Source organism: Primulina tabacum, chromosome 11 (genome assembly GCF_025594145.1).
Source record: "Primulina tabacum isolate GXHZ01 chromosome 11, ASM2559414v2, whole genome shotgun sequence".
NCBI lineage: Eukaryota > Viridiplantae > Streptophyta > Magnoliopsida > Lamiales > Gesneriaceae > Primulina > Primulina tabacum.
In genome coordinates this window covers 6,115,593-6,187,681 of record NC_134560.1, presented here as the reverse complement: position 1 = coordinate 6,187,681, position 72,089 = coordinate 6,115,593, and the positions used below count along the sequence as shown (strand labels likewise).

Here is a 72,089-nt window from a genome sequence, read left to right as displayed (position 1 = left end):
ATCAAAGTTTCTGTCTCATCCATCTGATCAATCGAAGTACTAACCAATTCTCGAATTCTTCTGGGAGGGATATCTGATTACCACAAGGGTTAGTACCACATGAGATAAATCAATCTCAGTCCCTTCCTGATCAGCTTACCTTCTGATCAAGAATTGGTTCTGATTCATTTTCAAATCAAATACATTACCAAATCACTCAGCTATTCAGGTAACATGTATTTAAAAGCAGTAAATATAATATCATGCTAGCATACACAATGTAAGTCAACATTATAATAAGTCACATGCTAGCAATCACATGCAGGAAAGAAAACTCAATCTACCCCGCTCACTCTCTTCTATCTCAATCTCAAGAACCTACAGTTCTAGAACCTACGGTTCTGGAACCTAATGCTCTGATACCACTTGTTGTGGGGACCCGAACGCTAATTCATTCCTTAATCGTCTTTAGGAATAATTCAACCAATTATAATAAACAGGGTCTAAATATTTTTTTTTAAAATACAAAGCGGAAACGTAATGTAATTCAATTCAAATTACATATTAAACATAAATATACAAATCTTGTATTATCTACAAGAATTCAATTAGGTTCAACTATATCTCAGTGCTGAATCCTAAGTTGCTTCGAAGCCCGGATCTCCACGCTATCTAGTCCAGCCTCTTTCTCTTCTTGACCCTGATCCTATCCCACCTGTTGTCATGCACACATACAAACAAGACAACAGCCGGATAACTCCGGTGAGAATTACATTTTCAGTATAAATCATGTATACATGCAATCATAAAGACAATATAAAATCATATAACAGATATTTCTAACATGTATTCAAATCAGAATATATACCCATATCAAGAATAAATCATATTCTAAACATGTACCATCATCAGGAACATAATTCATCATGTACCATATTCAAGAACATGATCAACATAACTCAATATAAACTGTCAATTAGACTCATGATTTCACATTTAAGACTAGACTCAATCTTAGTCTAGGGATCCCGGTTTCCAGAATTTAGCATTCCCATATCGACCAACAGTAATAGAAAAGACTTCAGTTCTATCCACGTCGGTAGGGTATCGATCACCAGTAATAGAAGAAGCTCTGATTCTATCCACATCGATATAGTATCGATCACCAGTAATAGAAGAAACTCCAATTCTATCCACATCGATATAATATCGATCATCAGTAATAGAAGAGTTACATTCTATCCACATCGATATAGTACCGATCAGCAGTAATAGAAGAAGCCACATTTCTATCCACATCGATAGACAATCATCCGGTGACAGACTTTGGCACTATCGCCAATACACTATCTTGTGACATCGTGCAATGTGCCCGTGGCGATCCCACCACTATCAGGCACTTCTGTCCCAAGATACTCGTCTAATACCTGCTGTCTATAAATCAAGAGAACAAGTACATCAATCAAATCAATACAATAAGGTAAAGTATGTGATTTAGGGAAACTCGAGCCAAACCTCACTCGAGTTGTGCAATCCCAACTCAACATTAATTTATACATTTATCTTCTCGGTCCGACGAAGACGAAGTATTGAAGTCAACTCTGTCCATACCCAATCTGATAATGACCATCGAATAGATACAATATCAGTATATAACTCAGTTCAAAACATGTTCTGATTAATACTCAAATTAAAACATAATCTGATCAATGCCAATCGACATATGATATCACAATACCATCTAAATCAATACCGAATCTGATCAATATCAATCAACTGATGTTTCGACGATATAACAATACAGTCTCGATAACCCCGTCAATTCCAACACCACAGATATAATACCAGAACTCATAATTAATATCGGTAGAAATCATAATCTCAACGATGATATAAATCTGATATCGATTCTCAATCAAATCGACTCTAAAATTCATAACAATTACATAACCAGTCTGTTCTTTAATCTGACTTCAATTATACGATGTCCACTGTATCAGAAACATCATATATGATTCCTATTCAATTCTGACAACATCATAATTTCATATCATGTCTAAACGTAACAAAATTTACGTCCAATTGTAGCCTGCGTTGATAGGAACTCAGTACTGAAGTCGGACTACAATTCAGACAGACGGATTTTGAACGATTGTAACTTGAAGCACCAAAATCGATTAGTTGCCCGCTCCTTTGCAATCCATGTCTCGCGCATATGCGCGACATCACTCGACGCATATGCGCGAGACACTAAGTCTCCGCGCGTGTCTTCACAGTGGCTCTCGCGCATATGCGCGTACTATCTCGGCGCATATGCGCCCAACGTTCTGGACACCCCGCGCATGTGCGCGCCTTCAAGTCGTGCATGTGCGCACAATGTTCTGCCTACCTCGCGCATATGCGCCCATCCACGTCGCGCATATGCGCCGAACTCTCTGGAGTTCTCCCTCGGCTTCTCACATGGCTCGCGCATATGCGCGCCTTCCGCCGCGCATGTGAGCCGAACTCTCTGGACGTTGCGCGCATTCCGCCGCGCATGTGCGCGCATGATTCTGTCTTCCTCGCGCATGTGCGCCCATACACGTCGCGCATATGCGCCGAACTCTTCTTGCACAAAATGTCAAATCTTCTTTCGGCTCTCCCGGTCTGATCCGTTTCATCCATAATCATCTCAATTAATAAATAAATCATTTCAGATTAATCTCGGATTACGGTAATTAAAATCTCGGGCCTTACAGATATATTTTATTTTGTATATCAAACACCTATTTTATATCATATAATATTTGAAATAAGAGTAAGTCTCTTGTGAGACGGTCTCACGAATCTTTATCTGTGAGACGAGTCAACTCTACCGATATTTACAATAAAAAGTAATATTTTTAGCATAAAAATTAATATTTTTTCTTTAATGACCCAAATAAGATATCCATCTTACAAAATACGACATGAAAGATCCTTTCACACAAGTTTTTATCATGAAATAATTGATGTCGAAAACTCATATATTTATATAATGTATTTAATTAATTATTGTACCTGATTTTCACATAGATGAGGACATGTGGGATCAGAAATTTTATTATTATTTTTTTTGAATAAGAGAATTTACAATTTTTTGTTCGGACAAAAAGGGTCTCCAAATTGAGTTATGATTTGGGATTGAAAGACTTTTGACCCGGGATCTAACCTTCGATATCAGGGATCAATATTGACTCATTTTTTAACTTTAATTTTGTAATTAGTTAGTAGCTCAATTGGTATCAAGTCTCTTTGAACTATGTATTTATGTCAGGAAGTCATGAGTTCGAGACTTGGGGAAGTATCACTCCACCAACCTGGTGTAGAAAGCCCGTGAGAGAAAAGGTCCTGGTGAGAATCCTAAATGAGACAAAGCCCCCGAGGAAACTCAAGATCGAGATAACCCATGGTCCAATACGTATATTATGGCCACATATTTTTAGAAGTCCTATACGTATATTATGGCCACATATTTTTAGAAAACTTACGAGAACCGCCTGATTATAGGATGTCTTTTTTATTGCAAATATTTATATTTTTGTTACTTCAAACTTAAAATTATCTTTTTTCAACAAATTTATAAAAATCAACGTAAAAATATTATTTATTTTTATATATGACAACCCTTGATTTTTTTTATTCTTTTTGGTTAATTCTTTTACATCCTCAAGTCTGAAATTTATCTAATTCGAATCATTGACCTACGAAGCTTAGCTTCGTGCCAAAGGTCAGCATAGGGTTTTTCAAAATTGTGGGTAAGGTAATAAGATTCATTTTTCTCCTTGATCATAGCTAAAATTAAACTAATCTTTGTATTTTTGAACATTTTCATAATAATATTTGATGTTGCTGAAACCCGGGATGGTAGCTGGGAGGTCGAATCTTCACTTGGAGAGCTCGGATCAGACCTTCGAAATCTGAAAACACAAACAAGAACGTTAGAAGTGGACCGGAAGGTTGTTCCGGGGTAGCCCATCCGACGATCAAGTCAGATAATAGAAAACTGAGAGAGTAATGTGTGCCTTGAGAGAATTAAATATATGAATGAATAAACAACGAATGAAACCTGGTATTTATAGAGAAAAATAGAGTCCTGATTTGATAGATTTAGATCCTCAGAATCTTGTGCAAGATTTGGTTAGATCATGTGCAAGATTTGGTTAGATCTTGATGGGTTTTACCTCCTTGGGTTTGACTCATGTGGGCTATCAGTTAATGTCTATGTAAGAGCTCTCATAGGCATGAGTGAGAGCCCGCCTATAATCTTGGTCTCATGAGAGCTCGGCTCGGGAGGACGGCCCAAACATTACCAATAGGCACGATAATCCCATCTGGGAGGTCGGCTCGGGCCTTGCTGGGAAGTCGGCATGGGAGCTCGGCCCAGTCTTTTCTGTCACGATTTCGAACGTTTGGAAGGTCGGTCGATATGACGTACAAAATGGGGAACCAAACTGGATCTTACAAAATATAAAGTTGTAGAATAGTAAATGAATTATTATGACCACAATTAATTCCCTCCTCCCTATCCTCCAAACCCACAGATTTTTAGTACGATTCCAGTCTCCTTGTCTGTTTACAAGGACTCGATAATTAATTTGAATAATAATAGGTGGCAAACAAAGTCAACGCATCAATCACTTGATCGAGCTTCATCCAAATACCATGCGATTAGATCAACTCCACCACGGTGGTCCGACGGATTTATATATATGTGAGATCAATTGTTTTTTTTTATCTACAATAAAAATTAATTTTTTTAAAATAAAAATAATAATATTTTTACTTCAATCAATATATATTTCATAATATTTCTTCGTAACATAAAAAAAAATTTGACAGTTAAAAATAATATTTTTGACATAGAAAATAATATATTTAATGGATTGAATACTTTTCACTCAAAACATAATATATTTCACAATATTTCTTCATAATATAAAAATAGTATTTTTCAATGAAAATGAATATTTTACACATAAAAAATAATATTTTTAATTGGTCGAATATTTTTTACTCAAAACAACATACATTTCACCATAAATTTTTCACAAATAACGAACCAAAAATGATATTTTTGCAATGAAAATTAATATTTCAAACATAAAACTAAAAATTTTTATTGGTCAGGTCGAATAAGTGTCACGGAGTTTTTGTGATATTCTATAGTACAATAATCTCTATGTGTAAGCTCTTGTGTGAAATTTCAATCGATCCATAAATTTGTCAACATACTGAACGAGTGATTAAACTTATGCTACGAGATTGATCTAATTAATCTGAATCTTGACATATATATTGGTGCGTAAATAATTATACATCGAAATTTCGTGTCACAACTAATTCACCACTAATCATGGGTTCAAAAGAATATATAAATACTATATAATTAGTTCAATAATTCGTCCATCAAACTAAGTTCAAATTAATCATAAAACTCGACTCGTTAACAACCCTAGTTACTACAAGCACATGCTGCAAGCGCATAAGCGCCCCAGGTGTTCTTTCTCCAGCTTTCCATATTAGGGCTGTGTTTATTGCATAATGTAGAAGTTAAATGGTTACTTGGTACCGAAGAGAATATTGTAATTTTATAGGCACGAGGTTTATTGGGATAAAACTAGGTTGAAGAACATTCCCTTTTGAAAGATTCTTAAATGAGTAGATCTCTTGTGAGACGACGATCTCACGAATCTTTATTTATTAGTTGAGTCAACCCTACCGATATTCACAATAAAAAGTAATACTCTTAGCATAAAAATTAATATTTTTTCATGGATGACTCAAATAAGAGATCTGTCTCACAAAATACGACATGTGAGACCGTCTCACACAAGTTTTTGTCTTCTTAAATTACTTTTGTTTAAAAAAAAAAAAGCATGAAGACAATGCTCAAAATAATCATCATCTCATGCGAACAATAATCGATTTTTACTTAAGATTCGACCAAAAAAAATCAAAATTGTTTTCTAAAAATATAGAATGTTGTATTTTCGTGTTATAAGATTAATTTTTGGGTTCATCAATCCGTTATATTAAATGGTAGAAACTAACTAGTAGTAATCTATGTCTTTTTCTAGTGTGAGTCCGATGAATTTTTCATAACGCTATGTTAAATGTTTCGTTAAAGTTTGTTCCATGCGAGTTGAAAACCTTGAAAGAAACCCTAAGAATTACCCTTCACTTTATTTTCAATTATTCGATTTATGGTAGGCTTTACGTGAATAAAATATTTTTAAAATATAATTAATTAAGTTTCCCATGTTTTTAATTTAAAAAAAATTTAAAAATTTTAACCAGAAAATTATTTTATTTTTTTAATAAAAATTGATATCATTGTACTAAAAACATAACTTTAATATAAATATTAACAAATAATATATAAAATTGAGGTTTGTGATTTGAAATTTTAATATATTTAATACATGGAAAATAATTTTCGTTCGATTATTTTTATTTAATTATCAGGACACTCACTAACATTGAAAATAGTGGGAAACATTCAAGACAATAATATATAATTAGAAATTTAGATTTATTTTAATATATAATTATTTTATTTTTATCCACGTGCATGTTTTCACAAAACTATATGTTATATATGATAAATAATTTAAATCAATCAAATAATTAATTGCTAGGTTTTTTCTAGCCACGAGAATCAATATCGATTATATTCCAGCCAAATGAGAAATTAAAAGAAGCCATCTTTAGAGTAATGCAATTTAATGTTTATAAAAATAGGGATAAAAGGAAGAATAAATATCACTTGAATGTCATGAATATTCAATTTTTGACGTGTTAGATGAAGTTTGATGAGGAAATGATTCAAAGTCGAGATATAAAATTTTCATACATGTGAGATATAATATATATATATGTGTGTGTGTGTGTGTGATATGATGAAACCCACCATGCACACATTTGTGAGTATCAGTTAGGTGACATTTTGTACATCCAATAGGTAGATACCACCTCAGCTAGTGCTCACGTAGGTGTTCGTGGTGTTTGTTCACCATATCAAAATTATATTATATATGTGTGTTTGTTTGATCTCATGAACACTCATTGTGGGAACCTATATGAGCATCGTTGAGATGATACCTGCATATTGGATGTACAATTTCATCACATCTAATAGGACGTCACATAATTGGTACTCATATAAGTGCAGACAGTTAAGGATGTAAATGGGCCGAGCCAAGCCGAATAGTCTCAAGCTCAGGCTCGACTCGTTTAAGAAATATATAGGTTAAAGCTTGGCACAAGCTTGATTCGAAGTTTTATCATGAGGCTAGAGCTCGTCTTGTTTTGAAATTACCAAACTCGCGAAAAACTCGAGCTCACTTCATGAATAGCTCTTTTATCATGTTTAACGAGTCTGATTCGAGCTCGTTAAGCATTCAAAGCCAAAAGTCCAACAAAGATGTGAAAATTTAATAGGGAAAGCTTATCAATTTATAGTATTTCAATCTATAATTTTTCACTTAGATATCGAAGTAGGACAATGCAAGTTAAATTTCAAGGCTTGAGTTATTGTATAGTTACTGTCCAACAAACTATACAAGCTCGAGTCATGCCGAGCTTGAACTCACAAACAGACTTGCGAGCTTACGAGCCAAACATATTTAAGCTCGAGCTTGAAAGCTCGATAAAATTGTCAAGCTCAAACTCGATTCGATAAGCTTAGCAAACATCTCAAACAAACTTTCCACTGAGCTGAGCTCCGACTAACTCACGAGCGACGTGAGTTGTTTACATTTTTTTTTATAAAGTTTATTTTGGAAAAAAAAAAAAACCTCATTTAATGGGCTTGGACGTATTATTGAATTGCAGAATATATATGGCCGATGCAGCGGTTTGGGTCCTTCAATAACTTAGGCCGTACAGATTCATTTATTTCAGAAAGAAAAAAAAAAGATAATAAATCATCATTTAATTGACCCTCTCCATTTGGGAGACACGATTTCATCTTCAACAACAGTAGGATAACGTTATTTGATTTGGGTATTAATTTTTTATTCAGAGCTGTGATTTCGACACTTTTGATTAACTAATTTTTTTAACTGAAATCTACGTAAAAAATCAAGAAAAATAAAGCCAAATATTAATTTCGGGTTTTGGTTTAAATCGAATTCGAACCGAACAATCTTTAATTTATTTCCCTTCTTCTATGATATTTATCTTATCATTTTACGTTAAAAAAATGAAATTTACTAGAGAAATTAGCAACTTTTCTTCAAAAACTTAGACAATTTTTTTTAAAAAAAATTTAACAGTGTAGAAAATTTAGAATCTTCAATTTTGGTCTAGGCTCGGTTTGCTTTGATTAGCTTTTGGGTTGAAGATGCAGAAAAGGCAAGTTGTTCGGTGGATTGAATTATTCAAACCACAAATGGTGATAAGTATAGATTTTAATGATCCTGATAGACAAGAAAAGTTCAAAAATGATCGAGGACGAGTTATATTTTTATTATGCGAATATTCTGTTTTATTAAAAGTTATAGCTGTTTGTATATATATAACTATAATCTTTTAAACTGCGTAACAGTCAGATCATCACGTGTCGTGATTGAATTGAAAATAATGTTAGATCCAATTATTTATTTTGGCTAGAACTTGGCAGATTTTCGGTCCCACGGAATTAACTTTAACTATATGTATACATATATGCGCATATAAAATATATTTTAAAATTTTGAATATATTATCATTTTTTAATAAATTTTATTATTTATTTGGTCCGAATATTGTTGTAATAAAATAAGTATAAAAATGATTAGAATTTGAGTTCAAAATAATAATAATAGTAATAATCCATTATATGTGCAATATATATTACAATTATATTTCAGGTAGATTTGAAAATTTAATAAAATAACAATTGGAACCCACAAATTGAATAAAATAACAATCGGAACCCGAAATTTTTAGATTTTCGGACATGAAAATAGTACCCCCTTTTTTTGTATAAATTTCAATAATACATATGTCGTTATTTTGGTTAAAGCAATGCGACAACCTGCGCCGCTTATATGGGTTCAGTGCAGTGCTCAGCACTTCTTTGTTCTGTTGTCTCCATTAAAAAAAAGCATAATTTGTTTAAGAGTGTATTCGATTTGTTAAAGTAAGTGAACATCTTATTAATATTCAAGAGTTAGATTTTTCATACCAACAGTTTTTCGGATGAGCCTGTTGCACAAATTTTGTCCACTATGATTTACCTGACTAACGTGATTTGCAGACTATTACGTTAACATGAGAGTTTATCATGTGCATATATGAGAGTTGTGGTTATGGCTTACATCTCCATAAAAAGAACAAGGGAAATAGAAATTCTATAGAAGTATTGCAGAAATTTTATTTAAATAGATGAGAATTTTAAGAATGTTTGTGCTATTGATTTAATATAATTCATATAAGAAATAAAATATAATGAAATGAAATAATAAACATTTTTTTTAGAAATAATGAAAAATGTAACGATGGATAACAAGTTATTTGAAGGATATATTATTTTTTTGGGGTTTTATTTTGAAACAATGACAAGGTTTTTTGGACATTTTTTTTTCCATTTTGATTTTATTTTTCATAGTCATGTAAAAAATCATTTCAACTATATTTTCTTTCAAGCAAATTCTTAATTTTTTTTTATTCAGAACACAAACAAATGATGGATCACTTATCAATAATTAATTAAATACTACACTCAACAAATTATGAAACAGAAAAGGAAAATGTTTTTTTTAAAAAAAAACACTATATAGATTATAGTGTGACACTCTGGATCTTTTTACATGCACACACTCTGTAGGATCGAGTGATTGTCATTTTACGGTGGTAATGGTGCAACTCGAATATTTTAAACCGCATAGCAGTTCAAGCACCACGGTTTAATCACTCTTCCAGCATGGACAATTATTGCACCCCAACAATCTCTCTCTCAATAATTGCACTTCTTGCAATCAATGTTAATCGAACATGTGACATTGGCTCTGATACCAATTGTAGGACCGAGTACTTGTCACTTTACCAAAAATTATAGCTGGTATTAATAGTACAACTCAAATCCTTTAAATCACACAGCAGCTCAAGCACCACGGTTCGATCGCTATTCCAGCAAGGACAATTGTTGCACCCAACACACTCCAACACATATCTCCGATTTCACATAAAAAAATTAAGAAAATAAAATCCATCATTTCAGATCTCGTAGATGTTTATGATGGACTCGGGTTTGTAATTGAGGAATAAAGTTGAGACATGCATTCAAAATATCTTCAATTCAGAAAATTTGAATCCATTGAAACAATCAAACCGTGCTCACTTATGTGTTCACCAATGAGATGACACTCACCTGGTGGATGCGATGAAACATATCAAAATTATACAACCAATAGGTGAGTGTCATTTCATTGGTGGGTACAGAAATAAATACGGTTATTGAGAAACGTAACAAAACTGTATATATATAATGTACATTTATTGTGTTTATTTTTATGCATGCAATTTCAACTCTTTAATATCAAGTTTTTCCACACCCAAAGCACGACTCACCTCTTTAATATCAAGTTCAAGTCTTCTCTAACTCTAATTATTGAACCTGTTCCAAATGCATGGAAAATGAATCCATTAAAAGGATCTACACACCATTATTGATTTAATTTTACCAAAAAAAAAAAAGAAAAAAAATCTAAGGAAAGTTAGGATCGTGAGTGGGATCGAGTGATGGAAAAAGATTAGCCCAATTATCCCAACAAAGAGCGCTTCTTCACAAAGTGCTTCGCTTTGTTATCGCTAAGACGGTAGGAACAAACTTTGTCCAGGCACAAGATGATGCATAAATTTAAAGAGCTCTCATACTTTCAATTCTTGAAAAACTTGTTGGGTCGAATTTATTAATATGAGCTTATATATCAATAACTATGCGATGTCAGTTGAGTTGAAACTCAAAACTTAAATGATCGGTTAAGCTTTTAGTTAATAGGCTTTAATATATGAGTAGGTCTCTTGTGAGACGATCTCACGAATCTTTATCTGTGAGACGGGTCAATCCTACCGATATTCACAATAAAAAGTAATACTCTTAGCATAAAAAGTAATATTTTTTCATGGATAACCCAAATAAGATATCCGTCTCACAAAATACGACCTGTGAGACCTTCTCACACAAGTTTATGCCTTATTACGTTCTCTAATATCTATCAATTATAGAAAATAACTCTGAAGAGAAAATGGATGATTCTCTTAAGGAGAAAAAGGTATAAATCTGGAAGATAGGAACTCGTTCTAAAGGCATAAGTTTTCAGAACTCGTTTATATATGACTTAGGGTACACTTCCGCTTGAATTTTCCGTCAAATTTTAACGATTTAGCATGATAGATTATGTAATTATATGACAAAACTTTCAAAAGAAACACAAAAATATCTAAGATATTGGATCGACCCGAGATTATATATATATATATATATATATATATATACACACACAATGGATCCACACGAGATTTAGAAAAGCTAAATTGTTACCATTCCTAATTTGAGTTCACAACAATATAGCTTTTATATATCATATAATAATTATGCAAGTTTTTTTTTCTTGATAGGATTTTTTGGAATTTTATGAATCGAGTCAAGTTCGATCACAAAAACTCCTATGACACGGTCTCACAGATCAAATTTTATGAGACATATATTATATTTGGGTCACATATGAAAAATTATTATTTTTATGCCAAATTTATTACTTTTTATTTTAAATATAGATAAAGTTAGTTTGTATTACGAATAAAAATCTGTGAGACCATCTGACAATATAATTATTCGATTGAATATTTTTGTGTTCTTAAATTTCAAAGTTCTAATAATTGTGAAGTGACTAAAATATTATTTTGGCCTTTAGATAATCAGATTCTCAACTTATTAATTTTGCCAATTAGAAAAATAGTCTTTAACTATGCTATTCTAATATAGAACTTCTATAAAAGTTCCGACTTGATAAATTATTTTCAAAATTAAGGTTTTATTTGAACAAAGACTTATAAAGAGTTTTTACCCAAAAAAAATTTAAAAATTGTTTTAAGAACAAATATGCATTTGGAAATTTATTTTATAAAAACGTTTTTACAATTAAAAAGTAATATGTTAAACACATACTTTAGATATTTTCATCCTTAAAATAATAAAAACATTTTTAAAGTAATTGTCCAAATGTAGCCTAAATACTTTAAATCTTGACTGCTAAGAATTTCTAATGTTTCTTCTAATACAAAAAGTCTAGAAATTAAGAAAAATAATTTAGTTCTAAAATTGAATTATATTAAATATCTATACTATATTATTAAATTTGAGATCCTTAGAGTAACTAAATATTAGTGTCATTGTCTGTTTTAATAATTATATATATCAATAAAGTGTTAAAATTTTAATGCTAGTCACATATAGTTTAATAGATAGAGTATTTGTTTTTTAATCATCAAGTTGTAGGTTCAATTCCTACTTTGAGTTTTTTTTTTTTTTCTATTTATTTTTTAAATTCATATATCAAAATTACAGTTTAAATTCATGGGCTTTATGGTGGTTAATTATTGGGACGAACATAATAATAATATTTTATTCATTGTGGGCCTTCCAAATTGAGTTTCCAGGATATGAGCATTAGGCTTGGGCCCAAAGTAGGTTTTCTAATTATATGAATTAATAGAATCCTGAAAGTATCAGATTTATATAATCTTAAATTAAGATTTCTGCCGACAATTTTGAAAATTTATTCTATCAAGTTAGGTTTGAATCGAACATAAATTTTACGTATTACAAATATAAAAATCAATTATTGATTTGGTAAATCTGATTGTATTCCATGAGGATACTACTTGGATTAATAGATTTTAGTGACAAACGTGAATGAATTTGATTTGTCAATGGATTTCTAAGAGCACCCGCAATTGTTAGTGTTATAATACTCACCATCTCATCAAAAATCGTAGGGTCCACATGTCACACACATTATATTAACACATCTATTCTCCCAAATTCATTTTAACATTAACACTCATTATTTGTAGATCCCGCTGTCCTAATAACATCCAAACTAATGGATTTGAAATCATAGATTTAAATTTTTTTTATTTCGAATACCTAAAAAATTGAAACATAATCTAAAATTGCATTTGGATTGATTGATTTGAACCTAAGAATTTCATACCTATAACAGCAAATTTACTTGTTTCATTTGGGTAAATCTACTTGAAAATATTTAATCTGTCATTCAAATACTTTATCTCAAATTCAAATCTCCTATCCAAACAGTTCGAGGGAAACATAGAACTTAAATGACTTGAACATAATATGACAGAGAAACTAAGACAGCGTGTGTATCAGAGCCCTTCCAGTAACACAATAATAATAATAAACGATGACTTGATTTCAAAAACTATTGTCCTTCACAATCCACTGCCTTGATTGTTTTATTGAATTTTGAGGCACGTGCTTCTTTGGGTTGGATTTGCTGTGCTTCTTGGAGCCAGGCCTGTTGAAGGAGCTTCCCTGATTTGCTCCGGATTTGACTACCTTCTTTTTTGCGACGATTCATTGGGTACCCTGTTGGACTCGGTCGAATGTAACAAAACCGACTGGGGAAGAAACATGCCAGACAACAAGACCTCAGTGTTCTTTGCCTCTATCAAGCCACTATTTTCTTGCTGAAGTTTCAAAACAGTTTCAAATTTATGTCTCCTGAGTTTCTCAGAATCAGACTGAAGAAAATCTTTGTCAACCTCATTTTCATCGGAATCCTACAATTGAAGAAACACGATCAAATAATTGCTACAAAACATTATGTTACAAATAAATTAAATAATGTTATTTATTGGTTAGGCTAAACAAAAGTAATTACGATTACACTTCGTGTTTGCAGTAACAACACAATCTAGATACGAAGAGCAGCGGATAAAATTACATCACTTTCTCAGAACAAATCAAATTTAAAATATAATAAGAAACAACAAAGAAAGTAAAAAAGGAAAACCATTCTGAGTGCCTAATTGACATACCAAATGTGTAGCAGTCCCAGTAAAGTCAAGCACATGTTCAATATCCTTGGTGAGAAAAATTTCACGGCAGACAGGGCACTTAGGCATACTTTCTTCTGTCATTTCATGCAAGCCTTCACAAGATACATAAGTTCATCAGGAATTAAGGAGTAACAACAAAATATCAGATAACTCCAACTCAAGTAGAATTTAAAGACGAAAGACAAAGTGATTCAAACTCATGAGGTTAGAGAAAGGAACAAAATCATTCAATTCCAGAAAAAAGCAAAAGAGGTGTGAAATGTGATATCCTTCTCTTTCTTTAACTAGCCTAATTGACGAATGCATCAAGTGGCACAACACACATAAAATTAAGGTTGGTATAAGTGTGAGGTGAAGTTGGAGAACACACAAAGACAGAATAAAGGATTGCTGAAATACTAAACGGGAGAAAACAAAAACAAAAACAAAGAACAGAATGACAAGTTAATCAGTCAAGAAAAAAGTTGAAAAGTACAGAGTTGTGATGTTGTGCAATTAAAATGTTATGGTGACTACGTAATAAGAGTCTAAGACAGGTAAAGGTAAGCATCAGCTCAACTCAAAATCCCCCACACAAGCAGTATGAACTAATCACTAACCTACAGTATGCAATTATATCCCAGACAATATGGTGTGAAATCACATCAAGTTCATGAATCCATAATCAAGTTCACAGAACTCGAAATCATTTCAATTCAATCAACGTAAAATTCTATATTTTCCCCAACCATATAGAGTTTATTTTTTTGTTGAATGCAAAGTAACTTTACAGGTTAAGCTCCAAACATAAGATTCTTCTGGCAACTAATCTCACAGCAAAAATATTATACACAAAAAGTTGGCAAACAAATGCAGATGATTCAAATTAGCCCAAACAGTTATATTGTCCACTGTCTAAACAATAGCAAGTATGATCAGAATCACTATCTACATACAGGATGCAGACTATGCAACTTGTATCGTATCATACTCATTCAACTCATCAACTATGCCAACACAAAATTTAAAATATGTTGCATATAAATACTGTAAATTTATGGTGTACCTGCATATAGAAATGTGGGGTAATGAGGCATTGATAGTAATTTTCTACACTAAGCTTGACCCAGAAACACATAGGCAACTTCTCAATTGTGCACTTCAGTATCATAGCAATTTTAAACTATGGTGTAAAAAGAAACCTTGGCATGCGTGATAGAAGAGAGTCCTGGCCACCTAAAAATGAATTTAAACCCTCTAGACTAATGGTACACATTCTATCTTCATTTTTATTTTACCATACTCTTTTTTATACACGGCCGAAATATGCAACGAGAAAAGAGGTGGCCTGCCATTTCAATCACAGCAGTCAAGATACCAAACTATGAAACCAGTAGGAGGAAGGTAGGTACCTTAACCCCCCACATCATGGCAATCTTATTATAATTGATCACAAAAATGAAATTTGCCAAGCAATAAATCATACTATCTCCCAGTATCTCATGTGCTCTAGCTCTATCCTCGAACATTGTTTGTGCCACAGGTCCAAATGCAAATGCCAGAAACAATAACTATGAACTATTTGTATTCGCTCATACTTCAATAACAAATAACAAACTTGGCGCCTCTATATTTTGAGAAATAAAATATCACTAGAGAATGCTTGCATGAGACACTCACATGATAGTTGATACACAAGGAAATTAACCCATAGATTGTTGAAGGGTGGCAGTCAGAAGTACTACTTAAAAAGACAAAAAATGTCTGAAAATATTAATAGCAGTTAGATTCATCAGAAATTTTAATTCATAATGCACAAGTATGATGTAAAGAAAACATTGTAGCGAGAAAGTAGGACTGTTTAGTACTAACAAAAGTAAGAGCGAGATGCACAATCCAACAGAGCGAAGCGAACAATTTACAACACAAATTAGTCTTGCATACTTCCAGAAGATTTTGAAGCACAAGATGAATTGGCAACGCCCATTTCACATTGCGTCAGGATCCAATTCCACCATTGAATGAAGCAATCACTGCAACAGTTATCAAAATAATTACATAAATTAATAACTCAACGATTGAAGGATCATTGACTTCATTCCAAACATACTTTGAAAAGCGCAATTCAATAGCTCCCGCAGACCAGTCAGAGCACTCAGGATTATGATGACTACTTAAGTAACAAAATCAAAATCCCCTTCTTTCCAGATGCGGATATATTCATAGTTATAGAGGAGCCATTGCAGGGTATTAACTATACTTACCAATGAAAGCAATGAAAGCAAGACATTAACTTCATAAAGGGTCGTGAATTGCTCCCCGCGTTTTCACCAACTATTGGATATAAACATAACGCGCAGCTTCCATCAGGGTGATTCATACTAGAGAGCATCTCTGCAGCTTCCTAAAATAACATGTAGCAATCAAGACTATGAAAAATTGAGACTAATTCACTCAGTATTTAAAAACATAAGGGTGAAAAATTGGGCATTGAAGGGCAAATAAAATCGAAACGAGGGTAAGGAAACTACTACTTCGACCTTTAAACAGTTACCACAGGAAAAACATGTCCATGCACATAGAGACCCCTGCCCAATACCATCTCATTTAGGAAAAATAGAAAACTACGCCAAAATGCCAGACTTGGGTACCTCACAAAGAATGATGAGCATAAGGCAGGAAACAAGTTCAAGAGCTTTGTCGCGAAGGCTAGATATCAGATGTTTTTGCCTCTGTTCATCAAGGCCCTTGGAGTAAACAACAGAAATAACTGGTGGGTCTTCAGGGTACTGCAACAAAAGATGTTGAATATTATGCACATTGGCATTTACACAAAAATTGACTGATAACCTACGTTTCAATAATACAAGATGGTAGTAAAAAAATGAAAGTGTAGAAATACCAAAGCAAAAAGAAGATATCCTCGTAGAACCAAAAACTTGTGAAAAAAATACGAAGTGAGGAGAAAAAGCCCAAAATACTTTGATATCTTTCATGATACAGTCAACAGATAGCAATTCAAGTGCCAGAAAAGCAATGTATCATCCCAAGATTCTATTACCAAAGGATGGAAGCGCCAAGGTGTGAGTGTACCTGAGGACTGGTCTGAATTCCTAGAATCGCTTCCACAAACTGCACAGAAAAATGTTATAAAAATATTTAAATTGTCCGTAAATAAAAGAAATTAACTTCAACACCCAATGCATGAAGCCTAATTGAAAACTATGTAGTGGTAAGAAGAGATAATTGAAAACTATGTAGCGGTAAGAAGAGATTATTGTATTCACAGATTAAATAGATTAAGAAAAACAATAGACAAAGTAGTCATTTCATGCATATAATCAGGACTGCTATCCCACAAACAAGGAGTCATCAACCTACAGAATGAAGGTCTTGTTTATTTTTTTCAAATACAACCTTCAAAATTCATTCGTAAGTTGAACTGGCAAAAGCCACTAAATAGATAGAACTTAGAATGGCCCATATTATCTAGTACTATTCTAAGATTAATAAAGCTGAAAAGAATATAATAATTCAGCATGTCGAATAAAAATACCAAGAAATTCAATAATATATTACGATCTGAGGCTTGCTCAAGACGAACAGTTAAGGAAATAGTTTCCATCAGCACAGAATAAAAAATTCAGTCATGTAAAAAAAATCCATTTATATACGCTTCCTTGAACTGCTGCAAAGTCTATAAATCCACAGACTACGTAGCATGAGAAAAAAATTCAGCCAACGCAAGCAAAAAAGCCCATATTAAGGAAGAGAAAACCGCTAAAACAACAAGAATCCGCGCACAAAATTTTCCAATCATTCAATTATCCGTAGAATCTTGAATATAAATCAGTATAAAACCTGTTGAGATGAAACATCGGCTGTCCGAGGCTTAAGATGAACGTGGAGGTGTGGGGGATAGGTTTTGATGATTTGACAATCATCACCGTAAACAGCCCGGACAGCCTCAATTTCTGCTAACACTTCTTCTTCCGCCATGGTCAGACGCTGTGGGGCTGTACCAGTGTCCGTGACGGTGGATTGAAGCCGGCGGCGACTACCATCAAAGAGCAGAGGGCCAAAGGTCAAGGTTGGCTACTTGGTCTTTATTATTAGACACAAATGTTCAATTCTGATTTTATTGGAATGGCGCGTGGAATCAATTTGGGCGGGTCGGATCCGGACGAAGCATAGGTATTATAGAAATTCACTCAGATTTGACCCGAACCCAATCCAAACAAATCCGAAATTATGAACCCAAACCTAAATTCGAACAAATCCGAGTATCCGACTAACCTGACTCATCCAAATCAGCCCAATATAATTTTTTATTTTTTAAAAATATATAATTTTTTATATATATAATTTTTTTATTATGTAAAATTATTATTTTATTATTTAACAAAATAATCGAATAAAAATTCAAAACACATAATAAATATTTTAATTTAAAAAATAATAACAAAACATCACCTAAATATATTATGATAATTATGTTTCATGGATTTATTATTTAAATTTAAGAGTAGAAATTGTCTAAACTAATAATTAGTTCATAAAATAAATAATTGTTTATAAAATTCAAATACTTCACAAAATAAATATTATATGATAAAAATTTATGATATCAATAACAATAAAAAAATGTTCAAGCATCACAAAATAATTTTCAATAAATTGTTTAAAAAATCAATATTTTACAAAATAAATATTTTATCAAGCATCCTCATCAATTTTATATCAAAATTTTAATATCGTAGCTTTACTGGTCCGACAAATGAGGATAACATTCCTCATCTAAATTATTTTTCAGATTAATTTACTTACGTTAATTCGGAAGCAAATTATTATATCATATGCCAAGAAATACTTATTTTCGATTGGCTTATGTTAAATGGGCATAATTTTTTTTTTTTATAAATAGAATCTATTTTAGTGTTTTATGAGTTTAGACAAATAAAATGTTTATAAATTAATTAATTAATAAAATGAAAGATAAATTATTAGTTAAATTTTAAATTAATTAAATTTTCTTTAAAAATGATTGGTATGACAATGAGTTAAAACATGATCAAACGAGTTTCCTGGAGAGGCGGATCCGACTCAACGAGTTTGGAGCTATATATACATATCATATACACACATATAATAACATATAAATATAGCATATATTATTATTAATGTTAAAAGTAAAAATTTACGATAAAAAAGTAAAAATCTCAAACTCACAAAATATATTAAACTACACACTTAATAAAATTTTGTCTAAAACAAAATTGAGAAACCTATTTATAAAATTTCTTTGGAAATAATCTAAAAATAAATATATTATTACATGCATGCATCACATATAGGGGTGTCAAAATCAAACACGACACGGTTCAACCAGGAAAAAATCAGGTTTGGGTATGAGGTTTTCGGGTTCGGGTTGGACCCGATAGCTGACCCGAAAATTGAACGGGTTGGGTTCGGTTCGGGTTAACCCGAAAATTTTAATTTTTTTTAAAAATATAATTAACAAATATTGCCTACATTTTTATATATTGTATATCTGAAAAATTATTTATTGTATATTTATATCATAAATTTTCATAATTTAATATTTATTTTGAACATTTTTTTAAACAATTGTTTATTTGATTTAGTAAATATACTATATTTTTCTACAATTAGATTTTCAAATTTAAATCATATATACGAGGAAAATTTTGTTATTATGTGTTTAAATTAATTTTTTTTAATTTTCTTTAATTTTATTTAAAAAATTCAAAATCGGTTTGATCAGGTTTCGGGTTCGGGTTCGGGTTTGGGATCGGGATCGAGTTGAGAGTGTTCGAGTTGAATCAGGTTTGGATTGAACAATTTTTGAATAGTACGAATGCTCGACCCGACCCACCCGAATTGACACACATAATCACATACTAATTTTTAATATTTACAACTCTTATTTTCAACACTCAACCTCTTATTTTCAACACTCCCTCTTGTGATGATGATCATGATATAATGATCGTCTTCATTACGTATTTTTATACTGTCTCGTTAAAAACCTTACTAGGAAAAACCCATTAGGGTAAAAAACTATAGTAAGGGAAAAAGAGTGCAGTCACGTAAACTCCCATTCATGTTAACACGAACGATTCTTCACAAATTTCATAGATTACGCATCTCAATATTATATATATTTTTTTCTGAATATTGTCGTGGGAAGTCTCTTAGTGAAGAAATCTGGTGAGTTTTCAGTTGACTGAATGTGACGAATATCAATATCTTTATTATTCTCAAGCTCTTGGGTGGATGCGAAGAATTTAAGGGAAATGTATTTAGTTCTGTCTCTATTTATGTATATTTCTTTCATTTGAGTAACACATGCAGCATTATCTTCATATAGTGTCACAGACTTCTTATCGAATGATAATCCGCATGAGATTTTGATATGGTCTCATTAGCCGAAGAAGACCATGGTCAATCCACGTGGCCTACTTGACGAACGTCAGCAACAGAGACATCGTAAATTGGGTCATTGATTTTAGCCACAAACATTCATGACTTGCTTCATGTAGTGCAATAATATCGGCGTGATTTGATGAAATTGTTACGAGTGTTTGTTTCTATGAACGCCAATAAATTGCAGTACATCCACGAGTAAATACATATCCGGTTTGGGAACGTGCCTTGTGTAGATCAGATAAATACCCAGCATAACCAATTATGCTTTGATTGTATCTTTTGAATACAAAAGTCTCAAGTCAGTCTTTCCTCGTAGATAACAGAATATATGTTTAATTCTGTTCCAGTGTCTCTTTGTTAGATATGAGCTTAAATCTTACCAATAAAGTTACAGCAAAAGATATATCAGGTCTTGTACAATTTGCAAGATACATAAGGGCACCAATAGCACTTAGATATGATACTTATGGACTAAGAATAACTTCATCATCTTCACATAGACGAAATGTATTTTTTTCTATGTTTAATGATCCAAGAACTATTTGAGTACTTAAAGGATTTGATTTATTCATATTAAAACGTTTAAAGACCTTTTCTGTATAACTTGACTAGTGAAAAAATATTCCACTTTCTTTTTGTTCAGTTTGCGAACCCAGACAATACTTTATTTTTCCAAGGTCCTTCATTTCAAATTCTACCTTCAAGTACAATATAACTTCTTGAATTTTTTTATTTGTTCCAATGATTTTTAAATCATCAATATATACAGCAATAATTACGCATTCGGATGTTGTTTTCTTAATGAAAACGCAATGGCGTATTGAATTGTTTACATATCCCTTTTTCATTAAGTGTTCTCTTAGCTGATTATACCACATTCGACGGATTGCTTTAACATGTATAATGATCTTTGCAATTTTACATAATAACATTCTTTAGGTTTTGAACTTTGTATTTCAGGCATCTTAAATCATTCAGGGATTTTCATACATGTATTACTATTGAGTGATTCGTATAAGTAAGCTGTACAACATCCATAAGACACATTTCTAAATTTTCAGATACCGCCAAACTAATAAAATATCGAAACGTAATTGAATTCATAACAGGATAATATGTTTCTTCATAATCAATTTCAGGCCTTTGAGAAAAAATCTTGTGCAACAAGTCAAGCTTTATATCTTACTATTTCATTTTTCTCATTTTGCTTTCGAATAAAAACTCATTTATGTCCAACAGGGTTTATACCTTTAAGTGTAAATACTATATGTCAAAAAACATTACGTTTATTTAGCGAATCCAATTCAACCTGGATGATACCTTTCCATTTTATCAAGTCCTGTCGATTTTTACATTCACCAAAAAGATTTTGGCTCATGATATTCATTCTCATTTATGATATCAAATGCCACATTGTAAGAAAATATCTCATCAATTTCTTTCATATTTTTTCAATTCCATATTTTTCCAGTATTAATATAATTGATAGAGATTTCACGATTCTCATCAATTTGTGGTTCTAACAGAACATTTTCATCATCATGTATTTATGCCGAAATATCATTATCTATTTTGTGATCATCGTATTTATCTATGTTTTTTTATCGATAATTTTTATCCTTGGAACCGATTGACCTTCCAAGCTTCAAGCGTTTAATGACATCATAAGTGTCTTCAATTTGTTTCTTTGGAATTTCAATTTGAGCATGGGACATTTACAGCATGTATATATGATTTAGTTATCCCTTTTGTGTCTGCAAATGCATCTTGTATTTGATTTGTTATTCTTTGCAAATGCACAATTTTCTGTACATCATTTTCACATTATTTAGTTCTTGGAACCAGATGTAACAATGATGATGTATACCGGGTATTTTTTTTGATATATTTCTTTTATCCCCCTAACATTGGAAGATTTATTCATTAAAATGACAATCAGCAAAACGTGTTGTAACACGTCGTCTGTCTGAGATTTAAGATATCGAATTATTGATGGGTTATCATAACCAACATTTCCGATCTTTCTTTGAGGTCCCATTTTTGTTCGTCGAGGCGGTGCAATAGGCACGTATATCATACATCCAAAAATTTTCAGATGAAAAATGTCTGGTTCTTTACCAAAGGTTCCATTCGAGCGTCGATTTGCTGATATGGCTTCGAAACGGATTTTGAAGGAGCTCAAGGATCTTCAGAAAGATCCACCCACATCATGCAGCGCTGGTACTCTTTCTTATCCTTTTTTTTTTCAATTTGTGTTTCTTTCTTGGTTTGATGTGATTTGTAGAGCGTTTGGGTGTTGAGATGTGGGTTTGTGCTGTTAAATTTTCCATGAAGAAATTTGACGCTTCGTGTCGAAGTTTAATTAACAAGGATTAGGTGGAAATTTTGTTTGTCATGTTTGATTAGTTGACTGTTGGTGCATACTAGATAGGTAGATATGCATGCACAATACAAGCATGTGTATTGAGCTTTTGAGTTCGTCTGTACATGAGCAACATGATGCATACTAGGTAGGAAGATATGCATGCACAATACAAGGATTAGGTGGAAAATTTGTTTGTCATTTTTCGTATGTACATGAGCAACATGATGCTCAACAATGATTCCCATTGAGGTACTGTCCAGTCCAAGGCCATGAGCTAAAAGCCAACCAAGAACTCAAACAAGCACCAAAACCGAAGATGAAAGTTGCTGTCAAATTACAGCAGTAGCAGCTTGTGTGTTTGTGGTGTAAACTCTGAAATTTAATGACCATTGGCTTGAACCACCGCCCAAGAACTCTTACCAACATCCTAAGGCATGGCTTGGACCATAGCTAATGGCTAAAAGCCAACCACAATCCAAGCAACCGCCTAGAACAAGAACAACATACCAACCGAGAGCACAAAATTCTGTACTGTGATGTTTTGACTTGTTTTACTGTCTTGGGTCGATCCATTGGCCATTTGATGGACCATGGCTCGATCTAGACATGATGTAGTGTGGTATGAACCATGACTAACGGCTACAACCCGAACACAGACCACACAACACGCCAACACCGAAGCTCACTCTTACAGATTTCAGGATTTTCAAAACCGAAGGACACTTGCCATGTAAATGTAAAAATCTGATGAATCCGTGAACCAACCTTGAAAGGATGATTTGGTCACGTCCTAGACATATTAAAGAAGGGTTCTAACCATGGCTAGAGTCCCTAGGACAGCCAAGATTCGAACACACTCCTTAACCAATCAATAACAAAAATCGTGACTCATTTCTGTACACAAGGAGAGTTTGCTGTCATTCTTTCGTTTTTTGAGGGTATGGACTGAAAAAAATGAACCAAAAACACCCTAACATACTCTAAAGCATTCCTATAAGCATCGTTGAGTGCCTGGAATCGCACCACTCTCTGTAACACAACAAAACAGACCAACATGTGAGCACCATTTCAAAAGCCGTGAGTGGCACATGCAGTTTTCTTGCAAGATTGCTGTAATTTCGAGTTGTTGCTTGAATCATGCATATATATAATGGCTTAAAAATATCTATAGGACTTGATTGAAGAGCAAAGAAACAATTATACATGCCTGGAATTTGTTTTGACAAAAACAAATCAATACGACGAATACGAGCGGCGGAGCGGAGTTGAATTCCTTTCTTGTTTTTTTTTCTGCTGCTGTCACGATTATAAGCTGCTGTGATTCTGGTATATTTTGAAGGTAAGGTTATGTGGGAGATGTAGATATTGAAGGTGAAGGTTCAAGGGGTGTTGATGGTGCCATAATATGCATTAAGATGGAGGTTACAAGTCAAGAAGTGGAATGGTTTTGAATTATTCTTCTCCTCCTAGCTGGCTGTTGGTTTGTATTCTTATTTTTTTGCTGCATTACACATTAATTTACTTGGTAATTAGTTGAGGAGAAATGAGGTGTAATATTGTGTTTGAATTACTACTAATTAGTGAATTAAAATGGGAAATGAATACCCCATGATGTGCAATTAGGAGTGGTTTGAATGGGGAGTTAGCAATCTTTGAATTATTTTAATGTTGGACCCAAAATTATTACTAATTTGCATGGTATATTATTATTTAAACCTTGTATTTTTAATTCTTAAGATTTTAAATACTCATTATACATTTTAGTGAATTAACACATTAATTTAGATTAAACTCTTGCATGATTTTGCATGGATTCAACTTTAAGTATTTAAATACTATGTTTAATTTCTTGAATATATATTATACCTAGATTAATTCATCCACATTTATTTACATATTTTGTTTAAGCTTTAATTAAATATTAACCTAAAGAACTTATTTAATAACTTAGCTCTAATTAATTTAATAAATCCTAAAACATTCTTTTTCTTTAAAGTAAATTATTCCTTGACTTAAATTAAATTTAGGAATATTTTCTTATTATTAATCTTATCTCAAATCTCCAAACTCCGGTCCGACCTCGCGTATTTACCCTGAAAAGATAAAACTAAACATCTACTTTTAAAATAAATAAAACACTTCATATATATATAATATTCATTTTTAATTTAAATAGTAGCAATTATGCATGACTTATACGTAATCTGATTTTTCGGGTTCTACAACTCTCCCCCCCTTAAAGAAATTTCGTCCCCGAAATTAAATCTTACCGAATAACTCGGGATATCGACTCTTCATCTCTGGCTCTGATTCCCACGTAGCTTCCTCCTCTGAATGATTAAGTCATTTGACTTTCACTAGCTTGACCATTTTATTCCGAAGCTTTTTCTCCTGTCTGTCTAAGATTTGTACTGGTCTTTCCTCATAAGACAAGTTCGGAGTGAGTTGCAACGGTTCAAAGTTCAAGACATGCGATGGATTCGCCATATACTTCCTCAACATAGAGACGTGAAACACGTTGTGTACTCCGGCCAGATTCGACGGAAGAGCAACACGATAAGCTAATGTCCCAACTCTGTCGAGGATCTCAAATGGTCCAATAAATCTCGGACTGAGCTTTCCTTTCTTCCCGAACCGCATAACACCTTTCATCGGTGCTATCTTCACGAAAACATGGTCACCAACAGCGAACTCTAAATCTCTCCTTCTCTGATCTGCATAACTCTTCTGTCTACTCTGAGCAGTCCTCATCCTATCACGGATCTTGACTACTACATCAGCAGCCTGCTGCACAATCTCCGGACCAAATTCTGCTCTCTCCCCTACTTCATCCCAATGAATAGGCGATCTACACTTACGACCGTATAGTGCTTCATATGAAGCCATACCTATAGACGACTGAAAACTGTTATTATAGGTAAACTCCACCAACGGTAGCTTTGATTCCCAACTCCCGGAGAAATCAAGAACACATGCACGAAGAAGATCCTCCAAAATCTGGATAACTCTCTCGGACTGACCATCTGTCTGTGGGTGAAAAGCCGTGCTAAACAACAGCTTGGTACCCATAGCTGAATGTAGACTCTTCCAAAATGATGAAGTGAATCTAGGATCTCGGTCAGACACTATAGAAACGGGAATACCATGAAGTCTGACGATCTCTCGGATATATAACTCTGCATACTGGATCATGGAGAAAGTCGTCTTAATAGGCAAGAAATGGGCTGATTTCGTAAGACGATCAACAATCACCCATATAGCATTCGACCCTATGACTGACTTCGGCAAACCGACAACGAAGTCCATGGTGACATTCTCCCACTTCCACTCGGGAATAGGAAGAGGCTTGAGCATACCTGCAGGTCTCTGATGTTCCGCTTTCACTAGCTGACACGTCAGACATTCGGATACAAAATGTCTGATATCCCTCTTCATTCATGGCCACCAATATAATAACTGCAGGTCTTTGTACATCTTCGTACTCCCTGGATGAATAGAGTACGGCGATATATGGGCCTCAGATAAGATATCTGCTCGAATAGAATCGCTGCTAGGAACCCATATTCTGTCTCGATATCTCACAATACCGTCTCTGACTGTATACAGGATACTGCCCTTGGCCTCATCTCTCTGCTTCCACTTTGCCAACTACTCGTCTGCTAACTGTCCACTGCGAATACGGTCTAGAAGAGAAGACTGAACCGTCAAAGTAGATAGACGAGGAACTCTACCTCGAGGATATGTCTCTAGATCAAACCTCTGCATCTCAAACTGAAGAGGTCTCGAAACCACCAAATGAGCCATCCCTGCGACTTTTCTGCTCAACGCATCCGCAACTACATTAGCTTTGCCAGGATGATAGCTAATGTCACAGTCATAATCCTTCACTAGCTCCAACCAACGCATTTGCCGCATATTCAACTCCTTCTGTGTAAATAAGTATTTGAGACTTTTGTGGTCGGTAAAGATCTGGCACTTCTCTCCGTACAAATAATGCCTCCAAATCTTCAATACAAATACTACAGCTGCCAACTCTAGATCATGGGTAGGAATAATTCTTCTCATGAATCTTCAACTGACGAGAAGCATATGATATCACCTTCCCATGCTGCATCAATACTCCGCCTAAACCGAGTTTCGAAGCATCGGTATACAAAACAAAATCTCCGGGTCCTGAAGGCATGGCCAATACCGGCGCTGAAATCAGAGCTTGCTTCAATGGATCGAAGCTCTTCTGACATTCCTCGCTCCACACATACTTAACATTCTTCTTCCTCAATGACGTGAGTGGAACTGTGATGGAGGAGAATCCCCGAATAAACTTCCGATAGTATCCTGCTAGCCCAAGGAAACTACGGATCTTTGATGCATTTTGCGGCACAACCCAATCTCTGACTGCTGCAACTTTCGCCGGGTCCACTTCAATGCCACTGCTAGAAACGACGTGGCCTAAGAACGCCACCTTCTCTAACCAGAACTTGCACTTACTGAACTTCGCGAATAACTTGTGCTTTTGCAAGGTCTGCAGTACTGTGGTTAGATGTCTGCTGTGATCCTCTTGATTCTTTGAGTAGATGAGAATATCATCTATGAATACTATCACGAACTGATCAAGGTACGGCTGAAACACGCGATTCATGAGATCCATGAAGATCACTGGCGCATTCGTCAACCCGAACGGCATCACGAGGAACTCGAAGTGTCCATAACGAGTCCTGAAAGCAGTCTTGAGAACATCGGCGTCTTTCACTCTCAGCTAATGATAACCAGAACGCAGATCAATCTTGGAGAATACTGAAGCTCCCTGCAACTGATCAAATAATTCTTCAATCCTCGGGAGTGGGCATTTGTTCTTCACTGTAACTCTGTTCAACTCCCGGTAATCAATGCAGAGCCTCATCAAACCATCCTTTTTCTTCACAAACAAGACCGGTGCGCCCCATGGCGAAAAGCTCGGGCGAATGAACTCCTTGTCAAGAAGTTCCTGAATCTGTTTCTTGAGTTCTACCATCTCTGTTGGTGCTAATCGGTATGGTGCTTTCGATATCGGTGTGGTACCTGGCATAAGCTCAATAGAAAATTCCACCTCTCGCACAGGTGGTAAACCAGAGACGTCATCAGGAAAAACGTCTAGAAAGTCCCGGACAATAGGAACATCGGATGCTGACTATTTGGGCGTCTCAGGAACAGATACAAGAGTAGCTAAAAATGCTCGGCACCCTCGATGCATGAGTTTCCTAGCCTGGACATATGGTATTATACACGGTAAATTAAAATACATGTCTGGTTCGAATAAGAATTGTTCCATCCCAGGCGGTCGGACGAGAACAGATCTCCGCTGGAAATCAATCAAAACTCTGTTCCTCAATAGCCAGTCCATCCCTAGAATTATATCAAATCCTGGCATCGGCAAAACGATAAGATCCACATACACGAGATTACCATGAAGTTCAAGGTTTATATCTCGGATCACATTAGTAGCTGTCATCTCCTCTCCAGAAGGCAATGCTACTGAATACGCTATGTCTAGCCCAATTGTCTTGATCTGGAGAGAATTTGCAAAGGTTTCTGAAATGAATGAATGAGTAGCCCCTGAATCTATCAAGGCTTTCAGTAGCTGAACCGGCTATAAAGATTATCCCTGAAAGATTGGAATATTATGCTAAACCTAATAGTTTTACAAGAACTATGCTTATAGACATGCAAAGGTCAAAGTTCTTTTAACCTAAATTCCCGTAGCTAACACTGCTTAGAACATGCAATCCTATCGTAAATTCTAAGTTCAAAATCTTAACCCAAAACATTAAACTTCAAATAAAACTTAAAGATTTAGGATACCTGTCATGAGCATCATCTCCGGGTTAGTCTCCGCAGCATGGAGAGCAAAAACTCTGCCTTGGGTAGGCAGATTCTTCTGAGGGCAATTCTTCAATATGTGGTCAGTACTACCATATTTGTAACACTTTCCCGAACCATACATACAAGTCCCAGCATGACGACGTGAGCACTTGGCACAGACTGGGTACTCCACTGTCCTCGGGACTGCTCGTCCCTGCTGTTGCTGCTGCGGCCCTCTGTTCCTGGGTGGACCGTGGAAAGGTCTCTTATTCTGATGTTGTTGCTGAGGAGGGCGGTGTGGTGCCTGAAATGGTCGTTTACCCTGGTGATCGCGCTCAATATCATTCTGGTCTTGCTCTGCCGCTAGAGCTCTGGAAACAGCAACATCATAGGTAGTAGGGCCAACCACCCTAACAGCACGGCGTAAGATCGACCGCAGACCATTCAGAAAATGCCTCAATTTGGCTCCGGCATCAATAGCAATTAGGGGTACAAAATGACATCCCCTCTCGAACTTACGGATGAACTCCGTAAAAGTCAAGTCTCCCTGCCTCAGGGTCATGAACTCCGTGGTCAACCTGGAACGCACCTCTTCAGTAAAATATTTAGAGTAGAATACCTCAGTGAAACGCGTCCAGCTCAAAGTAGCCAAATCCAAAGCTACAGATGCTCCTTCCCACCACAGGCGAGCGTCTCCTCCAAACAGATAAGTCGCACAACGAACCCTATCTCCATCTTCGAGCCCCATGAACTCGAAAATAACCTCAAGGGATTTAATCCATCCCTCGGCAATCATAGGATCTGTCGTTCCTGAGAATTCCTTCGGTCGCATCTTCATGAACCGCTCATATATAGCCTCCGGTCCCGTCTGTCTGGCTCCCACTGTATTGTTCCCCGCAAACTGTGCGAAGAACTGAGTCATCACAGCTAGCATCTGGGCTTTCATGTCTGGTGGAGGGTGTGGTGGTAAATCTCTCTCCTCGTCCTCATGACGATGCTCATCACCTAGGAGGCATGATGTTCCATAATTATAACCCATACGTAACCAACATGCATAATTCCACTATTTTCTTTAAATTTAAATAAATACTGCATAATCATAACCTTGACATAAAATATTTCATGAAAACATACTGTTAAAATATTTCATGCTTTAAACGAAATGCGTAAACGGAAAACTTACAGACCGAAGACGTGACTTCATGAGTTTCTCAAGAGCAGTAGTAGTACAACCCTTTACAAGATCATAGGCTCTGATACCAACTGTAAAGGCCCGTATTTCGTATTCATATTTTAGCGGAATTATTAAAAATTTTCTAAATAAATAATTTTATTGCCTCATTTATAAAATAAACATGTACCTCATTTATAAAATAAACTTGTAAATAATTTTAACTTTAAAATAACAGCGGAAACAAAGATTGTTTTCAAACAACAATTTAAAAATAATCCAACGTAAACAATAATTTAAAAATAATCCAACGTATTAAAACTGAGTTTGAATAATAAAAGGTGCATAAACTAAAACATGAGGTCCTCGGGTTTACTACTGCTGCCACAAGATTGCTCACTGGTCTACGCCCTCCGTCTCGACCTCATCAGTACCTACAACAATCAAGTCTAGTGAGTCTAAAGACTCAACATGTATATATCGTGAATAACAAGTAAATATATATCATAAAATCGCATGCAACGTAAAAATATGGTATCGCAAAGCGTACAGTGAAAATCGTATCAGGAATAATTATAACTACGTGCATATCTGAAAAACATACGTAAAAACTTTGCTCAATATAGCTCTGTCATATCATATCATAATTTTCTTGTAGAGGTAATGTTTCTAAGCAAGTGGCCCATAACATAACGTGAGCGCCTGATCAGACTAAACCACAGTATACTGGGCGGTAGAGATCACCACAGCCCTTGGACTGGATATCCGTACCCATACATAATCGTAAACCGGTCGTAATTCATCGGGTGGAGAGGTCCTCGGTTGCGCCTACCGACTTCCAAACCCATAAACGTAAGGTGGCCACAAGACATATCGCATATATCTCAAAAATAAACATTTTATATTTTTATGCACGTAATATAATTATAAACTTATTTTTACCGGATGAGTTGGATCGTTCCCAGGCTTGTTGCGACTTAATTCTAATATGTGACACATGCAATAAATCCTAACTTCACAAAAACTTAACAATCGAACTAAAAACAAGACGATTAGAACCAATAACTTGATTTTTAATCATGGCTTCGTACCAACCCGAACCAACATTAAACCGACGTTTAACCATGATTAAAAATACCCCTAACCTACTGAAAAATGTTCATGATGATAGATGTACATGAAAATTGGTGAATGGAATCCAAAAACATAAAACACTCTTTCGAGAGTCATTTTGGCACATTTCACCGTAAATTCTCGTACGACCTCTAAACTCGACCAAATCACAAACGGCCAAAAACATGACTTTCCTAACTCATTGAGGTACTGTCCAGTCCAAGGCCATGGGCTAAAAGCCAACCAAGAACTCAAACAAGCACCAAAACCGAAGATGAAAGTTGCTGTCAAATTACAGCAGTAGCAGCTTGTGTGTTTGTGGTGTAACTCTGAAATTTAATGACCATTGGCTTGAACCACCGCCCAAGGACTCTTACCAACATCCTAAGGCATGGCTTGGACCATGGCTAATGGCTAAAAGCCAACCACAATCCAAGCAACCGCCTAGAACAAGAACAACATACCAGCCGAGAGCACAAAATTCTGTACTGTGATGTTTTGACTTGTTTTACTGTCTTGGGTCGATCCATTGGCCATTTGATGGACCATGGCTTGATCTAGACATGATGTAGTGTGGTATGAACCATGACTAATGGCTACAACCCGAACACAGACCACACAACACGCCAACACCGAAGCTCACTCTTACAGATTTCAGGATTTTCAAAACCGAGGGACACTTGCCATGTAAATGTAAAAATCTGATGAATCCGTGAACCAACCTTGAAAGGATGATTTGGTCACGTCCTAGACATATTAAAGAAGGGTTCTAACCATGGCTAGAGTCCCTAGGACAGCCAAGATTCGAACACATTCCTTAACCAATCAATAACAAAAATCGTGACTCATTTCTGTACACAAGGAGAGTTTGCTGTCATTCTTTCGTTTTTTGAGGGTATGGACTGAAACAAATGAACCAAAAACACCCTAACATACTCTAAATCATGCCTATAAGTAGCCTTGAGTGCCTGGAATCGCACACTCTCTGTAACACAACAAAACAGACCAACCCGTAAGCACCATTTCAAAAGCCGTGAGTGGCACATGCAGTTTTCTTGCAAGATTGCTGTAATTTCGAGTTGTTGCTTGAATCATGCATATATATAATGGCTTAAAAATATTTATAGGACTTGATTGAAGAGCAAAGAAACAATATATACATGTCTGGAATTTGTTTTGACAAAAACAAATCAATACGACGAATACGAGCGGCGGAGCGGAGTTGAATTCCTTTCTTGTTTTTTTTTCTGCTGCTGTCATGATTATAAGCTGCTGTGATTCTAATATATTTCGAAGGTAAGGTTATGTAGGAGATGTAGATATTGAAGGTGAAGGTTCAAGGGGTGTTAATGGTGCCATAATATGCATTAAGATGGAGGTTACCCGTCAAGACCTCCAATATCATTGCTATCAATCCCACCTGCATCAACACACCTAGTAAGTCTAAAGACTCAACACGTCTTATCTTTGGTAACAAGTACTACGTAATACAGTTAACATATAACGGTGAAAAATACTTGTACTGAAAATATCATTTTCATGAGGATGCATAAACTTAAACTTAATTATTTTCGTAAACATTTTCATGATGCATAAAAACATTTTCAAAAGACGTAAACATATCACTTAAACATATTCATATTCATGTCCATATTCGTATTCATACTCATGTTCGTGTTCATGTTCGTGTTTGTTGAATTCAGATCGTTGATTGTGACTTTCATATACGTGTTAGGCGATGGATCCATCTACATGTAACCACAGTACTGGGCGGCGGGGGACACCAAGCAACACTCTCACCGGTCAACTGGGCCCTGGACTTACGTATTATCATATCATCATATACATATACATATACATATCCGTATCCAAGGAAATACGATCGTCGGGCTCCCACTGGGGCCATAACCCTCACGATATCTCCAACATATCATCGTGTTAGTTACAATCCCTTCACATCCTTCAACATATTATCATCACTTAAAAAAAATCATGCATATAACATTTTTCATTTTAAACCAAGCATGCAACATGTCTTTTAATGTTATTGTTTCATCATGAAAATCCATAGCCATTTAAAATGAACATTTTAACATTTTAAATCATAAACATATAAAATAATCATTTTACCCTGTAAACATTCATAAACATTAAAAATAATCATATTAGTATATAAAACAGCAAATAGGGCACTGCCATGACGTTTACTAATTTTCCGGTGTAAAAAGACCGTTTTACCCCTGGACGTGACGTTTTACGTTTTTGACGTTTTCTTGATTTTCTTGACTCTAACATGTCCCAAATAATTATTTAAGCTTAAATTAAAATTCCCATAATTTTATGTAGCTTAAAAACGAGACTTTTTAATTAATTCGTATTTGGACGTTTTTGAAGGCGTTTTAATTCCGAAAAATCCCCAAACTTTAATATAAAATTCCTAAATTCTAAGTTTAGTCTTTTTATATCATTTTAGTCCCCATGAACCACAAATCGACCCCCGTGAGCCGTTGTTCAAGTTTTAAAGCTTAGGAAACCCTAATATGACACATAAACTTCGACCCCGAGCCATCTCTTGATTCTATCGAGTCACCCCCAAGCCATGTTGGTCCAAACCCTGACCAACACCCTAGAGTACCCTACTGGACCTAAGGAACACACAGAAACCATACCTAACACCAAAATCGAACCACCTCAGCAAGTATTTAAAGTGGCCGAGAATTGCTTAAGGACAAGGACTCTTGTTCTAGCTTCTAGGACTCTATCCGTTAGCCCAACCACCGAACCAACCTATCGTGCCCTGACTTGAGACCCTAAGGACTCACTCAAACCCAGCCTTCGAACACAGGCAGAGCCCCACACCCCCTGCGCCACAGCTGAACCCTGCGCACCCTTACTGCACTCTCGGGTAGGAGTCCTTGTCAACAAGGACTCCTCCCAGCCCACTTGGCTCGAGTCATGGCTAGGACTCCTCCTTGACCCCTCACAGACCCTGGCTAAGCCCTGGACAGAAGCCACGACCCAGCCAAGCCCTTGGAACCCAAAACCGAATCCCTCGCTTCCCACGACAGCAGGTTGCTACAGCTTGTGTTTAGACTCGGTTTGTGCATGTTTGTGGCTTATCTTATGACCCTAACCTCATGTAAAACAATGTCTAAACATGTCCTGATCATGGCAGCCCCTTTCACACAAACAACAACACAATTTGGATTAAAATTCATACTTGAAAAGTTCATGATGCATGCAAAAACGAAAATACAGAAAGTAATCCTTGACTTGTAAACTTTTCTTTCATGAAAACAATACTATGATGTGGTGATGGTTTGAAGAAAAGAATAGGCGTGCCTTTGCGTAATTAACGCTCGAATATCCGTTGACGACGAAGAACGGATCAAAACCTTGGCTTGAAGTCCCTTGAACCCTTCGAATTGCTCTTCAAAATTTTGTGTGAAGTGTCGTGTGTGTATGAGAGGGGTGGAGAGAGTTTTTCAGAAAATAGAGGGTGTGGCCGATGGCTTTGTGTAGAATTGTAGGGTTTTAGGAGATTTAAACATATATTATATAGTTAATTAAGTCCTAACAAGGCTTTAGGCCTAATAAGCAAACAATTAGGCCCATTAGTCTTAATTAGGATTTAATTAAAATATTAAAATAATTTTGGTAGAAATAAGTTTGTTAATTAAATAGCCGGGTTGCCAAAAAGTTCGTATTTTTGTTGAAAAACCAACACCGATAAAATTTACGTCCCGGCGTATAAAATCATCTCAAAACCTCTTATTTTCAAAAATAAGAAAAAGCATCACCCTTAATTTAAATAATTAAAAACAATTAACCAATAAAAATATTTTCTATTTTTTTCAGCCTCGGTCTCCGTTCCTCGATCGCAACTCGAATAACCTTTAAAAATACATTTTAATGCAACCATGTATAAAATATAATTAATTCATGCAATTAAAATATTTAATTAAAATACAAAAAATTTAATAAATCGTATGCATGTGGTTCGCGTGGACCTTTAAATTTTCGGGGCGTTACAAATATTGTGTTTGAATTACTACTAATTAGTGAATTAAAATGGAAAATGAATACCTCATGATGTGCAATTAGGAGTGATTTGAATGGGGAGTTAGCAACCTTTGAATTATTTTAATGTTGGACCCAAAATTATTACTAATTTGCATGGTATATTATTATTTAAACCTTGTATTTTAAATTCTTAAGATTTTAAATACTCATTATACATTTTAGTGAATTAACACATTAATTTAGATTAAACTCTTGCATGATTTTGCATGGATTCAACTTTAAGTATTTAAATACTATGTTTAATTTCTTGAATATATATTATACCTAGATTAATTCATCCCCATTTATTTACATATTTTGTTTAAGCTTTAATTAAATATTAACCTAAAGAACTTATTTAATAACTTAGCTCTAATTAATTTAATAAATCCTAAAACATTCTTTTTCTTTAAATTAAATTATTCCTTGACTTAAATTAAATTTAGGAATATTTTCTTATTATTAATCTTATCTCAAATCTCCAAACTCCGGTCCGACCTCGCGTATTTACCCTGAAAAGATAAAACTAAACATCTACTTTTAAAATAAATAAAACACTTCATATATATAAAATATTCATTTTTAATTTAAATAGTAGCAATTATGCATGACTTATACGTAATCTGATTTTTCGGGTTCTACATAAATGGTCCATACAGTGGATGAATTGGCCCACACATATCACCTTGAATACGTTCAAGAAACATATGTGATTCAGTTTGGATTTTAGCTGGTGATGGTTTTATAATAAATTTTCCAAGAGAACATGATTTCATTGAAACTTATTATTTTGAAATATCTTCTCGTCTTTCAGCGGATGACCATGTGTATTTTCTATAATTATTCGCATCATTGTTGAACTAGGATGTCATAATAGATCATATCAATTGATTAATATTGAAAAATTATCAACTACCATATTTGATTCAATTGGACTTATATGTATATAATGCAACCCAGTAGGGAGCATTGGTAATTTTTCAGCTACATATTTCTTTCATGATTTATATGTGAAAAGACACATATATTTCTCATTTCCTTCATTTATTGTCTGAGTATCATACCCATGAGAATATATGTTTAAAACTCATCAAATTTCTTTTCGATTACGGTGAATGCAAAAATCATTTATCAGAAATTTTGTACCATTAGGTAAAAAAAAATGTGATTTATCACAACATTTAATCAAGTCTACAAGACTTGATATTGTATTCACCATTGTTTTTGTTGATTTTAGTTCCAAGAAATATATTTTATCTCGGCGAATAATGTACGTTTTACCACTAGGTATGCAAAATTCCACAGGATTAGTTCCTTGTTTAGCTTTGTTAATAGCAGTTTTCATATTTGAACTTCAAAAAAAATATGCAATGAAAAAAATTATTGACAATACATATGCACCTTATTGAAAAATATAAGGCATATCATTATTATACAATAAAATATTAGCATATGAGCACATGAAAAATAATATTTTTACATTTCAATTCCACCAATATATTGATCATTTTCAGATAAATCATTCAGAAAATCTGCACCATCAAAATGAGTTTAATAACTCAAACGACCACCGTGTTCAGTGAAGTTGGTCTCTTTTTCTTTTCTTTTATTGATTCTTTATAGAGCTTACAAATGTGTGCTCGAGGACTCGACATATACGAGACCAATGTCCTGGAGTGTCGCATCTAAAACAAGAACTTTCAAATCGTTTCGGGTGATTTTCATTAACACTCATATTCTAATTATGTCTTTCCAATGGATGGTTCGTAACGCCCTTTTGAGATGAGTTATAAAAGTAACTATCTCGATTGTTTTCAAAACCACGGGCACGACCACGAACACTTCCACGTCCACGTCCACGACCACGACCTCGACAAAAATCTTGTCTTTGAATTTAATTTTGGTTTCCAGGTTTTCATTTTTACTTACAACATTTACTTCTGAAAATGTTGTTGATCCAGTTGATCGGAATGATAATTTCTCATTAGCAGCTCGTTGTTCTTTTCCGCCACAAGACGACATACGATAAGTTCAGAATATCTCGCAAATCCACACACTCTATATTGTTGTTATAGAGTTATATTTGATGCGTGAAAAAATGGAAAATGTTATTTCAAGAATTTCTGATTCCGTAATCTCATGTCCACAAAATTTTAGTTGCGAGATTATTCGATACATCGTCGAGTTGTAATCACTGAGTTTCTTAAAATCTTGGAATCTTGACGTATTTAATTCATCACGGGCAATCGGATGTATAACTTCTCTTATATGTTCAAATCTTTCTTTTAATCTTTTCCATAAAGCCATGTGATTTTTTTCAATGAGATATTCACATTTTAATCATTCTTCAAGATGTCGTCGCAAAAATATGATAGCTTTTGCTTTTTCTTGTGATGACAAGATATCATTTTTTAAATGATTTCAATTAGAACGAATGACTCAAAATGCATTTTTACATTGATAGTCCATAACATATAATTTTTTCTTGTAATGGCGAGCGCAACAAATTCGAGCTTTGCCAAATTTGATATGGTGGTACTAGAAAATTAACAATGAATTTTATTAGTTAAGTTTTAATCTATTAATATGACAATAAAAAGTGACAGATAAATTATAAGTACAAGCATTCTTAAAAACAAAGAAAAAATGCGAGATGAATATTCTCCGATAAATACAAGACCAGTGAGTATAATAACCAAATAATTAAACAAAATAACCTTGAAAGAATCATCATCTTCTTCATTTTCTAAAATTTTGATGAATAAAATTTTTAGGAAGGAATGGTAAGATTGGAATGATTGATGTGTTTGTAAAATCATATTTATAGGGTAAAAAATAGCCGTATATGACCATCTATAACTGTTACAAAATTTTTTTAAAAATAAATGTATGTATATGTAAATTTTATGGTAATAATATGATGTATATAATGTTAATCATGTTTAAACAATTATGTATATCACATCACAATATTATAATGAGGTGTCAGGACTCCTTTTATATAATAATGTAATATTATACAAATATATACTTATTTATTATATAACACAATATATAAACAGTGAAATAATCTGTAGGATCGAGCGCTTGTCGCTTTTACCAAAAGATATAGCTGGTGGTAATGATCCAACTCAAATCTTTTAAACCGCACAACAACTCAAGCACCACGGTTCGATCGCTCTACCAAGCAAGGACAATTATTGCACCCAACAATCTTCCCTCCCAATGATTGCACTCCTTGCAATAAATGAGAATCGAACCCGTGACCTTGACTCTGATACCAATTGTAGGATCGAGCGCTTGATGTAAGCTATAGCCGGTTGTAATGGTGCAACTCAAATATTTTAAATCGCACAGCAGCTCAAGCATCACTGTTCGATCGCTCTACCAAGTAAGGACAATTATTGCACTTAACATAATCACATCACGTTATTATAATGAGGTGATAGAATCTTTTGACATAATAACATGATATTATTCAAATATATATATACAATAAATAAACAAAAACACAATAAAATTATATAAGCAATTAATAATATATCATATCACGTTATTTCATCGACTCTTTTATATAATAATATGATATTATAAATTAAATATATATACAATAAAAATAAATAAATAATAAAATAAATATTCTTACTTTTGAATATTGTTATTTTTTCTTGTGTTTTGGAGTTTGAAAAAATATAGAGAACCAAACATTCGAGTATCGTGCTGATAACGTGTTAAAAGTAAAAATTTACGTTAAAAAGTAAAAATCTCAAACTCACAAAATATGTTAAACTACACACTTTATAAAATTTTGTCTACTCAATTTTGTTTTTCTTCACAAATTAAGAGACCTATTTATAGAATTTCTTTGAAAATAATCCAAAAATAAATACATCATTACATACATCACAACATACTAAATTTCAATATTTACAACTGTTTTTTCAACACTCGGTTTATTATTTTCAATAATTAATAGTTTATTTAATTTTTGTAATTAAATATATATAAAGTCTACTGGTCCAACTTGAATTAAATTCGTCTAGTTCTATGAAAGGTCGTATGTCTAAAAAAGAGACGATGTGGGTCAGATTCGAGTCCTAATTTTTCTTTATGGAGCGGGTTTGGCCCGAACCCACCCGTCGCAATCCTTAAGGTCGCCTGTTTAGTTTCCAGGGAGGAACCAGACGAAAATTAATTATTTAAATATCAATCAAATTTCTTCCAATCGAATTCCTCGGGACAGTCCACAGCCACAACTCTCTCTCTCCACACACCAATTTCACCATTTTTCCTTTCGAAATACAGATAGCAGATCGGTGGTTTCGAGCGTCGATTTGCTGATATGGCTTCGAAACGGATTTTGAAGGAGCTCAAGGATCTTCAGAAAGATCCACCCACATCATGCAGCGCTGGTACTCTTTCTTATCTTTTTTTTTTTTTTCAATTTTGTGTTTCTTTCTTGGTTTGATGTGATTTGTAGAGCGTTTGGGTGTTGATCTGTGGGTTTGTGCTGTTAAATTTTCCATGAAGAATTTTTGACGCTTCGTGTCGAAGTTTAATTAACAAGGATTAGGTGGAAAATTTGTTTGTCATGTTTGATTAGTTGACTGTTGGTGCATACTAGATAGGTAGATATGCATGCACAATACAAGCATGTGTATTGAGCTTTTGAGTTCGTCACTGCCAGGAATTCCAGTGATAATCTCGAGGTTTTCAAATAGAAGGGAGTCACAGCAGGATGTGTTTCTGAACTTTAAAATTGGAGAATCATTCGAACACTTCATATACTGTTTTTTCTTCTTCATAAAGTAGTGTTGTGAGTTGGCATTTTCACTTGTATGCTTTTACAAACAATTGTTGATAGAGGGAATTGTAGATTTATAGCTGATAGAATATGTAGATTATTTCTGCTGATGGAGGTGTGACGTTCCTTTTGTTATTTTGACATTGGCAGGTCCAGTTGGGGAGGATATGTTTCACTGGCAAGCAACAATAATGGGGCCTCAAGATAGCCCTTATGCAGGAGGAGTGTTTCTAGTCACTATTCATTTCCCCCCTGATTATCCATTCAAACCTCCTAAGGTATGTGAATAGTTAACTGTCTCTAGAATGGTTGGTTAGAGCTTACAAAAGAAGAGTATCTCAAAGGTCATGTTGTCTGGATTTTATGGCTCTTTCTAGCATCACCTGTTGATTTAGTGTGTGTCAAGATTCGGTTGGAGAATAATACAAAACCATTTGTTTTATTGGGAGGAAACGTTGGATCCGTCAGCTGAAGCTTTAGTATCGTTATATCGTATAAGAAAATTACTTTGTGGATGATCGTCATCTTTTTGCATAATATTCCGAGTCTGACTGCCTGTTTAATTCTTCCTACATTTGTTTTTATCTAAGCTTGTATAATTTTTCTGTATAGGTTGTAGCTGAGATTTAATATTTCCAATGATTTTGACCCTCATCAAGATGTTTAGATGTGTTGCCAGAGTTTGTTATGGTTTGGTAGTTTGGTTAGAGGTGAATTATACTAATATTTATATTTATGTGTTGCAGAAAATAGCTATTGGATTCTATTTGTATTGTGAAAAAATAGAACCAGAAAATATTAGTTGTTGTGGAATTGACTGAAATAAAGAAAATATTGGGCGTTACCTTGTGAATAGTGTCATATATAAATGCAACTAATAACAATCCTTGTATATTGAGTTGATGCCATCCGTACAACAGAACAACAGAAGTGAACGCTATCGGAAGGTACTGAGAACTAAGGTGATTAATGGATGCATTAAAATATTTTTGCCAGTTGCATTCCGGATTTCCGGCTGAGAACTAACCATTAATTAGTGGCGCTCTTCTGTCGGACATAGCATAGCCAAGAGAATATTTGCATGATTATTTTTGTTCCTATACTTCAATCATTAAAAAAATTAGATCGGAATCTTCAATGTCCGTGCATTATGACCTTTCTAGATTTTTTCTTGTTTTGCCTCTTGTTTTGCAAGTTAAAACTCTGGTAGACTGTGTTAGCTTTTGTTAGTTGTTAATAAAAAACTTAACGAATTCATTGAAGTATGCTTTTTGTATCAAGTTTGTTTTGAATCCCAGTTTACAATAATTTTCAACTGTCAGTGCAATCAAATACACTACATTGATAATTTTTGTTTGCATTGCTGCTTATAGAAAAGTTCATTGTGTCTGTATTTATTTTTGCAGGTGGCGTTCAGGACAAAAGTTTTTCACCCAAACATAAACAGCAATGGCAGTATTTGCCTTGATATCTTGAAGGAGCAGTGGAGTCCTGCCCTAACCATATCTAAGGTTAATATTCTTTGTCCGGAATCATTTCTCATCAGCTTAACTATAATGACCTTATGGCGGACTGGAATTGCATATGCAATCATCCTAATTTCTACTGCCTTTTTTTTTCAATCTTAATCACAAATGTGCACCATGCCAGTTAAAGCCCAAGTCTGAATAATTGAGCTCAGAGTTGGGACCTCCTTCTTGAACCGAGTTTGGGAAATATTTGTGGCCGACAAAAAACAAAAAGGATCAACAATGAGATAGTGTGCCAACTTAGTATTGTCATATCAAGTTGATTACATTTATCTTTTACTCAAAGGAGAGCACTAATTTGCTCGCAATCTCCTTTTACACAGTAGGGATCTCGAGTTGTGTTTATTTAAGGTAGTGATTTGACTTGACTATATTCAGGTATTGCTCTCCATTTGCTCTCTTTTGACGGATCCAAATCCTGATGATCCACTGGTACCGGAAATCGCTCATATGTACAAGACGGACAGAGCCAAATATGAGCAAACTGCAAGGAGCTGGACCCAGAAATACGCTATGGGTTAGCGCCATCTTCTGTAATGGCATGAACTATGTAGAATTTATATGCATTTTCTCTGTTCTTTGTATTGGACAAATGCACAATCTATTACTCTCTTGGTTGACAAAGGATCTGGTTGATTGTATGTATAACTTTTTCGATAATTACTTTTTTTCTTTTGGTGCGTCTGAGATGTGATTTTCATAATGTATTGGGTGTTGGATTATGGCTGTTGATCTATATTGTATTTTGGGGAGAACTATATGGAGTTGATTGAACATTAATGAACTATTAAAATAGGTTTTAAACGTAAAACGAAATTGCGCATTAAAAATGCATTATGTATGACCATCGTTCAGTTTTATTAAAAGATTCATTCGACTTGAATAAAAATCATATTTGAAAAGTATTTACCATTTTCTTGATCAAACTAGATGTCACAAAGCTATATTTAGTTATTTATTTTTATTTTTTTTGTCTAAAAAAAGTTTGTTTTATTTTCATAAAAAAAACAAAAATTAGATGTTAAAAAGGATAAAAATTTCAGAAATCACGAACTTGAAAGCCCATGAACCGTTGAAATTAATTTTCTGTTTAAAAACTCAGTAATTTAAGTTTGTATAATATATATTTTTTAGGTTTTTAAGTCAAATGAAAAGCGAATTTCACACCATGATGATCTAATTTTATTTTTTTAGGTGAGTGCAATTGAGTTTGACCACCTTTGATTTTTTTTTAAAGTATCTTTGATTCAGTGGAGCACAATGGCGAAGGAAGAGTGGATCAACATTAAATCTCTTTAAAACTTCTATAGATATCTATATTTTTTAATTATACATAAAATATAATTAGTTTCATCCACTAGCTTATATATTCCAATTTGGTAAGTAGGCCACGATAGATCACCAATCATCCAAATTTGTTTGTGTATGTGTGTGTCAATTTAGCTGTGGTGATTGTTGGGTTACTTGTCTTTACTTTTTGAGTGAATGGACCCCATTGGTCCCGGGCCCACTTCAGAAGTAGGCAAAGCTCTAACGAAACACGTAACGAGAAATTAATTAAAAAAACTTTCGGCCCACTATAAATTTAGGCCCAGCTCCAGCAGGTTTGGTTAGGTAAGGTTAGAATTTAGAACGTGTGTGGTCCAATTTTTTCACAGCTCCGTGACACGTTTTCTCCACCCTCACGGGCGTGTATTTCAACTTGGAAATTTAATTATTTTTATTGATTTTTTTTAGAGTTTAAAAGTATAGAGTATTGAGCATATACTTTTATAAATTTTATAAAAGTTCAGAGGTATTCAAATCCGATTTTTCTAGAGTCTTAAAATGTCTAGTAGTATTCAAACATGACTTTTTAAAAATCTATAGTATCCAATATTTGAGTAGATTTCTTGTGAGACAGTCTCACGAATCTTTATCTGTGAGATGAGTCAATCATATCGATATTCACAATAAAAAGTAATACGTTTAGCATAAAAAGTAATATTTTTTCATTGATGACCAAAATAAAAGATTTGTCTCACAAAATACGATCCGTAAAACCGTCTCACACAAGTTTTTGTCCCAATATTTGAATATATTTACAATGATTCTAATATAATTCTTTATCTACAAACCTTAAAACTCTAGATTTGACAGTCTAATTGCCATTATCAAGACAACACACCTTTTTTGTTTTGTATGAGTATAATATAAGAAAGTACACTGGTTTTATTTTTGTTTTGCTGCATTTAATCGAATGGGAATTTACTAAAAAGTCATTATTTAAGAACATTTTCCATAATGTTAATTAAAAGTTGCAAAATTGAAGTATGTAACTCAGAATATTGATTATATTTTTTTAATATTAATTATGAACTTTATATTATAAAAAAATTAGAAAGCCGATCATACAAATGGATTGAAAAGGTCATAAGAAGTTAAGAACCCTTTACCATAAATCAACTTTGTTTGCTTTTATATTGGGAACATTTCATTTTTTTTTACGTAAAATTTCTATAAATTAAGAGTAATGCTAAATGTACAACCAAAATATTGTACAACGATATTTACAACAATTAAATCGTCAGATTTTGTTATTATATCGTGAGATTTTGCATTGAATTTATCATGATATGTTGATAAATGAAATTTTTGTATTGAATCTTCTGTGTTGTAAGAATTGTTGTACAAATTTGGTTGTACATTAAGCATTACTCGTAAATTAAAAATGTTGGGACCATGAAATTTTTATTAATATAGATATGTATATTAATTAATCGATAACTCGATATTTTATTATTTTAAAGAATATTTTTTTATTCAGTAAATATAAATTACATAAAATGTTTAATCAATTTCTGTGTCGTATTCTTTGAATTTATTGTACATATATATTTTTTTTTAAATTAAGTAAACGACGTTTATTGTTTTATTAATTAAATAATATTAATTGTATTTATTAATGAAATAAAAGTTCTGTATAAACAGAAAATAATAGAATTAAATTCATGTAAAAATACAAGAATATAATTATATGTTGCTAAATTTTCTTAATTTTGTTTATAATTTTAGAAAATTATTAATTTATGATATTAACATTACCATAGTTTTATACATAAGTCTTCCGAAAAATTATTATCTCATTAATTTATCGACATTATTAATTTAACATATTGTCTCGAGTAGGGATCAAGACAAAATATTATTAATTTATCTAATATTAATTTATAGATGTTTTTATTGTATGTTTGTCTCTATTTAATAGTTTATATTATCGATTTTCAATTTCAATCATTTAATTTTTTGAGGATAAATTTAGTTCTTTTTTCGATTTAACGCTGATGTGATCCCAATACAATACAGATATGTGTAGCTAGTGTCACATCAGAACTTCTAATGAAAGATGACTAAAATAATCAAAAACTGAAAAATACAAGATAAAAATGAAAATTAATACTTTATCCGTTTCAATTATATAAGTTTGTTTGTTTTAATATACATATGAAGAAAATGATTAAAAAAACTAATTCACTTAAAAAAAACTTAATATTTTAACCATATTTGTTTTTCCATCCATTTTTTCCCCATTGAATAGAAACTTCATATTTTATCTACTATTTAATTCATTTAAAAAATAATGTATGTTTTACAAGATTTACTTAATGAAGGTATATTAGCAAAGAAGTAGAAAAAAAATATTGATACACATTTTAGTCTATATATGAAACCACAAGAACTAAAGAATCGTGATCAATATAATTAGGACATATGTACTAATAATGACCAAAGACATAAACAAAACAACACACAAATTTGTATGAGACGGTCTCACGGATCGTATTTTGTGAGACATATATCTTATTTGGGTCATCCATGAAAAAGTATTACCTTCCTAAAAGTATTACTTTTTATTATGAATATCAGTAGGGTTGACTCGTCTCATAAATAAAGATTTGTAAGACCATGTCACAAGAGATTTACTCAAGAAACAAACATATTCAACCAAAAATACGACCATATAAATTTTTTTAAAATTATTTTCATGATCATACCTCATGACACGACAATACCCGTATTATTTCCACATATTTTGAGATTATAGCTTCCTAAACTTCGAGAGGAGCAAAACGATATGCTTTATTTCATAGTTTAGTATCCATAAAATGGATTAAACTCAACTTACGCATATCATGATATAAAATAGGTGAATTGAGCTGATAATTTATCAACCCATAAATCCACAAAATTCAAATTAAATTGGTTAGGCACGTCCCGCCATTTATAAGAGATGAGATAAGTTGATATTTTCCCAACCCTAAAAAGCCGGCCCGACCAGCACAATGGTGGGTTGCAACGAATTATGAGTCAAGCTATCCCATTTTTGACACCTTCATAAATATTAACGAGTTATTGAATATACACCAACACTTCTTGTTGCATTAATATATCGCCAACTCATTTAATTTTATTTAAATACTACATATTTTAATATATCCAATGTTAAATATCTAAAATAAAAATTGTTAAATCTATTCATTCATTTCACATAAACCACAATTAAGTTTTAATATATCCTAGTTGCCATTTGCCAGACCATTTAAATTTGGGTAGGTATCTTGTGAGACGGTCTCACGAATCTTTATCCGTGAGACGGGTTAACCCTACCGATATTCACAATAAAAAATAACACTCTTAGCATAAAAAATAATATTTTTTTATGGATGATCTAAATAAGAGATCTGTTTCGCAAAATACGACCCGTAAGACCGTCTCACACAAGTTTTTGTTTTTAAATTTATAAATTTTCCGTCACATTTATTTAAAAACATGATCTCTTTTAATAAAAACACATGATGCAATCCTATTGCATTGTGCTATTTTATCAACAAATGTATTTTTTTTGTAAAGAAGAGAACATCAGCTTTATCAACAGTCAGATATTCGATTTTTCTTACCAATGATGACTAAAAATTTATGTGAGACGGTCTCACGGGTCGTATTTTGTGGGACGGATATCTTATTTGGGTTATCCATGAAAAAATATTATTTTTTATGCTAAGAGTATTAATTTTCATTGTGAATATCGGTAGGGTTGACTCGTCTCACAAATAAAGATTCGTGAGATCGTCTCACAAGAGATCTACTCACCAATGATTTATCAATCGAGTCTCTCTCACATGGTTCTTCCAATAAGATTTATCTTATTAATGTAGTTTACACAATTATTATATTAACCCGAAATTGTTGAGTTGGTTCAAAAAATCAGATCATTAATACAATCCAATTTCTTTAAAAATGTTAAAATATTAATTTATTAATTAAAGTGGAAATAATATTAAAAATTGTTAAACAATAAAAAAAATTATACAATCCAGATCACTGTCCCATTTCCTTTTAAAGAATCGCCTCCGTGAAAACAAACGCGCAGGCCACCCAACTCAAACAGAAACAATAATAAAACAAAACCTCCATTTCCGAAGAGAATAACGAAATTTTCTTGGCAGGAGTATGATCGCAAGGCTTGAATAATCTCTGCATTCTTCGCTGTATTCCGTAATCGACACATGCAAACGAATCTATAAAGAAGCAATAGTTTCGATTCGGTTTTTGTGTGAGGCAGATCTTGAAACCGTGAGGAGGAGTTTTTCCTTTCCTGATCGCGAGCAGTTCGAGAAACGGTTTCCTCCTTATCCAATCATCGCACATTTCGCGTCGGTTTTTTTTTTTGTGATTTGAATGTGAATCCGTGGAATCTGATTGAGAGACGGTTGTGAGATATAGCATGATTTTCAGTTGAGGTTGGAATCATGTGGAGGAATTGTTAATTGACTGAAACCGGAGTAGAATTAGTGAGGGGATGGAAGATAGAGGAAGCGGAGGATCTTTTGTGGCGGTGAGGCGAATTTCGCAGGGGCTCGATCGCGGAAGTGCTTGCCATTCTACATCTGGTATAATTCTTTTTCTCGTTTTTTTTAATATATCTTATTTTATTTCGTTCTGTAATTTGCTTGTTATCCTAACATTGTTCACCTATCTATCGTCGCTATCCTCATTTTATTCTCACTGTTTCTCTCTCTCTCTCTCCCTTTTGTTCATACGAGTGCCTATCGATGGATGTGTGTATGTGTCTCTGTGTACTCATGCTTAATTGCTTATAATGAAACGTGTGGGGATTATGGATCTGTGTGTTGAAAGATTTCGTTTGTTATGCCTAAGTGCATTGAGATTTCGGGTTGGTTTTTTTTTTTTTTTTTTTGGCCGTTTCCAAATTCGTCCACAGTGTTTTCTGTATCTCCACGCTATCTATCCGTTGATGATTTGATGGATTGCTTGAAGCTTGAAAATTCTCGCAATTCTGTTAAGATATTGTTTTCGAATTTTTTACACTTTTAAATTAGCTTCAGGGTGAAAATTCACTCATTCTGTGGCACTGGCAATATGTTACATTAGAGTTACTGTTCCATTTCGTACGTTATTATATTAATAAATCATTGATCGAACATTATCTCTGTACGTTTCTTATGGAGTGGTATTTGTTGGACTCGTTGTTTTTTTATTTTTCAAAAATTTGTTGGACTCATTGATCAGAACATAAATTATGTAAATATTTCCTTAAACATGTTATATTTGAGGCCATTATGACTAAGGGCAGCAATTCAATCGAGAGAGGATAGTCTTAAATCTTCAATTTTAAAGAAATCATATATAAATTTCAATATCATGAAGGGCTCTTAATAGTCGCCTTTTTGGTGCCTACTTTATATGCATTAGAGTTAATAACTTTAGTTGGGCTGTCTCCCGTTGGTTTTCTTTTCGAGACGAACAATTTCAAGGTATGTCAAAGTTAGGAAAAGCACATGTTTTTCATGAAGTTAGTGTTGCATGACCATTATTGCCTAATAACAACCAACTTGTACGTGCATGTTAAAATATCACTGTTGTCTCCCAAGAGCTCGAACTTTTGGGACAAGTGAATTAATCCACTTGCCCCTGTTTATGACAAGACATGAGTTCTATTGCATACTTGAATTTTGCATAAAAATAAACTTCAAGACATGAATTTAGTTATAAGTTGTACTTTAATTTATTGCATCATAAGAAAGTACTTTATATTTTTGTCACCGACCTAAAATGGAATCTGACTTGGTTGCTTTCTATTCTTCTTATTCTTGTAAAATGAATTTTGTCTTCTTACTATTTGTAGCTCTATCGACAAAAATAGAGATGCTGTAGACTCACCAATGACCAAACATGAACTGGTTCAGACCAACTGATTACTGCTCTTTTTTGCGTGAAATGCTCTTTAAATCTATTTGAATGTGTTTGTGTGTGTTTGTATAAATCATGCTGAGCTAAAGATGATCGCACATTAACATGAGAATAATTCTTGTGATAGGTATGAAGTTGCTATTTGTTATCTAGGGGGAATCTGATTTCTGCCTTATCATTTACTTGCACCAGGATATGTTTAAAAATACAAAGCATCATTCCCATTATTAATTTTTTCCGATCCATTTCTTTTATGACAGAGGAGGTTGTGGCAGGATCAGCTGCATGGCTTGGCAGAGGCCTTTCATGCGTTTGTGCTCAGAGAAGAGACAGTGATGCTAGGCCATCATTTGACTTGACACCTGCACAGGCAATGTTCTACTGCTTCGAATTATCGACTCTTGCTGAATTAAAGTTTATAGTAACGTATGTGTTTCAGGTGCCAATGTTGCATAGCATTGTTCTACCGAGTCTCTCTAGCCCTTCTTTATCTTGGCTTACTTTATCTGATTTTCTCTCATTACATCTTGATCAAGTTTCCTTATATCCAAATTGGCTTGTGTTGCTCGTATAAGAAGGTGAAGCCTTCAAACTCCCATGCTCTGACCAGGACTGTTGCGGGGACCTAGATGGCCTAGGCATGAATGGCCGGAGAAATATGGTTCACTCATGCTCATAGAATTCCTGTGAATTTAATGCATATCTGTTTCTCTTCCGCATTGTGCTTAAAGTTGTGTTTTGACAACTTAGGCACCATAAAATTGTATACTGATCGATCAGCCTCACACGGTCGAAGAGTTCTTCATTGTATTGTTTGTATTCCTTACTTTGTCCCGTAACTGACACCTAATCCACTAGATTCTGATGTTCCATTTTACCTCATGTGCCAGGAGAGATGCTTACAGAGGCTACAGAACCGGATAGATATTTCCTACGATAGTTCCATTCCTGAACATCAGGTATAGTAGTTCATTAAGATGCTATGCTGTATGCATGTGTCGGATACCCATGAGTAGTGGGGCAATGTCAACGGAAACCTTCTTTCTAGTCATGATTAACTATGAAATCGTAAGATGTTTCTCGTTCTTTCAAATTGTTTGGTTTTGATTCACAGGAAGCTCTGCGGGAATTGTGGCATGCTGCCTTTCCTAAGGAGGAACTTTGTGGCTTAATATCAGATCAATGGAAGGAAATGGGTTGGCAAGGAAAAGATCCATCTACTGATTTTCGGTACTCAAATATTCATAGAACTCTCTCAATCTCTTGAAACAAGTTGACTTAGATCTCGGTGAACCTAGATTTTCGTTTTGGTATTGGTGAATTTAAATTTTTTGAAACCTTCGACATGTTTATCTTTTAGGGGTGGTGGATTCATATCATTGGAAAATTTGCTGTACTTCGCGAGGAATTTTCCAGTAAGTTTACTATCTCTCATTCCTAGTGCAAGTCTGCACATGCATGTGGTATAAACTTGGTCTGTGCATGTTTTGGTTTGTGGTTCAATAAGATGCGCCCTCTCTAATAAGTGGCGTATCATTCTCATTGTTTGTATGAACTTTTTTTACATCTGGTTTTGAACTGCTTTGATTCGATAAAGTTTTGGTCACATGCCATTAATCTCATTCTGTAATAATCCGGCTTCCCGTATTACTTTCTACTTCTGTTGAATTTAATTGCAGATTGTTAATTCATGAAATTGAAATTTTAATAAGTTGGTCAAACTTGATCTCCTTTTATGTTTGGGTGGTTTTTGGTGGAATTGATCTGAAGGTTTAATTTCCGGAAACGAAATAAAATTTTGAGATAAAGAGAGTAATTTGAAGTCCTGAGCCCTGTTTTAATTACTGGAAATTTACTTCCCTGCGGTAACATCCCAAGCGGGAACAAAATTGAGGAAAAGTTGAAATTCATGCACATTTTTTCTTTGCACCACAAATTCATGGTGCATTTAATTGGTCTGTGGGATGCAACCACTGGCCCTCGTATCTGCGGCGTTGAAGATTGTTTGGACATGATGTAGGACTAGAAAAGCTTATTACAAAAAATCTGGTCTGAACGTTGCAAGTTCCTTCTGTTGAATTCGTTTGATTTGTTGATTTGTACAACAGTTTCCAAATCCTATATAGGGTTTCTTTGTGACTGTTTTCCTAAAGTTATTATTGAAATCTATGTTTTGGCGAAATCATACTGTGTTTTCTCCACAGAGATCCTTTCAGGATCTTCTTCAGAAGCAAGAAGGCGATAGGGCGATGTGGGAATACCCATTTGCCATAGCCGGTGTCAACATCACATTCATGCTTATTCAGATGCTTGATCTTGAAGCAGGTAGTTTTTTGAATATTTAGTCAAAAGGGGGTGTCGCGGTGACGTTTAGCCTCAAGCTCTTTTTCATTTTGCCTGTTTATTTGTGTTTCTTCTTCAAATGACCTCAATAATCCCTTCAACTTGTGACTGATAGCAATTACAAAATGAATTAGCTGTGATGCCTGTTCTGCAGTTTTGTTTAAAAGTGTTCTGAAACTGTTTTGTATCTATATTGTGCCTAGAACTATTTCTACCATAATGGAAATGGAAATGTTATACATTTATTAGCTTAAATTTGTCGGCAAGCAATATATTTTATCAACTTTCCATTTCACTCTTGGTCCAATAGTTGGTGTCGACTGAGCTGCTGAAATTGTTTTTCTAGATTTTTTCTCAGACGCTTGTCAGAGATGAGAATGAAGCATTGTCATTTCTATCAATCACTTGTCTGTATTTCATGATTTCTCATTTCTTGCTCGCATCAAATATGAACTGCTAAACTTCTCATGCTTAGATTTTTTATGATGCTTACCACGATGTTGTGATTTGAGTACTGGTAGAATCTAGCCACACGATGTTCACTCAAAGGCAACAAGTGCTGTACTTTTTGCTAACAAGCCAATCTGTTACATTATTTTTTGCAGTGAAGCCCCAAATGCTTGTGGGAGCAACCTTCTTGAAGTTTCTCGCAGGTATAGTCTGCAGTTTCACTCGGAGGTAGAGGACAGTCGGGGAAATAATAATGGCCATCAATTTGATTTGCTTCTAACAATCCTTAATTATTGAACTTAATTTATGTTCCTAGAGTTTTGATGATCATGACTGATTTTCTTTTGTTTATTAACCTGCCAGAGAATGAATCCGCGTTTGACCTTCTATATTGTATAGCATTCAAGCTAATGGACCATCAGTGGCTTGCTATGCATGCTTCCTACATGGATTTTAACGTAAGTTTTCATTTCTTAAAATTATATATCATAACTTTTGAGTTCATATTTTTTTAATATACCATTTTAATTTTACAATGCAATATAACTCATTTTTACTCGATTTAAAGAAAGTATACAAAAATAAAATGTTGTGAATTAACATTTCTGTAATAATTTCAACAATTTTAAAAAAACAATTTTTTTTATTATTTCAAATCACTTGTTTCTATTTTACTTGCTACCAATTGGATGCATTGTGTACACTAAAATTGGATTTCATGTTTTGTCTTCCATGCTAAACTCAGGCTGTGATGAAAGCCACACGACGGCAGCTGGAAACAGAGCTTTTGCAGGAAGACATAACACGCCTCGAAGATTTACCTTCTTACGCCCTTCTCAGTCGATAGCACAATCGCAATCTTTAATGGATGCTTCTCTTCTTTATCATTCAAATTAGATGTTTGTTGTAGATTGTAGGGGTTTGGTCTGTTTTCTGATTTTCAACTGATCATTTGTGAGTATGTCACACGTTGGCCTTGTCTGCTAATTAGAGCTTTGAACAATGAAACGTTTTGCGGTATGTATTCTCGGCCATCACTCAATAAATAGGTACATGTTACGGAGAAATGTTCATTCTTTCCCTGGTTTATATCGTAACATATTTTTAATGAAAAATTACTTGATTTCAAGCTAAACTTAAATGGTACTATCTTAACCTTTAAATCTAATAACCTATGATATTGATCAGATTGAGATACCGTCTTAAGGTAATCTCTCATTAACTTGAAAAATTTGATGGATGGGTTTATTGGATCACAAAATTTATTCTTGGATTTTTTTCGCCACAAAACTTTCTAAACAACTTTGTTTTATCCTACTTTCCTCTCCAACTTCTTTTGATCTAAATAAGTCAAGCAAATTTAAATAACATTCGATTCTATGTAAAATTATCGAAATTGATCCAACTCATGTATGTTCGGGAAGCATTTTGAGTTTTTAAATAAAGATATTTTATTTTAATAAAATTATAAATATGAATGAATTTAAAAAACAAACATGATAAAATTAATAGAATTTCTAAATTAAATTTTAAAAAAAGTTGTATCTTATCTAGTTATTATTCTAATTGGTCAATTTAAATCAAATTTTAGAATTTATAACCGAATAAGAGGAACATATTATTTATCACCATGTTAAAACCAAAAAAACATAAAACCCCTTATGAAAAATAAATGATCATATATGACCCTGTGTTTTTTAAATTTAAGCAAAAACACCTCTCTTTTTTGTTTGCATTTGCATTTGCATTCAAATTTTATTTTTAAAAGTGACACAACATAAATAAAAATATTTCTTATTTTAATTAAGTTAATAAAAAAATTAGAAAGTATGTTTTGATTATTTATCATTTTTTATTGTAAAAAAATTGGATCTTTAAATAACGAAAATATAAATATATTAAAATTTTTATTTAGTAGTAACATTATTGTTTGCTTAAACTAGTAAGAATAAACAAAAAATGGAGAGGATTTTTTGCTTATATTTAAAAAACACAAGGTTGTATTTGACTATTTATTTTTAATAAAATGCTTTATACTTTTTGTTTTTCACATGGATATAAATGATAATTAGATTTCAGGAGATACTAATCACCAAAATGAAAGTTGACATATGGAAATTGGGATTTAGGCCCGTTTTCTCATGGAAATTTGGGCCTGTTTCTGAAACACATATGGGTTGGGCTATAAAGTGGGCCGAGAAATGGATTGGTCATTGTATAATCCAACCAAATCAGCTGATGGTTACCGTCAGATGAATTAGAAATCAATGGCTGAGAAAAAGCACCGCCTAACACCCACCACGATCGTCTCCGGCGAGCCTGATGAAGAAAACCGCCGCCGTCGACGCCTTAGAATCCGAAATATGAGACAAAGCAGAAAGGATGTTCGAGACTGCACCAAGCCGTGGCAAAGATGTGCCCAAATCGAACAAAATTCGGAAAATTAATCTTTTGTGGATGAAACCTCCGTCAAATGCATATCTAATTTCCGGAGATTCTCTGGGAACCGTAATATCCGCTTCGTAGTCTCCACATAACACGATCGGCTTCTTTCAGAATTATGAATATTTCAGAAATTCATTCAAACCAGTGGAAATTTCAAGTCTCTATAGTAAATCCTACAGAGAATTGATTCGGGTTGATGTTATATATTAATCTGAAAATTTTCATAATTCAGGAGTTTCAAAGACTGCCAGCAAAATGACTTTCAGGCGCGCCTCGCTCCTACATTGCTTTGCACGGAGCTTTTTGGCAGTACAGCTCTGGAAATTGTGCTGTGTTTGGGAATTCCTCTGTATTTTAGCCAGATTGCTGCTGTCAATCTTATCCTCATGGGTCGTTGAAGGGATTATTCTGGTTAAATCTTTGAAGTTATTGGCTTTCTTTTTAAAGGTATATAGTCATTGATAAATGATTGCGATTTTTTTTCACCCTGCAGTTTTCGGATTATCTTTGTGTTATATGTATCTTTCTTCAGGTCTTCCAGCTTGTACGGCTATTATAATTCCTTCTTCAGGCTTGACAGTTTTGACATTAATCTTATCCGCATTATATATTTTTTGAGAGCAGAATTTCAGGAAGCTATAGTATCTATACTGATAGAATTAGCTGGAGAAGTTTCATAACCACACACAAATAAAGATGCTTAAAATTCACTGTGCTATTAACAGATAAACGTTACGTACTCGCCGATTGAATACAATTAAAGTGGTTATGCTGGGAAGAATATACCGGGGGTGGATTGTATATTTTCAGGAAATTAAAGGCAATATTGTGGAAAGTGAAATGGGTTCTCCTTTGATTGGAAGGAGATGAGCCTAATGGAAGTTAGAATTTAAGGCAATATTGTGGAAAGTGAAATGGGTTCTCCTTTGATTGGAAGGAGATGAGCCTAATGGAAGTTAGAAATCAATGGTTATACTTTATAGCTGGATGCACTAAACTACGACCACAACTTATTTTTATATTCCGTTGATAACTGAATCTAGTTCTTCATACTTAATGATATTTGTGATTGTTTAAGGTTATTACTACTGTGGAAGGGTTGTCATCACCTCAGCAAGAAACTCTAAGGCAGATCTGGTTTGATATTTTGCTCTAGAATTTTATGGGTATTTCAGCACGAGATTTGAGATGCTCTTGGGTGAATTTCTTACACTTGCATGCTGGATTTTTTAGTATAAAGTTTTATAATGTCGATGAATGTTTTTTTCAGTTTTTGTTGTTTGCTCGTTCTATTTCATGCAATTTGGTCGGCTGATTCTTTAAATTATTTTTTAGTAACTAAATTTTATCTTAGCTCCTTTTGGTGCATTTATGCAATTAATTCAGTCTATGCCTTCTTCTTTTGCTTAGCCCCTATTTTGATGGGATTCCTGTGCTATGTCATATTTTGATGCGTAACAAATTTCTCGCAGTGTTCATTGTGAAACACACACAAGTGCACCTTGCAGAAGTGTTAATTAGATGTAATTCATCAAGATTCCTGATAACGCAGGTGCAATCTTTGGAATGAAGTCAGGTTTTAGCAATAAAAGTGGTTCTACAAAATTATAGCATGTTTCAGAAAAATCTGTCAGATGATAATAAATTAATTAACCTCGACATCGGCGTAAGATTTTAACGCTCAATCCATACTATCTTTATACTAATTATTATAATAATAAGAGGTACTGCTGAATGTTGCATGTCATGGTGAGAATAAGGAAACTCAGAAAAGACAAACAAGGGGATAGAAAAAGAAGAGAAAGGAGGGTGTTGACATAGTGCGCCTTGCGCATGGGAGAAAAACACAAGATCCAGCCAAGGTTTTGCTAATTGCTATGGCTTTAAAAGCAATTTGCTTGTGAATGGGTGCAGCTCTGCACATTTTTGACAAATACACATACAATGGGACAAAACCGTTATCTATTAGTGCAACATTAAATCCCCTTGTATTATTTTGTGATTTTCCCCTAAAATTTTTCTTCAATTGGACTTGTAATTTCTTTTGGAGCATTATTGGTGCAGTCAAATATTGGTTACTTGCTTTCTTTAGATTTTTTTTTTGAAAGCGCTTTCTTTAGATTTCTAAATGAAATCTTATGCTTAGAAACTGGATTTGTTAATTTAATTGAAGTAAATTTCGCTCGGTTATATTATCTTTCTTTCTCTCTGTCTTTCCTTCTTTCATTCTTCTTTTAGGTATTCTTATAATCTATTTACTCTAATGCGGCCGCCTCCCCCTCCAACATGAAGATCCCCCTCCTTCCCTTCCTCCCCTTATATTTGTTCTGCATCTATTTATATGAGCATGCCTAAATTCTTTCCAATTCATCCTTATTTGATCACTGGTGAATTTCATGTTCATTTGCTAGGGTATAATCATGCAACGAATGTTAGGTCATTTGTGAATTTTGTGCTTCAGTTCTCGTTTTTCTATTTGAATATATGGCACCCGAATTTAATGCTAAATTAAACGAAATGAATTTTCTCTGTAAGTTTTCTTATTATGTTATCATATACTTTTCACACAAAGTTATGCATTTTCGCTGATTGTGATGCCGAGAATAATTTTCCAAAAAGGATAGAACATTGATCCAATTTATTATATTTCCGATTTATTTGTTTTGAAGATGAACTTTTATTCTCACTCCCAAGCAGCAATTCAATCGTGCAAGAATTTTATGGATGATCATGGCGATCGCCATTTTTAGTTTGCTAATTTTGTTTGCCAACCTTGCATTAGTTACTTGCACCAATTGAGCTTGTTTGATTAATTCGATTTACTTCTAGAATCTCTAATTTGATTCTGTCTGTCAATCACTTTGATATTTAGTTTCTAAAATTACGTATTTCTTATCTTGTATCTTCATGTTTAGAATCTTCAGGAGTACAGTAGCTTATATAGTCTGTACATAGCCTTTTCATTTTCACCATATGTTTATAAAAGTTCATCACAAGCACTTTGGCTTGCTTTGTTTTGGTTAGCATTCAGGAATGTATAATGTAAACACCATATTGTTCTTTGTTTTGTTAAACATTTCTCCAGATATATTCTGCATCCTATTGCTAAAACTCTGTGAGTGGATGTTTCCCTGAGTACCTGACAGTTTCCTATTTTCTGAATGCAGAAACCTGATGTAGTATGCTTTATCGCATTATTTAAAGGATATCTCAAGCATATCTTTGTTGCTATATCTTGTCATGTCATCTATGGATCATGCATATTACAAACGGTCACACACTCAGCGTGCACAAATTATTAAGCTAGTCCGTGAAGATAGGCTGAGCAATCTGCCTATAGATATTCTCTATCACATTCTCTCATTTCTTGATGCCACTGATGTTACTCGGACCAGCGCATTAGGAAAAAATTGGAGGAACATATGGAGTTCTGTCCCTTCCTTGAAATTTGATTTCGATGTGTTTCTGGTCCAGATGCCATATCTGCAGTTGAATTATTGTGAGTGTTTATCAAAGTTTTGGGTATTCTTTTTCCGGACCTTCTTTATGAGAGAGGCATCTCAAGTCACCCAGCTTCGTATTTCGTGTCATTATTTTGACGTTCAACAATTTCATCTGTTGGTCGGTCTTTTTGCTACGCAAAATGTCAAAGAACTTCAGTTTGAGGCTAGATTTACTGTAGACGATTATCCATTCAGCCTTCCACTTTCTGAATCTTTGTCAGAACTTAGGCAATATTATGATGGTTCGGTTAAAAAGCAATTTCCAACGGCATTTGGAAATCTGAAAAGTTTACGATTGGTTGCAGTTTATTTCAATGATGCTAAGATCTCTGAGAAACTGTTTACCGATTGTGGTGTTCTGGAGAACTTATCTCTGGAATATTGTCGCATGCAGATGCTTGAAGTTCTCAATATCTCAGCTCCAAACCTTAAGAAGTTCACATTTTTTAATATGCGCCGTGACATATTCAACCCACATTTATTTCATGGCAGGCTAAACTTGCACACTCCAAACCTTGTGAACTTCTGTTATAATGGGCCAGTAATATGTTGGGAGTTCTCTAATACGTCATCTGTGAACCATGCGATGATTGAGGTGTCCTATGAGACGTATAATGTACTGCGTGAACCTAAATTGGCTGCAATGATCTCTGCTCTTAGTTGTGCAAAAGCTTTATCATTACCATCATTGGTTCCCCTGGTATGTATGCATTGGAACAAACATTTGGTGCTTTTGTCAATCTGGATTTGATGTAATTGTCTAAAAAATGTTTTCTAGAGTACACTGTTTACAGGATACTCTTGGTTAAGATTTTAAGGGTATTTTTAGCAGAGCAATATATGAGCATTTGCGACATTTAAGGTGGAATTATTGATCTTAATGTTATACACTCTTTTAATTAGGCCATTTGTGACTTCCTTTTTAACTGTAATTTACAATAGAAAGATAAAGGATAATTGTAAGTCGTGAAAACTGTAGAAATATTGTTGAAATAATTTAGGGTTCTATTGTCTTTATACAAATGACTAAGCTTTTAATACTTACACAGTCCCTTATTTAGTTTAGTGTTTCTTTTGAAGAAATGTATCACCCCCCAGTGGGACTGAATAATACACATGGATAATTAAACCAATACATTGATATTATTACAGATAATCTGGAGTCTGAATGTTCTAGAGAAAGAAAATCATCATTTATTTGAGTATTGATCTTGCTGCCGACCATGTCTGTTTTTTTCTTCTTAAATGAAATATTTTTATTCAACAGGTAAGTACTGATGGTAAGATGCCCCAACTCTTTCACCATGCAAAGTTTTGTGCTCCACTAGAAATAAAAGGAGGATAGAAAGAATAGCTTTCATCAAAGTATTGCTTAGAAAAATTTATCTGTTGTTCAGACTATATTTCATTTCACCAAATTTTTTAGCATGTTTCCTTCTGTACCATTACCATAGTTATTAATATCGAATTCCATATTCAATTAAAGCATGCATGTTTGTTTTCATGGACTTATTAATAGACAAAGCTGTATTGGATGTTCACAAAAGTGTACATTAATAAACGTTCTCTGGACCAAAAATTTTCAATTTAGTTTGTCGGACTGCCAATTAACCTATCTGAATCCTGAAAACCATGAATTCGCGACTTTTCCTACAAAGGTTTATAGTTTTAGTCAGTTTTTTGACTAGGTAACAACTTGCGAAGAATAATATAATTTATGAAGTTGTTTTCTTTTTAGTTATGATGGGAAAAATTCCAAACCAAACCCTTATCTGTAGTGAAATTCATAAATATAAGAGAGCCATATCCCCTCTAGTTACTCTCTTTACACTTTCTGTCTATAAATGATTTATGGTGGTAATTGATGTTCAGCGTATTGCCGTCTTTACTTTTTCTTTGTACAAATTGTACTTCAATCTTGTCCATGTGTATTTCTCTTTGTATTTTACTCAATACTGTTTATTTGTCATAATTTGCTCAGTATCTCTCTAGGGCTCGGCGTGGATCTAGGTGCCATTTACCAAATGCAAGGTCCTTGAGGTTATGCATGTTATATGCTGAACGCTATTTGGAGGGGTTAATCAACTTGCTCAAGCTGACACCCAATCTTGAAATACTTTCCATGGAATTCACGTGGGTAAGTGCTTTTAATTTTGCATTGCCATTGGGAAGTGATTTGTTGATGTTGGAGTCATATGCAATTGAGGGTGTGCAAGTGTTGGTTCCCTCTTCCTTGAGTTTATTTCACGCTGGATAATAGAGAATCTTTTCCTACACATAGAAGATATACGTATTTTGTTATTGCCTGGTGATTCTATCTTGTTAAGCTTTTGTGAGCTTTTTTTTACTCGACTCTTCTCACCTCCTGGGTGAGGCAAGCTACCTGTAGGTTGGAGCTGCTTGTAATTCTGCCCAGCTCCTGAAACAAAATTTTAAAACTGTACCACCTGTTTGTTTGGCCTTGTTTTCATCTATTATAGTCTGTTGTCCTCGCAACTGCTAATCGATGAGACAAATTGAAATAACTGTTTTTATTGCTCATCACTATATAAATGGATTGATTCTACATTATAATAACAGGGAAATCAGTATTTTTTCCTGGACAATAACTGCAGATCTATCATTGTAGAACCAGCATTATGAATTTCCTGTTACTGATGATGAATTTTTGGCTGTATCCCCTGGCTTTTACCATGGTTATGTACTCCGTGTTTGCGTACTGCTTGATATAATCATCTTGTGTGATAGGATGTCTTTGCACATATATTCTGTCCCAGAATGTACAGTATGTGCTTGTGACCAGGAATGATAAGTATGTCTAACTTATAATGTTTGATCATTTGTAAAGGGAATTTTCTGTTTTTCACTAAGCAATCTCAAAAGATTCTTCTTGTTCTTCAAATTTTCCTGTGAGCAAGATTATTAAATCTTATTTCCTCATGAATACATTCTACTATGTTCTTTTCCAGGGCTTCGAAGAAAATTGGAAGTCCAGAGATGAGGATGTGGCTTGTTTGTCATATCATCTGAAAGAGGTTCAGATTACTGGGTCCTGCTATTTTGTATTCCCAATGGAGTTTGTCAAGTTTTTACTCCAGAATGCGAAAGTGTTGGAGAACATTCAAATCAGCCTGGAGGAACAAGAGTTGGATCCAAAGAAATTTTATGAATTGGGAACGGTTAAGTTAGCCTCTAAAAGAGTTGCCTTATCTGTCACCTCTATTTCTGCTTCTGGAACAAGAAAGTGCTTCAGTTTGAATTTAGGAAATTTCTGAAGAGGGCTCAGGACCCCCAAAACAAAGTTTAGTTTCAAAAGAGCATCGAAAGGTACTATTGTGTCCTGGACTCTATTTATGCGATTAGCATGTTAATTGGAACTTTTAGGGCCTAAACCCATTGTACCATGTGTTAAGGCAGCATTACCTATAATTAACCTACTCACCACAAGTCAATACGGAAAACCAAGCTCCGGGATATCATTTACACTATATTAGTTTGAAAAATCGTTTATACTATATTAATTAAAATTACACAAAGTATGCACCTAGACAAGGTGGAGCCAGGCTCCCCCCTTGAGCCCAGATGCAAGCCAAGGCATATCTGATATCTCTTCAATAAAGCATACACGTTGGCTGTAGATCACTTTCCTTGGCGCGGTTTAAGGATCGAATCGTTTTAAGGCACACTATGTTGATAATCATTGATTTTTTCTTATAAATTTATGAATATTTATTTTATTGTTATTCAAAACTTTGTTTAATACATGAGGATGCTATGCGATAAAGTTTTTCTTGAGATGCTTAAATTTCTAGTGTCATCTTTTTTTAGTGTACCTCCGTTTAAAAGGGTTCGTGCCTCACCTTGTCCCTAAAGCTCTATGATATCCAAGTGTCTTGCCCTCTATCAACTCTAGTTTACACAAAAAGAATCAGTTACTGTTATAAAACTAGGTAAATTACCTTATCAATAATATATTAGCTTACTGATTTTGTGGCTTATACAATGAAAAGGGACGAGAGATAAGAGCAGAGGCAATGCGATTCAAGTCTACTCTACATATTTAATTACTTGTGCTTGTTGCTCTTATTTGAGTTTGTACTTTCGAGCAAGTTGGAGCATATACGCTACACATGTTCTGATATTGTTATTGAATTCTTGAATTACTTTAAGTCTTAGATATAAATGAGCTGTGCCTGGAAGAATTTGTTTTGAAAGACGTACCACCCTACAGGAAAATTGTAGTGTAGTAACATACTTTTATTTTCGAGCAAAGGGAAACAATTTGAACTATTATTCAACGTCTCAAGCTCAATTAATCTGACATTTCGATCGTGTCATAATTTTTTTTTACTTTTGTGTGCAAGGAGAGAGCTTGTGATCCGGGATTTCTGTTGGATGGAGATGAACCTACAGCAAACATTGATGAAAAGGTAGCAATTGAAGGGCGGCGAAACAATGATCCCTGTTATATGTTCGAACTTTTATTTCTGTGACTTAATTATCATCCAATTTATGTTTGGTCTCAACAACCAAGCTGTGAGTATGGTAGTTAACCATCAAACAAACTCTTAGAAGCTGGGTTGAGTTCTGGATGAGTTTATTTCCGAAACATTGTGTTCGGATTGGCTACTATCAGCAGAAAGTTGAACTTTGTGGACCTATATATTCACTTGTATGACAAATGGTTTGGTAGTTTAGTTCTTAATCTTGAATGTTAAATGCGTAAACAAGCCTGCTGTACCTTCAAATTTTGCATAATTTTTTTCTTACATTTTATGTTCTAACCATTATGAACTATAGTTAATCTGCATCAAATGCTATGAACTAGTTCATATATTTTTACATATCTAATATGTTTCATAATTGTTTCTATGGTTTAGAAAAAGTACAAAATTATTCAGTTTGGAGTGAAATAATTTGTTGAAACTTGTTGTCGTTTATGATTATAGATTAGACGGGTGGAAAAAAAGTACATGTCTCTCATTTTGGTCTTGTTCAGTACTTGATCTTTGGCGTGTAAGGCTTTGGCTCAGCCGAATAATCTGAGAAAGAGTTGTCCCCTAGCTCCCTGTCTCTTTTTCTTGGGTTGTTATGTTAAGGCAGACGTTCGAAACGGCATGAAGTACACAATTTTGCTTTAAGAAAAGATTAAAAAATAAACTAGAGGTGAAAAGGAAGAAATGGGGATGCACCACCAAATAAGAGGAGTGTGGTAATGATAGAAAATTGGAAGATATTTAAAGGGTTGATTTGATATTGAAAGGAAGCATTCATTATTATTGCATGGAATTCAGCGCATACTCGCTTGCATCCCCATTTGCTTCAACTTGCAATATCTATTGCTCTTTTGAAATTTTAATGAATAATCATGAGATTGTCGGATCCGTAGGTAAGCTTCTTTTTCCAATGCCACCAAAATTATTCAAAGTGGAGCTTCGTGTCCCATTCTTCATCTCACATTCCAATTACATTATGTTAATTCTTGTTAGATCACAGTAAATAATGTGCACATGATGTCATACTATTTGGCGTGGAAGATATAAATTCAATATTCTTGTATCATCTCGTATTTGACTCGAGTTTTACAATAATTGAGTTTTAATTTATGATCTCATCCTACAAATCAAATTGTGTCATGCAATATTATTTATGATCGAATGAAATATGTGTGTGATGTGTGTGAATTGATCTCTTGGGTAACTCACTTTGGACATGTGTGAGCACCGTTGAGACGACGTCCAGTTAGATGTGATGAAATTGTACATCCAATTGTGCTGGTAATTGTACAACTCGAATATTTTAAAACGTACAACTCAAGCAGCAAGTTTCGATTGCTCTAACTAGCAGAAACAATTATTGTGCTCAACAACATATCTACTAATAATTGCACTCTTTGCAATCAATGAGAATCGAACATGTGACCTTAACTTTGATACCAATTGTTAGGATCAAGCTCTTACCACTAGGCCAAAAGTTATAGCTAGTAGTAACTGTACAACTCAAATATTTTAAATCGGCTATCAGCTCAAGCACCACGTTTCGAATGCTACCCAGCAGGAATAATTATTACACCCAATAACCCCTTATTTAATGAATGTTTTAGTAACTAAACTGAACAAATTAGTAAATAAAACACAAATCAAATATGGATAGATTGTAAAAGAATAGAAAAATGTGTTACACCCTTCGTCCCAATTACATAGATCATTTATCTTTTTTTTTATTTGTCCCAAATATGTAGTTTTCTAAAATATATTAATATAAAATTCAGAAAAAAAGATATATATTATCGTAAAACGAAATGAATGTTTGGAAATAGTTTCAAAATAAGGAAAATAACGATGAAAAGAGTAAAATTACTGCTTGACATACATGTGATATGGTCATTTCAATATCTTCCAAAGAAAATCGAAATGATGACATTCATGAATTTCTTTAATAAATGATTATATGAATTTAAATAGGCAAAAATTCGTGTGAGACAGTCTCGTGGGTAGTATTTTGTGAGACGAGTCTCTTATTTGGATCATCAATGAAAAAATATTACTTTTTATGCTAAGAGTATTATTTTTTATTGTGAATATCGGTAGGGTTGACTAATCTCATAGATAAAAATTCGTGAGACCGTCTCACAAGATACCTAATTATTTAATTTAAATAATGATGTAAATATTTGGTTAAAGGAATAGAAAACGTTTGTAAATAATATATTTCATCTTTCATATGTGATGTTTTGTCATTTTTGTTATCAAAATCGAGTTTTAATTCTTTAATTTTTATATTTTGATAATTTGTTTTGTAATTTTAATATTTTTTTATGAGAGCATTTATTTGATATTATACATATCAATATCACATAAAAAAATAAATAAAATTACGAAAATAAAAAAAAATAAATTAAAATTGAAATTTAATTATATAAATGATTAAAATCGTAAATTGATAAATATAAAAAAAATTGCAAAATTCTTTTTATACTTTAGAATAATTTTTTACTCGAACTGATTTTTTGGTTTTTTCCATGCTAAATCTTGAGAATTGGGATCAGTAGAAATTCAAATTTATTGTGATGTTATAGCTAATGATTAATTCTCACATATTCCCTGAATATTTGTACTTATCACAGAATGGATTGAAAGTTTGTTCCATTTTTACCAACTTTTTCAGTTTGAAATTTTGACTGTGTTGGGGGAATTGCTAAATATAAAAATAAATTTATTTATTATTTTAATAGTACAAATATGCAAAATATATATAGTTTATTATTACCAAGAAATAGTTGATATATAAACATGATTACGAAATTGTCAGATTTTCTATCACTACCCAATCCCTTTCTGTGGACAGAATCTTAATTTCGTGATTCTTAGTATTGAATTTATATAAATATATATTAAGATATAATAATTTATACAGTATGATTTTGTAAGCATTAAATTATAAAAAAAATGCAAATTGATTATAAATTTAGTTTATTTTAAAAAAATTGCTTGGGTGACATGATTGGATTATTGTCCTTGCATCCCAACTCATATATGCAGAAAAAGATAATAAAAATTTTCATTATTGCTAGCTGAATTACAATAAATAAAAAATATTAAAATATGTGTGAGAAGGTAATTAAAAGAACAAAAAACCAAGAAAGTGTTTGTTTGTTTATGATATACTATAGCGATATTCATTTTTTTAATTTATTGCAAATAGAAATTTTTTTAAAAAATTAATATTTTTTGTGCATTTTAAACCAAATAACATTGAGTAGGTCACTTGTGAGAGGGTCTCACGAATCTTTATATGTGAGACGGGTCAACTCTACCGATATTCACAAAAAAAAGTAATACTCTTAGCATAAAAAGAGTATTACTTTTTCATGTATGACCCAAATAAGATATTCGTCTCACAAAATACGACCCGTGATACCGTCTCACACAAGTTTTTGCCAATAATATTTACGGTAAAAATATCTAAGTTCGACCATTTAAAAAAAAACCATAATCGCACATATAATTGTTGTTGATTTTATGTACTAAAAGCGAACACAAGCCTTACTCCATTGAATGGAGAACAATTTCTAACACCTAAAATTTATAGTCTAATATAGAATAAAAAATGTAATTTTTATCTTTTATGTTGTCTCTTTATATTTTTTGTCATCTACATTATTAAAATATGATATACTCGTGTGTATGTCAATTCTTTAAAATTTTAGTCTCTGTATAACAAAAATACTGACATGACATTGTATACGTTTGTATCGACATCCAATCAGCTCCATGTTGAAAGCATGTGCAAAATTGAGTGAAACTAAAACTTAACAAACAGAAAGACTAAAAAAAAAAACTGAGTAAGGACAAATATATATGATTAAAGTTATAATTTTCCATATCTAATTTATTTTATAAAGAACTGAGACTGTTATTCTGTCGTCTCCCTCCAAATCTAGTCGTGCTTGTCCTAAATTACACCACTCTATGCAGAAAATCTTTTCAAAACAAAAAGGTAGATTCTTTTTTACTTTGGGGGAAACTATTTTCTATTATTACTGCCTAAAGCATAATCCATAGACACCACCATAGCCATGCATGCATCAATATCCTTTCTTTTCTTTTAATTTATATTTAGTGTCAAATTGGAGGAGAAGATTCTTCAGAAATAAATTGACAAAATATTTATGGTTTAAAAACAATGATGTGGGTTCGTACGTTAGTTTGCTGTCTGTTGATCACTAGATTATACTGGGATATTGTGCCATATATATAGTTAGAGTAGGTCTCTTGTGAGACGGTCTCACGAATCTTTATCTGTGAGACGGGTCAATCTTACCGATATTCTCAATAAAAAGTAATACTCTTAGCATAAAAAGTAATAATTTTTTATGGACGATTCAAGTAAGATATCCGTCTCACAAAATATGATCCGTGAGACCGTCTCAAATAAATTTTTGAATCATGTGTGTAGTTAGAGATCCGTCTCACAAAATTCCTTCGTGAGACGGTCTCATAAGAGTTTCTGTGATTAAAAAATGTTAATAGCATGGAAAATTTTATTAAGCACGACTCGAAAATTTTAATGGTTTTCTTGAATTTGGTTAGTTTTTGTGCGCGACGATTAGTGCAAATGTGACCCGATGAATTATCTGATTGAGTCACGAAATCATCCTTGTATATTCAAAAGAGGAAATTATATGTTCAAACGAGTTGCACTAAGATTGAAAGCAACACACTAAATTTTCTAACTCAAATGAATATATATATTTCTATGCATAATCTGTTAACTAAGGAGATATTTATATTAATCAGTGCGCTAAAATAAATATTCACCATATATTCGATTGTTTATCTATATGTTAAATATATCATCCCCTAAATATTTATGACAAAAACATGTGTGAGACGGTCTCACGAGTTATATTTTGTGATACGAGTCTCTATTTGAGTCAAGCCATGAAAAAATGTTACTTTTTATGCTAAGAGTATTACTTTTTATTGTGAATATCGATAGGGTTGAGCTGTCTCACATATAAAGATTCGTGAAACCGTCTCACAAGAGACCTACTCAATATTTATTTCTTTTATTTTAAATATACGCTTAGAGTATCATGTTGCACAAGGAAATTTGCATTATCGAAATATTATTATTTATTCAATGTTATTCTATATCCAATTCAAATATTTTAATAATAATATATATTACAATTAATCTTATCAACCCAATTAATTAACGGAAGTTGAGAAGTTCTAATTTCGAACTCATGCAAATTTTTTTTCTTCCAGAAATTCAAATAGATGGTTTTTATGTTTTGATTCGAAGGTATGCTACTTAAGACAAAAACTCGTGTGAGACGGTCTCACGAGTCATATTTTGTGTAACGGATCTCTTATTTGGGTCATCCATAAAAAGTATTATTTTTTATGCTAAGAGTATTACTTTTTATTATTGTGAATATCGGTAGAGTTGACCTGTCTCACAGATAAAGATTCGTGAGATCATCTCATAAAAGACCTACTCGCTGCTTAATTATATATTGTCAATATAAGCTAATTAAATTTTCAAACGTCGCTCGTTTGCCCACTCGGCCATTCCCGTTGACCCATTTCACACACCCGAACGTTTGCGACTATATATAATAATTAATAAATTATAATATAAATAGGCTATATCTATGTTTGGCTTTGTATAGTAGAAAATCATGATGTATATATGTGGTCTAAATTTTCTAAATAAGATATTTCTTTATTAATAGGGGGTAAAATTTTTAAAAAAAAATAATAGAAGAAAACCCGTATGAAATGTCAAAATCTAAAAAAAAAACGTGATTTTTAGATTTTATTCTCGATTACTACACAAAAGATATACATATGTTAGATACAATAATTGTATCAACTGAGTTATAACATTAATATCGCTGGCTATGGTTTCGCGATCCTACAATATAGGCTGAAAATGATCAATCCAAACATATATACCACTGAAGAAAACACAAGAGATTAGAAATTATCTGAAAATCCACTGCACAATATTCCATGGAGAGTTTAAGTTGACGAAAAGAAAACAAAAGACACCACCCCATCGAAGAGGCACGAGTATAAGTATTACGCCCCACACATTTGTACTGAGAATATGCAATAGTATCCCACAATCCACTAGCAAAATACAGCAGGGAAAATAAAGAAAATAAGAGCTGCAGAGCAAGATGTTTTCTCATCAATTCATCATCAATATGTCCTTTGAAAAAAGCTAAGAAAAAGATCCAAATAATGGAAGGAGAAAGAGGGCTGCTGCCTCCCATTTACGATCAGCTACAAGTTTCCTTTTCTGCGCCTCATCAAGAAATGGGGTTTGTACAGTTTGAAGATCATAATCAAGTCGTGAGCTTTTTGACGCCTCCGTCGACATCGCTGCAGTCTCCCATAAACGGCGACAGCTCCGCCAAGTTAGCCGCGGCTGCTGCAAGCAATACTTGTTCCTTAAGGTTCAATCATACAGAGCTCGTCCACAGACCCTCATGGAATAACGATCAGGTAGTTGGGTTTCTGTACTCATTTCGCTTTGGAAATCTTGGGTACACTTTTAGGTTTCAAATTGCTGTCATTACTTTTAAATTACTGATTGCTTCAAGTCCAAGATCTTTGTTCTTTTTTAATAAAAAAAATGTTTTCTTCTAGAAATTTTACTAAATGGAGAAAATTTACTAGATGGATAAAATCTATATTACAGATAGGAGCTCTGGATCCCAAGTCAGTAAACGATCAAAATTGCAGTGCAAACAACAATGAAGGTGGCAATTCATGGTATCTTGATATTTTCTTGAATCCCTTCTCTTTTTCCTTGTTATTCCATGAAATTGGTTTAGCTTTTTTACGAAAAAAAGACTTCCATCTTCTAGTTTAACTCGGGCATAGCCTCTTACTATTTAAGCGCACGATCTAGGATTTTATCTTATCATCAAACCAATTATCGATCGTGCGTTCATATTTTTTTTCACTGGATCAAGAGGGATCTGACCCACGTACGTACATACATATTCTTGACTGACTTACAATGAAACCCTACAGATATTTTCATCAAGATCTGGCCAGTATATACGGTTGGGATGTTTGTAAAGTTAAGATTCTCAAACCTAACAAAATATAATATCTCAAAACATTGAATTTGATGCCACATGTCTGAATAATAGCCAGGTTTATCATTTACATTTTTACTGTATTGGTTTATCTAAAAAAATCCAAGAGAAGTGGCGTTAAATTGCAAAAAAAAAAAACGAAGTATGACTTATATAACATTAATGTTTGGAAATAGAGAATTTTGAGTCTGAAAGACTAATCCTAATGGATTCTCCTGTTTCTTTTTTCTTCTTTCACATGAAAAAATATGTTAAAATATCGGGGTCGGATAGAACTAACAGAGAATTAGTGTGATTTTAAGGGATTGATATGTTTTTATATTTTTAATGAAATATCTTAATATATCGTAGAAATCCCACAAAAAGAATGTCTTTCTGTTTCAATGATAAATGCCTGCCATTTTAATGTGATGAATATATATCTTTAGTGAAATCTGAGAAGGACAAGTGCTGCTTCCACTATATATATATAGATATAGATATAGATATAGATATAGAGAGAGAGAGACACACACACACACATCTCTGTACACTAAGTGTTTGATGTTTACAATGTTGGATATCGAATCTTGATCGATCTAATTTTTTACAATTCTATAAAAAAAATTATTAAATAAAATAGCCGGAATCGGAGTCGCGTATATAAAAACACGGATTGATGTATAATACATTTCGCAGGTGGAGGAATGGTTCATCAGATAAGAACAAAGTCAAAGTGAGGAGAAAGCTAAGGGAGCCAAGATTTTGTTTTCAGACAAGGAGTGACATAGATGTTCTTGATGATGGTTACAAATGGAGGAAATATGGGCAGAAAGTTGTTAAGAACAGCCTTCATCCAAGGTGCACACTAACTTAATATTGCCCAAAATCTATATATATATATATATATATGTATGTATATATATATATGTGGAAATTAAGACTATACTGTTTCATATATGCAAATTGATGAAGATTTAGATGAATTAAAATAGAGTAGAAGTAAATTCAAGAGAACAAAATAAATTTTTTTATGTAAAAAACAACACTTTTAAAATCAAAATGAACAACCACACATACAGATAAAAAAACATTGAATGAACCATCCCCTACAATTTACATTTACATCACATGAAGCTAAATGGAATAATGGCCGTAAATTTAACTTATTATCAAAGGAAAAATTTATTAACATAATTATTTTGGGAAAAAAACTTTTTATTATTATCCGGTCAATCTTATTTAATATATTTGTTTTTCTTTATAGAGGATATTACATAGCCGGAAACTATCCCTTTACCATTTCTACTGTACTACCAGTTTAATTTTGAATATAATAATGCTTGGTTGTACAATCAGTCTAAGAAAATGTCATGGTTTCTGTCTCATGCTGAAGAGAAGAAGGAAATGTTGAGTCCTTGGGCCAAATAACTTCGTATTTGAAGAGTTTCATCGTTACGTCACAGTTGGGATAGAACTAAAATTATAGTTTCCTTTAAATAAAAGTAAGTGCAGCCTATGTTCCTACTCCCTACTCGCTCTTCGATGGCCTGTATAGTTGCTAGACATGCTGTGCACTTATATTTCATACTCATTCACCTTAAAAGTCTTGAAAACAAATTTAGAGTAAAATGCGGTATTTAAATTTTCCTTCTGTTATAATATGTATGTATATCATTCTTAGACATGGTTTATCAAATTTTATTATGTAGAAGTTATTATCGATGTACTCACAGCAACTGTCGAGTCAAGAAGAGGGTCGAGCGACTATCGGAGGACTGTCGGATGGTGATAACAACCTACGAAGGCCGGCACAACCACTCGCCTTGCGACGATTCGAATTCCCTAGAACAAGATTGTTTCGCCTCATTTTAAATGAACTCGATCCCTTGTATATATACAACACATACTATGTACATTAGACATGTTCTAGATTTTTTATTATTATTATTATTCATACATGTGTAAGTGGTTGTGACATAGCTTATGTTAACGTTCCCTTTTTATTTGCTCCTTCTTTCTTGTTTCCTTTTTCTTTAAACTATCTCAACAAAGAGTAGGTGTCTTGTGAGACGGTCTCACGAATCTTTATCCGTGAGACGGGTCAACCCTACCCATATTCACAATAAAAATTAATATTATTAACATAAATAATAATATTTTTTCATTGATGACCCAAATAAGTGATCCGTCTCATAAAATACGACTCGTGAGGCCGTCTCACACAAGTTTTTGTCCTCGAACAAATTAGTTTTTAGAAATTAGGAAATGTGCCCCTGCATTTGTGGAGTAGGGATGCATCTCCACTGAGTCAACATTCCTTTTTTCAGTCAGAATGTCATCAAGGATTCCCAATTTTTGTGCTTGGATTTTTCTACTGGAGAATTTTGATGAGCATCTGGCGCATAACAGTAACTCCAGCTGATTTGGTAAGAAAGCATGCATGCCAGTTTCGCTTTTCCTCGTATGCCCCCGTACCCATTAAATCTTGTTCAGAGATTTGAAGAAATGATGAAAGAAATTGACATACAGTTGAAATTTGTATGCAGGTGGATGAGTTGCACCAATGGAATGGATTAGTTATGAGTATATATAAAATTGATGAATGTAACCACAATTAAAGTTTGAGATTTTAAGATCAATTCTCTCATTCGACATAATTTTCGGATTTAAGGATGTAAAAGGATATAAAAAATTAAGAGTCAAAGAAAGCTATAGGGCTTTAAAATTAACTACACAAGAGCCAACAAGGCAACGTCTCTTGAGTGACTTGGCGCGACCTCTCCATCGCCCTCTCCCTGCAGTTTTAAACATAAAGAACCAAGAATAAGCAAGGCGCTACCCTATGATTTGAAGATAAACGAGTCTTTGAACTTACAAAGATTACACTACATATCTGAACCCTATGCTAATTGGAATAAAACACAACTACCATTTTCCAGCCGTTTTTTGAAATCTACAAGTTCTTTGGTGTCTATTCCAGTTTCAGTCCTGAATATGATCCATCTTCTCACATCAACTTGATCTGTTCTTAAAAAAACGGACTGAGAAAACAAATAAACTCGAGGTACAAGGAAATATCAGCTCCTCTAGTTATTGAGGTCTATCTGTAGC

The 72,089-nt window shown here is 33.5% G+C and overlaps 5 protein-coding genes and 1 long non-coding RNA gene across 16 annotated transcripts in view; 4 read left to right on the top strand and 2 right to left on the bottom strand.

Moving 5' to 3' along the window:
• Positions 1 to 13,259: 13,259 nt before the first annotated feature.
• Positions 13,260 to 18,178, bottom strand: LOC142518652 (uncharacterized). The gene is made up of 7 exons (XM_075621444.1): positions 17,911 to 18,178; positions 17,143 to 17,181; positions 16,701 to 16,838; positions 16,314 to 16,453; positions 15,994 to 16,082; positions 14,050 to 14,162; positions 13,260 to 13,791 (listed from the first exon to the last, which is right to left on the bottom strand). The coding sequence occupies exons 1-7, from the start codon at positions 18,046 to 18,048 to the stop codon at positions 13,564 to 13,566; spliced, it is 885 nt and encodes a 294-aa protein (XP_075477559.1). The 5' UTR covers positions 18,049 to 18,178; the 3' UTR covers positions 13,260 to 13,563.
• Positions 18,179 to 39,212: 21,034 nt separating this feature from the next.
• LOC142517745 (ubiquitin-conjugating enzyme E2 28-like) lies at positions 39,213 to 42,103 on the top strand. Its single transcript, XM_075620149.1, has 4 exons — positions 39,213 to 39,460; positions 40,003 to 40,130; positions 41,259 to 41,363; positions 41,760 to 42,103. Exons 1-4 carry the CDS (start codon positions 39,391 to 39,393, stop codon positions 41,901 to 41,903), a joined length of 447 nt encoding a protein of 148 aa, XP_075476264.1. The 5' UTR covers positions 39,213 to 39,390; the 3' UTR covers positions 41,904 to 42,103.
• A 4,653-nt stretch (positions 42,104 to 46,756) lies between these two features.
• Positions 46,757 to 52,501, top strand: LOC142517744 (uncharacterized). Of its 3 annotated transcripts, none has more exons than XM_075620147.1 (9): positions 46,757 to 47,311; positions 48,893 to 49,007; positions 49,528 to 49,591; positions 49,747 to 49,862; positions 49,993 to 50,047; positions 50,837 to 50,957; positions 51,581 to 51,628; positions 51,789 to 51,883; positions 52,171 to 52,501. In XM_075620147.1, the coding sequence occupies exons 1-9, from the start codon at positions 47,221 to 47,223 to the stop codon at positions 52,270 to 52,272; spliced, it is 807 nt and encodes a 268-aa protein (XP_075476262.1). In that variant the 5' UTR covers positions 46,757 to 47,220; the 3' UTR covers positions 52,273 to 52,501. The 3 variants fall into 3 exon arrangements, with proteins under 3 accessions (XP_075476262.1, XP_075476261.1, XP_075476263.1); XM_075620146.1 differs by having other exon boundaries at positions 46,758 to 47,311; positions 48,893 to 49,002; positions 49,523 to 49,591; XM_075620148.1 differs by lacking the exon at positions 46,757 to 47,311 and adding an exon at positions 47,556 to 47,595 and having other exon boundaries at positions 48,893 to 49,002; positions 49,523 to 49,591.
• A 1,071-nt stretch (positions 52,502 to 53,572) lies between these two features.
• LOC142518314 (F-box/FBD/LRR-repeat protein At3g26920-like) lies at positions 53,573 to 62,109 on the top strand. Of its 9 annotated transcripts, none has more exons than XR_012813518.1 (6): positions 53,574 to 54,317; positions 55,595 to 55,732; positions 57,038 to 58,073; positions 59,355 to 59,510; positions 60,343 to 60,700; positions 61,738 to 62,109. XR_012813518.1 is itself a non-coding variant. In XM_075621077.1 (4 exons), the coding sequence occupies exons 2-4, from the start codon at positions 57,111 to 57,113 to the stop codon at positions 60,646 to 60,648; spliced, it is 1,425 nt and encodes a 474-aa protein (XP_075477192.1). In that variant the 5' UTR covers positions 54,736 to 55,732; positions 57,038 to 57,110; the 3' UTR covers positions 60,649 to 61,721. The 9 variants fall into 9 exon arrangements, 1 of the variants encoding a protein (XP_075477192.1); XR_012813517.1 differs by having other exon boundaries at positions 55,423 to 55,732; XR_012813515.1 differs by having other exon boundaries at positions 54,949 to 55,732.
• A 5,772-nt stretch (positions 62,110 to 67,881) lies between these two features.
• LOC142519292 (putative WRKY transcription factor 12) lies at positions 67,882 to 70,955 on the top strand. The gene is made up of 4 exons (XM_075622263.1): positions 67,882 to 68,394; positions 68,591 to 68,664; positions 69,675 to 69,836; positions 70,688 to 70,955. The coding sequence occupies exons 1-4, from the start codon at positions 68,131 to 68,133 to the stop codon at positions 70,848 to 70,850; spliced, it is 663 nt and encodes a 220-aa protein (XP_075478378.1). The 5' UTR covers positions 67,882 to 68,130; the 3' UTR covers positions 70,851 to 70,955.
• Positions 70,956 to 71,467: 512 nt separating this feature from the next.
• Positions 71,468 to 72,089, bottom strand: part of LOC142519294 (uncharacterized) — a 2,380-nt gene continuing 1,758 nt past the window's right edge. The window contains exon 3 of the long non-coding RNA XR_012813750.1: positions 71,468 to 72,089. This exon is cut by the window's right edge and continues 82 nt beyond it. This is a non-coding gene — a long non-coding RNA (uncharacterized LOC142519294).

What these genes read in the sequence shown, in the direction of transcription:
- LOC142518652 (XM_075621444.1), bottom strand. Translation starts at nt 18,048, where the DNA reads ATGGCGGAAGAAGAAGTGTTAGCAGAAATTGAGGCTGTCCGGGCTGTT. An exon ending in GAATTCAGACCAGTCCTCAG is followed by an intron (nt 16,839 to 17,142) that starts GTACACTCACAC and finishes CTTTTGTTGCAG; the next exon opens with TACCCTGAAGACCCACCAGT. An exon ending in TGCTCATCATTCTTTGTGAG is followed by an intron (nt 16,454 to 16,700) that starts GTACCCAAGTCT and finishes ATGTTATTTTAG; the next exon opens with GAAGCTGCAGAGATGCTCTC.
- LOC142517745 (XM_075620149.1), top strand. Translation starts at nt 39,391, where the DNA reads ATGGCTTCGAAACGGATTTTGAAGGAGCTCAAGGATCTTCAGAAAGAT. An exon ending in ACCCACATCATGCAGCGCTG is followed by an intron (nt 39,461 to 40,002) that starts GTACTCTTTCTT and finishes TGACATTGGCAG; the next exon opens with GTCCAGTTGGGGAGGATATG. An exon ending in CTGCCCTAACCATATCTAAG is followed by an intron (nt 41,364 to 41,759) that starts GTTAATATTCTT and finishes GACTATATTCAG; the next exon opens with GTATTGCTCTCCATTTGCTC.
- LOC142517744 (XM_075620147.1), top strand. Translation starts at nt 47,221, where the DNA reads ATGGAAGATAGAGGAAGCGGAGGATCTTTTGTGGCGGTGAGGCGAATT. An exon ending in TTGACACCTGCACAGGCAAT is followed by an intron (nt 49,008 to 49,527) that starts GTTCTACTGCTT and finishes GTGCCAGGAGAG; the next exon opens with ATGCTTACAGAGGCTACAGA. An exon ending in GATCCATCTACTGATTTTCG is followed by an intron (nt 49,863 to 49,992) that starts GTACTCAAATAT and finishes TTTATCTTTTAG; the next exon opens with GGGTGGTGGATTCATATCAT.
- LOC142518314 (XM_075621077.1), top strand. Translation starts at nt 57,111, where the DNA reads ATGTCATCTATGGATCATGCATATTACAAACGGTCACACACTCAGCGT. An exon ending in TACCATCATTGGTTCCCCTG is followed by an intron (nt 58,074 to 59,354) that starts GTATGTATGCAT and finishes TAATTTGCTCAG; the next exon opens with TATCTCTCTAGGGCTCGGCG. An exon ending in TTTCCATGGAATTCACGTGG is followed by an intron (nt 59,511 to 60,342) that starts GTAAGTGCTTTT and finishes GTTCTTTTCCAG; the next exon opens with GGCTTCGAAGAAAATTGGAA.
- LOC142519292 (XM_075622263.1), top strand. Translation starts at nt 68,131, where the DNA reads ATGGAAGGAGAAAGAGGGCTGCTGCCTCCCATTTACGATCAGCTACAA. An exon ending in CCTCATGGAATAACGATCAG is followed by an intron (nt 68,395 to 68,590) that starts GTAGTTGGGTTT and finishes TCTATATTACAG; the next exon opens with ATAGGAGCTCTGGATCCCAA. An exon ending in AATGAAGGTGGCAATTCATG is followed by an intron (nt 68,665 to 69,674) that starts GTATCTTGATAT and finishes TACATTTCGCAG; the next exon opens with GTGGAGGAATGGTTCATCAG.